The following is a 72,089-nucleotide window of genomic DNA, read 5'->3' on the forward strand; positions in this document are numbered from 1 at the left end:
ATGATGAAAGCATGAATGGAATAATTGTGGCTTTTGGTTTCCAAGTCTCACCTCAGTGTTGCAGAAGGGCTGTGAACCATTTTAAGACCTGAGTGCCTCAGTGATTTGTTGGTTTGGCAGTGGTGTGTGAGATTGTGCAGGTCAGCCCTGCACTCCTGTGACCCCTTTTGTGCTCTGTTCTGCTTCCCTGACATCCACTCACAGAGCTGAAATTGTGTTTAAATAGAATTTACTGAAAGAATAGCAGTTCCCCTTCATATCTTTCCTTATAGTTCCTCATGAGCTGAACTTGCCCTCTTTCTTCCACCACCACATTTAGCTCAATGATGAAAACACCATAAGAAAATTTCAAACACATTACAAATAATTGTTTTCTCAAAAAAATCATCCCATTAATCTGCCATTGTCTGTATCTAGCAGTCCCAGGACAAAGAAATGCAGAAGCTCTTTGCTGTAACTTTGGGGCAAGGGAGGACTAAGCAGAAGTTGTGTTTGTATGTGCCAGGGGAACAGGGAAATAAATGATAAATTCTGTGTGCTGGCTGCAGGGAGACTGGAACTTGTCTATTTCCAGAATTTGTGACCAGTATCTGAAGCTTGAGAGTGTCATTGGCAGTGGGTATCTGACAGTAAGTGGCTGAAAGTAGCCAGGAGAAGATTAGGATTCCAGAGATTTTCTTTCACAGCATCAATCAAAGGCTTTTCAGGGATAAGGATCATAAAGAGATGTGAACTGAGATATGAAAGAGTACTAGTTGTAAAAACCCACCAAATGATACTTATCAGCTGTATTTGGATTAGCCTGAGACCATCAAGAGATACTTTTCTAAGGCAGAATCTCAGGAAAAAAACCCTTAGGTTTTTCATTCCTGTGTTCAAACACAATTTCTGTCATCATCTCAGAGACTGGTAGGAACAGTCCAGTTGCTTGTGCTAATGACAAGCTGTTGATGGCTGTCTCTGTAATTTGTGATGCCTGTTGGCATGAAGGAGGGCTGAAGGCCAGTTGGGTAATTGATGGGTGTAAAATCCATGGCACTACAATGCTGGTACTGCCAACAGCTACTCCCAGCAGTGCTGCTGTTTGGGTGTGATACAAACTGAATAAGCCTGTCAGATGCTGTCCTGCTCATCCCCAAGGTAATGTTGTATCCCACATTTCCTGTGGGCACCAAGGAAGGGGAGCCCCAGAGGTTCCTAGGTGTGTGTGTTGTGTAGCCTTAACACAGGCACACAGAAGATGAATTTTTCCTTTCAGGACAGTGTTTTCCAAGGGCACAGCTTGTCCTGTGGGTGTTTGCTGAGAGCCAGAGTCAGGTCTCAACTCTTTGTGCTGCTGTTGGAAGTTGAGCTGCTCTGTTCTATTCATGCCTGAAGTCAAAGCTTTATGGAGCAGTTTAGTGTTCAAGTACCTGTGACTAGTTTGCAGTCTCACTTCATACCATCCTGCATCCAAGACAAGAATAAGTGCTTGACTCACAGCAGGATTTTGCCTCCTCCTCGGAATCCTAGAGGATCTATTTTTGTTGCTGCATTATCAAATATAGTTGATCATATAAACTATCATCAAATATAGCTGATCATATAAACTATCATCAATAGTTTTTGTCTCTCAGCTGTTACCCCAGTGATCATTGCTCTGTTTGGTGAATGAAACCTCTATCCCATTAGAGGGATATCTTCCTACTGCAATCTCTGGAATTCTCATTCTTGGGATTGTGTCACTGGTGCCAAAGTCCAAACTGATGTCTCTTCTCTTTGAGCAGCAGCAACATGCAGCACAGCTCTGAGCATCAGATCTGGAAGCACGATAAATTCCTTCTCCTTCCACTTCTGGAAAAAAAACCCCAGCTTTTGCATGCTTGCACTTAAGCTTGTTGCTGTTCTCAGACTTCTGTTTGAATTTGTAAGTGAAAATTACAATTGTCATGCTTCTCATTAACAGGTCTCTGACCACTTTAAAAAAGATGATTATAATGCTATTTCCACTTTGCAGTAGCAAAAACAGATGTAAAGCAAGATGATGAGGCTTTGCTTCATCTTACAAATGTACCCCATGGAATCATGCTTCAGTGAGCTTGGGAAAACATGGAACAGGGGCCCAGAGCAGCTGTGAAATCTCCATCCTTGGATGTAGTCACAGCTCAGCTGGACCAGCCCCAGCAACCTGCTCTGCCTTTGGCTCATGGTTAGACCAGACTAACTGCAACCAGCATCATGCTATGCTTGCAATTCCAGAGACAGGAATGACTCAGGTTTCCAGAATTCCAGAGCTTTGTTTGGCCTCTACCACTTCATGCAAGGTAAATGGTGTATTTTCCATGAGAGAATTTTGGCACATTTTATTTTGCTTGGCACGATATGGCAACGTCACAATTTCAGCCAGCTCAGTGCCAATCCTTTTTTGGGGAGTCAGGGCAGAGTTGTTGTGGTCAGAAAAGTCAGAGTTGGAAGCAGTGTCACCACTGAGCAGAGCAAAAGAGTTCATTGAGGCATCTCCACGCAGGCAGAGCAAACACCAAGCACCTCCTGTGTCTGTGAAATGCAATTGCATCACGTTTTATAGACACACAGCTGACATAATTGAGTAATTCTGTGTATACAGAAATCATTCCTGCAGCAGTTTGCTCAGCCAGGGATCTAATGTCACTGGTAACCATGGCACCATGCTCTGTGCATTTATCAACCTCCTCACACTTCATTTTGTGCTGGCCTGTGAAAATAAAACCAGAATCAGATCCATACCTTGGTCTCTCTGAAGGCTGAGGGGTACATGTAGCAATTGGTTTTGCATCAAGAAGTGTTTGTGATGGAGGCAGAGGCTCTTTGGTGATCAGCCCAAGTGCTGCCCAGCACAGAAGCCACTGCTGTGCTTGAGTGCCCTTCCCTGGCATCCCTTCCCTGGCATCCTGGGTGTCCTCAGGGGGAGCTCCCACAGGCCCTGTGTGTGTGCTGTGCCATCTGGCAGGAAACACTGACTTTTCAGTGCCATCTCCAGGGACTAGTTCATTTTATCCAGCCATGGCTTTCTATAAAAGACACATAAATCCTCCTCCTAGGAGAATGCCCTGATCACTGGGTTAGCAAGTTTTACTCACATATTCTCTGCTCTTCATAGATTCTGAGGATGGTGTGTTTGGTTTTTACAGGGTGGAGTGGAATTCTCAGCTCTGAGTCCCCCCTTTCCCCTTTTCTCATGTACTTGCCATACAGGCATTTTCCTTAGAGGTGAAAAAATGGAGCTGAAACCTCGTAGATGGGTTAGGGAGTTACAAAGTCTTTCATGTCTTCATGTCAGCCTCGTGGCAGATTTATCACAGAGCTGTCACATAACAAGGGAGGTGCTGGTGGCTGTGTTTGAAAGAAATGCTTAGTTCCAAAAAAGGGGGAAAAAAAAGGTGTGAGGGAGGCTCTGACAGACCCGACTGTAACAGTGTGCAGGGGGAGACAGCTCTGCCCAGCCCCAAGGAATGTGCAAACTGCTGAATGGCAGCAGGGGCTCCTGCACTTCTTGGGTTTTCCAGTGTGGATGATCCCAGGGATCATCTCAGAGCCATCCTGGCACTGTGCAAAATTCTCCTTGGGCTTTTTTGGTTGGTGCCTAGGTGAGAGCTGTGGGCTTTGCTGTGCTGCCCATCCAGCTGAAAATAGGAGATGGCATAACAATGAGGCCAGCTTTACCATTAATGAAATGAGAAGGGTTTTTCGGGGAAATAATAATTGGCAGTGACCAATTACAGGGTCAGATGCAAGTTTGCCATTGTGTTTCTCAGTGAGGAGCTTTAATGAAGATTAGTTGTTAATGTTGCTCTTAGATAGATAGAGACATTCTCTTTTGTTGGTGAAGTGAGACCAAAATTATGTTTGTGAGGAATATGAATTTTTCATAGGTGACTGGTGAAGGCCTTGTTCAAGGCTGAAGCTCAGTAGGTTTTTAGCTGAAAACTTCAGCACTATTCAAGTGAGCAGAGGCCAGGGGGTTTAGCAGAAAAAAAGCAAACAGCTCATGGAAGGAGCCCTTTGCAGTGAGAGAAGAAGGAGTTCATTTCTCTTTCTGTCTCTTGGCTTTTTTTCTGGCTTGGCCCAAGTTTATTTTGCACCTCAATACATCTCCACTTGTATTTTTTAATGAAACTGGATTGCTAGCGCAAAATAAAGCAAAAAGCCACAGTCTAATGCTTGAAAAATGCCTTTATTTTTGTTAAAGAGCAGCTGTTTTCTCTGAGCCTGTGTGCCTGCCACTGGCTGACAGAAATCAGATTTTCCCTGAGAATTTCCTTAATTAACTTGAACATTTGACTTAACAAGAAAGAAATAACTATATTGCTGGATGGTGTTATGCTGAAAAATAGAGCTTTTAGTCATTTAATAATAATAATATATTTCCTCAAGCTTTGCCTTAAACAAAATAAGTAGAGATGAGTCAGAAAGCTCTGGAAGACATTGGTGTGGAATGGGACAGATTTTTGGAAGCCTTTAGCTACACTATCCTGAATCCTGGAGTGCAGTGCATTTCTGATGGAATTAGACACTCTGCTCCTCTAGGAGTACAGGAATATTTCTGGTGACCGTGGCCTTTCAGTGAATAAGAAGTGAATTAATACCGATTAAATTGCATTACAGAAATAGAACATTTTCACAGCACTGGAAGCTGCTTTGCCAACAATGCTGTGCTGGGTACTGGGAACTGTTTCAAGCTACTTAGCATTAATGAATGGGAATTACTAAGTATAAACATTTTAAATTTTTTTTTATTTAAGAGGATGGTTCTGCCAGTCTTGCTGATGTTGAGCTATAACAAGATATGTATGAGCAATTTTGATGTTAATTAGATAACAGCACATTCCTCAGTTGTTCTCTGTTCCCCCCCCCTTTTTTTTTTAAAGCATTTTACTCACCTTTAAGCTGAAGAGTTGTGGAATTCCACAGTGATTGATGCCTGTTTAGGCTCATAATTCAGCATGACTAGCATGTGAGATCACTTGGTATGAGGCAAAGGAGAATTGTGCTTGTTCTTAGGTGGTACGAAGAATGCAGAAAGGTTCATGTAACATTGGCCAGTGACAGTAATAAATAATTTTCCTATCTCTGTTTATATAGAACATTTTCTTGGCTTGCACTGTAAAACCTGGCTATCAAAAGTATTTATATTATGACTCTACCTGAAGTCATATAACTGAAGTAACTTAATTTTTTTAGCATAACTAAGTCCTACAATAGGGAGTTACCACTAAAATATTTATTACTTTTATATTTAAAAAGTATTCTATGTTTCACCTGCTGTACATTGTCATGAGAGACTAGAAATAAGAGGTTTTCTCCAAAAGTCCTGAAGTAGTAGAATATAGGCATCAAACTGTGTTTCTTTTTCTTTTTCTTTTTCTTTTTCTTTTTCTTTTTTTTTTTTTCTTTTTCTTTTTCTTTTTCTTTTTCTTTTTCTTTTTCTTTTTCTTTTTCTTTTTCTTTTTCTTTTTCTTTGTGTTTCAAGGACTAAGAATATTAGGAAGAACAATATACTTTCAGGATTAATGTGTAATGCTGACAATTATCTCCTTTGGAAACAGTCTCAGAGAAGCTGGAAGTAATCAGAAGGGAAGGATGAAGATGTAGATGGGGTGAGTGGGATGTGCTGGCATGGGGACATTATTGTGCCCTAAGGTTTAAGTCAGAGATGGACACGTGCCTGTGCTGGGGGTCAGCACGAATCAGGCAGTGCAGATGGGCAGCTCCCTGCTGGTGTCAGCCCTGGGGGATCCTTTGGAAGAAGAGTGTGGGGCTGGAGCCATGAGCTCCCAACATCCTCTGAGCCTGAGGAGTGTGAGGGAACTCCCACTGTTTGCAGCTCAGTCATGGATCAGTAACCTCAGTTACACTTGGTGACAGCAACAGATGCCTCCTTAGCAGAGGTGGAAGTCTTGAATCAGATGAGAACACCAATATCATTAATATCTGATGCTCCACTGGCAGCTGTTCTAGTATCCAAAACAGCAGGTAACTTCTCACCTTTGTTTTCCTCAAACTGTCAGAAGTGGCAGGAATCACATTCACTGCAGGACTTTGTAACCTGCTGGAAGCTGACACCCAAACACATCATTCAAACTTGTTTCCTCCCAGTCTTGTTCCCACATCACCGAGCTTTCATCTCACAATGGCTGTGTCCATCAATTTCTGTGCCTGCTCTCCCCATCTTTGTATTTTCCATCAGTTTGTTTGGAGCAAGAAAAATGAAACTTCACACAAAACCTCACAGTTCATTCAGGTGACCTGAAGTCATCCAGGGGTTTGAAAAACAGCCTTAGGGTAAAACAAATGTGTTTTCTGTAGACTGTGGATTGGCAGCAAGAGCATTTTACTGCAGGGAAAGGACTGGCAGGATGGAAAATTTCCCAAGCTCTCGTGGTTCCCAGGACGTTTTCAGACCAAGTTCCCAAAACAAACATTTCCAGGTGCTGTGATTTGGTGTGTTTGCCTGAGGGTGTGTGGGCACCCTGAAGGTGAGCTCTGGCATTGCCTGCCAGGGTACCCTGTCCTTGTTCTTCCAGGAGCTCCAGTGCTTTGGGGTTTTTGTGCTGGCAGCACAGCAGCACTGAGGAGCACATTTGCATCTTGATTTGTGTGCAGGATTTCTGGTCTTTATTGCCCCAAAGAATCCACGTCAAATGTTCCTTTAGCTCTCTCCCTGGAAGGAAAAAGCAGAACAGGGCAAAGAACAGAGATGGATTTCTCCTTCCCTTTGCTCTGCTCAGTCTGTCTGTAATTACTGTGTATCACCTCTTGCTGCTTTGTACCAACATATAGAAAGAAATCTTTTCCTTTTGATGAAGTGCCAACAAATCCACAGGATGGCAGAGCACAAAAAGAGCAGCTGACAGTCCTTTTATATTCCTATACAGACACACAAACAGGCCCATGAATCTTCATGAGAATGGCTGCAAGGTTTTCACAAGACAAATCATTTGAGAACAGAACCAAGCCCATGCTACTGAGACTTCACTAATTATATTAAAAATAATAATTTAATTATCAACAAAAATTAATGAGAGGAACAACCTAGTGCCACGTGCCATGTGAAATTCAGGAGGGCTCAGGCATTCTGAAAAATGCTGCTCAGGAGATTGAGAGTGGTATTTTCTGTGTGTCCTGAGCCCCCAGGGTTGCACTGCTGACCTGTAGCTGAAGTGGAGGAAAGGACAGAAAGCTGCAGCGTTTGCAGTTTGGTATGAACACTCTGAATTAATTATTTACTCTGCACTGGTGAAAATTAAAGTGCAGATTTCTGGTAAAAGTAGCATCAGATTTCAAAATGAAACTATTCCACTTTGACTTTGGATGTTTTCGAATGACTTCACCAACTCCTAAACCCACCACTGCCTTTAGGGAAAGTTGTACTTTGCTATTTCTGTATGGATATTATGGAGTGAAAGAGAAATCCCACAGGAGGTAATGAAGAAAGTAGGAAAGAAATGGAACTAAAAGGTGCAAGAAGAAAGCAAAAACGGTGCATAAAGAGCAAATGCCTGCATTTGGGTAGCACTGAATGCACAGGAATCAGCCTTCCTGGATCGCCCCGTGTCCCATGGAAAAGATCCAGCGCTGCCACCACTAGAGGACAGCCTCGCATTTAACATCTGGATCTTGCCTTACATCATCGCAGCCAGAGTGAAACAGGTGCTCTTTGGGGAGGGCTGGGAGAGGCGTGTCCAAAAGGGACTCGGAACACTCGAGGAGTGTTTTAGAAAGTGGATTTATACTTAAAGCTGCAGCCATTTATTAAGGACAACTTCACAACTTCTCAGGGTGTCACATAAATGAAATCTCCCTATCCCAATCCAAGTACTTGGTAGGGGTTTTCTGTTGATTTTTTTTAGGGAGTTGGGATTTTTTTGCCCCTCAAAATATTAATCACTGTCTGAAATATTTCTTGTTTATTCAATGTTTACACAATGAAATTGTTTGGAAATCATTCTGTATCCAGGTATACTTGTTGTAAGGATAGTGAAGAAAATCCAGGGAGGTTTTCCAAATGTTGAGCATTTGCCTGCTGCTGCAGCAGCTGGTCAACTCCTGAGGAGGAGCAGAGCTGGGCATCACTAATTGCAAAATCATCCTCTCTCTCCCTCCTCCCCTGGTGCTGAGGCAAGAGCAATTCGAGTCAGTGCTAGCATTCCTGCAAAATAAAAATAGACTGAATGTTAACACATGGTTACAGGGAATGTGTTACTGTAGCCCAGCATTTGTAGGAAGGAAAATAAAAAGGTTTGCAGAGGGTACCAGGCATCAATAAACACAACTGAATGAGATCTTATGTGAAAGACAGAATAATAGCTGGAGAAAATTCTTGAGTTAGGAAAGGTGGGGATGCAGCAGAAGCCAGGTGAGGAAGACAAGTGCCCAGCTGGGCATGAAGGCCCTGGTGCCACAGGGAAGGTGGTGGGAATTGTCAGTGGGTCTGCAGCTCTTAAAGGCCAGAGCTATTAACAGATCATAGAGAGCTCGGGCACAAAGGTTCACTGAAATACAGCAGGAATTGCCAAAGTGAGAAATTAAGTGCTCTGTGAAGGAGTTCAGAGGATAATTGGATGCTGTCGAGTGAACAAAGGGACTGGCAAATTATGTCTGTGTAAATATACAGCTTGATAAAATAGCAGTTTATAAAGACACACTCTCCAAATGTTTATTTCTGAGAAATAAAAATATGCAGGATAAATTTGTATAAGAGGCACCATATCAAAGATGACAGTGCTTATGGTCCATTTTTGAGTAAGAAAAATACCATTTCCTGGAGGGATGGTACAGCAGATTTCCAGTGGACCTCACTGGGATAGGGATCTTTCTGTAGATTTTAAGGAAAAGAACAATGTCATGCATGTTTAGAACAATGTAATGCATGTTTATGGTTAATGAGGTGACATGTCTGAAACAAGCAACAGGTCATGGGTCAGGGGTTGTCTTTGGAGAAGAAATTCAGTTTTCTTGATAGTTCATCAACCTCTACAGCCAAAAATGTGTCAGATATGTACTGTTTGGGGTACTGGGATTAACTATCAACACCTCAAACTCTGGCTTTTGGAACAATCCTGCTGGCATTCCCCTACAGAAATACAGGAAAAAGCTGTCCAGGTATAGACAAAAAAACCCAAACATTTTTCTAGAATCTGAGCATCTTGAGCTCTTTTTCCAGGCCATGTTGCATTGTCAGTGTCCAAAGTGCAGCACAGTTGTATTTCTTGTATGGATTGTCACGTTCCCAGATCCCCGAGTGACTGAGCTTTCTTCGGGTGAAAAATTGTGAAATGCACATTTTTGCAGACCAACTATCTGTCACTGAGAAAAGCCATGAATAATTCTGAGTGAGAAACAGACCTGAGGACTTTGCAGTCTGCTCACAAGCAGGAGAAGTTTCTCTGAATAAATAACTGGCTGGGAATCAGCTAGTCCATTCCACTTGTTACCAAATCCTTCTCAAAAGAGGAGTTGGCCTACAGGGAAAATATTCACAGGTATGCAGCTTGGATAGAATATTTGAATTTAAGTCCATGAAGAAAAATATTATTATTTATTGAAGAGTGAATGAGAAAAAGATCCAAATACAGCCCTTTGGTGAGAGACCATGAAGATGCACAGTTGTGCTATCAAAGCAGGGTGTTAACAGGGAATGCTGAATGCAGATATAATTCTGGTGGCACTATTATTTCTTTGCACTGTTCCACAGGTATAAACACACTGCTGCTGGCAGGAATGCCTAGTATTGCTCTATTGTGTCCAGGCCATGGCATTCCCAGGAAGGAAAAGAGGGGGCTTGAAGTACCTTTGCACTGCAGAGATTCATGGCTGGTGCCTCAGCTTTCTTCCAGCTTTTAAAGAGAGTGGAGACATTCCCTGGGGCTGCTCTACAGAAGCAGAACAGAGAAGGAGAGAAGTGGCAGGATGTCATTTTTGCCTTGTATCTGAGTTTCACCAACTCAGTGTCAGGCAAAGAAGAATCTCACAAGCTACAGAAGGGCCCAGATGTGTTTTGTCCCTAACATAGAGGGGTTGGTCCTTTGCTGCTGTTCAGAGCCCTTGTAAACAGATGGGAATTCCTAGCCTGACTTCCACCAGGAATGTGCTCAAAGGGAAAATCAAACAGACACTGGGAAATGGGGCCATGCTGTGGTCCTGCACCACAGGACAGCTCAGGAGCAAAACTGAACCAGGATTCTTTAAAATATGATAAAGTGTGGGAGGCAATGTTTTGTGTATTAAACCCTTCAGTGAGTCCTGAACATGAGGAACACAGCAGTGAATTCCTCAGGAATGCCTGTGAGGAGTTGCCTGTGGGACAGGGCTCAAACAGAGCACAGGAGACAGAGCCAAAAATAAGGGATGGAGAATCCCAGAATGTGACAGAGTTGGAATGGCCCTTAAGGATCATCCAGTCCCAACTGCTCACATCCCACTAAACCTCCCACCAAACCAGGTTGCTCAAGGCTTTATCCAACTGGTTTCACAGAGCCTGAATTCCTCCTTGGAAAAGCCCTGCCCCCTCTGCAGATGCCCAGGCACCCTCTCCTGGCAGAGGATGTCCAAGGGCACCAGTCTCCTGAGGCCAAAGCTCTCTGTGCTCTCCAGCAGAGTTTAAGAAGCTGTGTTTTAGTTGCTCTCAGAGATACAAGAGCCAGAAATATCCCAGCTTTTCTTTTGGGTGACAGAGTGAGTTTGCAGAGCTGACGGTGGGAGAAGTCACCTTTTCTTTTCCAGGCCAGACACAAAAATACTTTTGTCAATTGTGTTACTTTTCAGAGAATAAAAAAAAATTGTGCTACAAAAGCCCTCTGTCTGTGGTGGAAACTGGGGTAAGTTCTGTGCCTGCTGTGAAATGTCACAAGGTGACGCCAGTTTGGGTGTGACAGTGTCACTCTCAAGCACCTCTGTCTAGTGAGATCACCCCATTTAGAAGTCTGAGCACTTCCTCTCTCCATGGCATATGGGAGAACTGAGGACAAATAGAGGAAGCAATATCAGGTCCAAATAGAAATTTCTTATGCTCATGGCTACCTTATTTCAATTAATGAAGAGGTTTGGGTAGATGTTTAATAACTATAAGTGTGTTGGGCTTCAACACCTATTCTGAGTTGCAGTGCTTTGGCAGAGATATGGTGCCACAAATATTTTAATTCCATGTCTGATTTTGTTGGTTTTGGGTTTTTTTTCTAGGAGAAAACAAAGAAACCTGCTGAGTTCACCCTGTAGTGATTTTGTGGATGAGGATGTGCCCTGCCCACCTTTGCTCCTCACAACCGTGGTTCAGTCAAGCAGTTGGAGCCCTGACCACCCAGTGCTCCCAGCAAGGTGTGTTTAAGTCATTTTTTCTACTTTAGTCCTGCATTCTGAGCAAATGACCACAGGCTGATGGCTCTGGCTTTGCCTACCAAATTACACTCTATTAATCTTCATTTCTAAATTGAAGGTGCTGCTGCAGCACAGGAAGATGGGGCATCCCAGAACAAACCCTTATAGGTGCTCCATGTCGATTTCTCTAACTGAAGATTCTGTGTGGATCTAAACAAAAAAAAGAGGTTTTTTTTACTAAAAAGCAGGGAGTAAAATGATTTGTGCTTCCTGTTAGGTGCTCGGTGATAGGATCAGTTAAATAGGTTGCAGGATCTAATCATTACAGAGAACCCATTCATTTGGCTCACATATATCAAAAGGCATCCAAGAGATAAGAAAACAACACACCACGTTCTTGAGGTCCTTTCATCTGCTGTTGGACACAGCTCCTCCAGAGCTGCTGCCAGAGTCTGAGGCAGCAACCCAATTTTCTGTCCCTGCTGGTGCCACTGGGCCAGGCTCTGCTCCCTGCAGGTGCCAGCACCTGGCAGCACCCAGATGGCCCAGGAGAGAATTGCTGGAGCTGTTCTGTTCCATTCCCCACGTGAGGAGAGCTTCTCAGGCAGCACTGGCTGGAGCAACAGGCAGTGACTGCATCTCCTGTGCTGGACTGATGGATGCAGACTGCCAAAGATTTCCAAAACATAAATAATTCAGCTCAATCCTTTCTAGGTGAGGGGGGTGAATTGCTGAAGACCCAACTCCCTGGAGGAGAGGGTAACCCAGGGTGTTAACCCAGCTCCATTTGGTTTCTCCCTATGAAATTATGGCAAAAGTTGCTCCTCAGATGGCTTTATATTTGCATTTCTATTAAATATTTATTGTTCATCCTCTTGCAAGGAACTATTATGTGGCAGCCATCCTATATATTTTTATATTCCCGTTTTCTTCTGGCTTACATGTACTATAGCCCGAAATAAACATGCTCAATTATGAAAGAAAATCTCATTTCCAAGCTTATTTGAGCATTTTCTTTCCGAAGGTTTCATACAATTAGCATTTGTTTTTTTCCAGAATATGATAATTTAAGTGAAAATGAAGGAAAAGTGAAGAGGACAGATATTTACAAGTCAGTGCAGAAACATGCTAGTAATAGTAATACTGTGCCCCTAGGATGTCTTTCCTCTGAGTACCTTGAAATGCAGGACATAAATTAATTATAAATGCACCTTCCATGGTCTCTCTGAAGTAGGTACTGCTAATTGAACTTCATAGGCAAAGTAACTACATGGCAAAGGTATACATTTCAAAATCCATCTTCCCTAATAAGGCCCTTAATGCATTTATTAGCTGTGTCAGCAAGTACAGCTTAAAACAAGAATTTTCAAGTGCAGTCTTGAGAGAGGGCCCATTGCTGCCTTATTGAGAGAAGGCAGGGCTTGTCTGACACTGCTCCCATCTTTCTGTGCTGCTCCATCCATCCTCTTTCCTGGAGGGATTGAGGCTGTAGACACTTTTAGAATATTTTTTGTCACTGCCCTTGTTTGCTCAGCTCTGTTGCAAAGGAGAGAGAAGGTTTGGCTGCACCCCTGCAGGATGAGGGCCAGAAGCAGCCCCCAGGATCAAAAAAATGGGGATGGGAGGCACCTCCCAGCAGAATAAAAGCCAGGAGCTGATCCAGAGCTGTGATTACTGCAGTTAAAAAGGAAGACTGGATTACTGGGTTAAAAAGGAAGAATACTATAAAAAACAAAAGGGAGAGGGAGGTGGAGTGGGAGACAGAGCCAGGGTAGGTTTTGCATGGCTGGGTTGCTGATTAAAGCTCATCCTCAGTGGGGCAACTCCTGGAAATGACTCTGGCGAGCGAGAGCGTTCCGGCTGTGCCAAGTGCAGGAGCTCCAGGGGCTGATTTTCACTAAATGTCCACAATGACTACAAGCTGATGAAGTGCTCCTGGCTTTTCTGCATTTCCATTTTCTAATTCACGTTGAAAAACAGGGGTTTGAGATTCAGTTGGGTTGCAACTTTTATTGCAAATGTAATTACAAATGTAAAGTAAGCAAGTATATCTCTCAGGTAATGAACTCCAAACCTGGCACTGTGTTGTCTTGATGGAATATTTCTTGCCCAGATTTATCCCATGTACTCATTAAATGGATCTAAGTGTTATTTTAGAACCCATAGATTTTTTTACTGCCATATTAAATCTAAATTAAATGCTTTTTGAGGCATTTATAGTGCTATCATTTGCTCCAGCAGGGAATATGCAAAAGAAATGCTGTAAAAGAAATCAGAATATATTCTCAGGAACTCTAAAACAAAGGCAGGGAGAAGCCAGTGCCATGCTGGGCATCACTGCAGGTGTCCCTGAGCTTTGCTATCTGATTTTGGGGTTGCTGGTTAAAAAGCCATGCTGAATTTGGGTGGCAGCTATGAGCAGTTCCATCTGTATGGGGTACTGACAAGTTGGGTTCAGATGTGGCTCTCTGGGGCATGGATGATCTCCCAAAGCTGTTCTTGTGGGGCCCCTGGTGCCGCTGGAGAAGCTGCAAGGTGACTCTGTGCCTCTGTCCCTCCCCAGCTTGTGCTTCCCTTCCCTGTGGGAACACCCAGACACTGCCGCTGCTCTTGCTGCCAAATCAGAGTTTTCCACCTGAGTACCTGAGTTCAGGGGTGTTGTGGGAAATTGTGTGGATAATGGAATTCCTCACATATCTGGGGCCTCTCTTCTGCATCTCCTCTGTAGGGCACAATGGTGCGTAAGGTGGGGAGAGGAGGACTTACCCAAAAAATGCCTAATGCTGCTGTCACTCTGTAATTGGGGTTTAGTGCTGTTAAGGCCTCAGTGATGAGGTGAGAAAACACAGTCAGTTCACTGAAATGCCAAATGCACAGCTTCCCTTTCCAAAGGGAGAGAAGTGTTGCTGTGGTCTTCACCCATGCTGTTATTACCAGGTGATTTTGAAAGGTTCTCCTGCAACAAATTTAGGATTAGTAGGACTTAGGATCACGTCTTGCTTTGAAGACAGATGTCTGCTAAGGAAGGCAGGAGCCTCCCCTGGAATGGAAAATGTAAACCCCCTTCCTCTGAATTCTTATCATTTCGAAATTAAGAGGCTCTTAGGCAAAGATACGGGAGCAGGAATAACAGTTGTTTATTAGGGAAGAAAATAAAAATAAAATAAACAATGCAGTAATAGAAAACAACACTGACAGAGTCAGAACACAACCTGACACCCTGTCAGGGTGTTGGTAGCAATCCCATGAAATGGTAGCAGTCCCATTAAATGCAGTGACAGGTGTGGTTCTGTTTGGAGCAGGGATCCTGTAGAAGTCTTCCTCTGAAGATCCAGTGGTGCTGTAGACGGGCCTGGTCCTCCAGTGGAAAAGGCTGGCCTGGTGTCCCAAAATGTCAGATTGTATCCAGGTAGGAATGCTTGGCTCCTCCCCCTGGGTGGAGCATCTCCCAGAGGGATGATGGAATTTTATCAGCCATGCAGGGACACTCCCTGGCACATTAACAGCAGATGTCTCCTGGAGGGAGGATTGGTTGTGGAAGAGATAAAGAAAGCTGCCCAATGAACAGAAGGTAACTGCCCCACCTCTAACAGATGTCAATAGACTCCACACATTATCTTGCCATTTAGGACAGATCATAGCTGTGGCATGGTTATGTCTCCTACATCCAGGATACACTCAGGATGGAGGTACAGGAAGTTTGCACTGCTGTAGATGCTTTTTCAGTGTCCTGCCAACTTGATCCTGCTCACAAACTCTCCCCAGAGGTGAACTGTGGACAAATCCTGTCCCTAGGAAATCACCCTGAGACCGACCAGTGACACCAGCAAGGGTAGGATATCACAGGTGACGTTCTTGACCTTTGGGCCTCTTTGCCATAACTGCCTGAGTTGCTAAAAAATAGAAAAAATAAAAAGGCAGCAGCAGCAGCACAGAATGTCACAACCTGCTTGTTTTATTGGCACAAATGCTGAATTGGTCCTTGGATGCATTTGCTTTTACAACACACCACAAATGCCTTTCCCCACCCTTGCCATTTCAGTGCTGATGTTTCATTTTAAACCCACTTTTTTTTTTCTGAGTGGATGTACAGTTCTCCCTGATAACAGCATCAGGGTTACTATGGCTACAGCTTTTCATTGTTGAGGTCTAGCATGTGCAAAAGAGAAAAATTATTCCCAAAGTCACTGATAAATTTTGGAATTAATGTTAATATTAGGAAAAGGAGGTAGCAATGGATTAGCTCCCTCACATGTCTGAAATGAGTCTGGATTCCCTTAGTCACATGCCTTCCATTCCTCCATCAATATCTGGCTTGCTTCTCACAGTCAGGAGTCAGAAATGCGAGGTGTACGTGAGATTTCTCTTGACTTGGAGCAGAGCTCAGGCTGTTGCTGCCATTGTGATTGATGTCTTGAGTTCTTCCACACCTTTTTGCCCTTTCCCTGTCTCTCTTCTGGACTAAAAGGAAGATTAAGGTACAGGGAATTCAGTATCCTTGAGCTGTTATTTTCTAAGTTAAAAAGATATTCTGAATTCCTGAAACCAGAGTATGAGGATTAGGGTTTGTGGGATGTTTGTAAGTATTTAATCTTTTTTCTGTCAATTAAGGTATTTTGAGTGGGGAGGGGAAAAGCACAAAACCCCTGAGTGAACACCTATATCTCACTAATTTCCAGTGATAAAATTATTCTTGTTCCTTCAAGATATTTGAAATATTAGCTTTAATTCCTTTTGAAAGTTCAGAGCATGGGGTGACATTTATAGATTTTAGCTTGTGCTATATATTCTTATTTTGCTGGGTCAGTGTGCAGGCAGGTTCTTGTGCAAATTTTGGTGATTTAGGGTTTGAGAAGAACATGCCAGCCAATAAACCAGAGATGCTGGGAAGTGAAGGAACCACAGCAGAGGGGTCTAAAGTTCAAACAGTGTGTTGTTCACAGCTGATTTTGTGCAGGGTTGGCCAAGGTCTCACAGTACTCATGAATTATTCACTCTGTAATAAATTGTACCATCTGAACAAGGAAAATGGGATCATTTGGAAGAGAAGGTATTACTTCTACCATCCTAATTCACAATGTCTGTAATTTTATACTTTGGAAAGAATTTTCAATATTTAATAGAGGAATCTTTCAAGTTATTCAAGAGCTTGAATTGCTTGTGAAGTCCTGGCCTTAGACACTGAGATATTAACAGGTTGATTTAAAAAAAAAAAAGGAAAAATATATTTATAGGGATCTCAGGAACAATTTAAATTATATTAAAAATGATTTAATATTCAGAAAATGTTTCAGCATTTAAAGATGTTCCTTGTGATTTTTAATGTGATGCCCTGAGGAGAAATATGCTGTGGTGAGATCATTATGATAGCAGCACACTGAACCCAGGACATTCCTTCCAATTCTGCATTGCAGTGTTTGAGCACAGAAGAAATTGTTAATAGTCTCAAAAAGAAAAATCAGCAGTGAGCAATCTGTGGAATGCCTGGCAGGTTGTGCTCCATGTTGGATGGGATGTGGGATCCTCCATAGATGATCCATAGGGGAAGTGTTCAAACATGGGGGCTGGAACCCCCTCACCCAGCTGGATGGACAGCAGAGTAATTGAAAGTCTGTTCATGTTCAGGTGCTGAAAACAAATAGGATTATTCTCAAACATGATTTGGGAATAGCCCTAGGTGGCTTCTAGCTGTATCTTCAGTCAACTCTCTGGAGGAATAATTGTATTTTGTAAAATATTTTCTAGGGCACAAGAGAAAAACAAGGACTGTCATGTGGTTAATGTTTGATGGTTTTATGCAGTGTACTGGTTCTTCCTTATGGGCTCACAGGCTGTGCTTGGTAAATTTAATGCTGTTCAGGTTTTGTGGCTTTTCTTGAAAGATATTTTTTCCTGGAGGCCAGAGTTAAGTCATCACTCTGGAGGATGCTCTAATTCTTTAGCAAACCCTGCTCTGGTCTTACATTCACAGTTGCTTGAGTTTTAAGGCAGGGACAGAGTGAGACACTGCTATTTTGGGGAAGAAACTGTGTGTGTTGTGGAGGTAATTACAGCTCTACTTCTACTCTCTACTTCTCTGGCTCCTGCAGGGGCTGGGCAATGAATCTGTGCTGATACCATGCTCCTGGTGACCTGGCAGAAGAGGCAGGTTCCAAAAATCTTTGTTTTCATACATTCTAATCACCTTTCCTTCTACAATTTATTATAAATGGGATTTCAGTGATCATTATTTACATGTGGCAGCTTTGCAAAAGCTTGTCCCCCAACCCCATCAATTTAGAATAAGTAATAAAAAGCAAAAAGAATTTCGTTTTTGTCTCAGAATTCAGATTAGTTTTGTAGGGAAGTTTTAGGATGTATCTAACATGGAAGTGGTAGGAATTTCCACTGAAGAGTGAATGTGTACAATTGTACAATAGTGCAGTATATATTGAGAGCTGTATTTGGTGCTGAGCACTTGTACTTGGATTCCTGAGATGCCTTTAAAACCTACCCTTTTAAAAATACAATACATAGAATACACCTCATTTTGTGAAAGAAACTGGAGTATTTCCCCATTAGGAAACTTCTGGCTTGCAGCCTGGAGAATGGCTTTGAATGTTTGGGGGTTGTTCAATCAGTTGAGAAGAGGATGCTGGTGACCACTTTGTGTCTCTGTATTGAGTGGAGTTTGAAGTTATCATGCTGGGCATGTTTACCTGAGTGATAAAAGTATATCTGTGATGTGAGAAATTCTAAAGTGCGCAGCTCTGTGGATGTAAAAATGTCTTGATTAAATATGTCCATCAAAGCAAGATCACTCATAGGCAAGAAACTTTATGTGTATACAGTTATGTATCTGTATTCCTTCAAAAACTAATGCATAACATTCTTGGGGAAATGGCACAGGCAACTGCCTAATGAATTGTCAAATATAAGGAAAAGGCAAAACATGAAAGATAGTGTTAGGTGATCAGCAGCTGCAAACATGAAATTTTGATGACTGAGAAAGGCAGCCACCTCAGCTTTGATTAATAAAGCATTGCATTCAACATGATCATTTATCTGGCAGATGTAATAATATCAGAAGAGAAAAGCACAATTGTTTTGTTTCCAGTAGGTTTATCATGTTTGTGCATTAGTTGAGTCATGCCAGAGTGTTTGCTTGGTGATGGAAAAGGGAGGACATCTGTTCACATAGAAACACTTTGACGTGTGCACTGGTGACATTTTTCCACTTTGCTTTCATCCCTTGAGTTTCTGGTGAAGGAATGTGTTATAAATGGAGATATAAAGCTCATATTCCTTCATGCATGTTGGCCAAACTTCCTGAGGAGGTTTGGGACTTGTGTCAATCCAAGGTCTAAGTCTCCATAGGATCAAAGAGCATCAAAGTGCACTGTTTTTCTAAGCCTTGCTCTGACACTTCCATTTCAAAAGGAAATGCTGGGGTTTGTGAGGGTCCTGACCTGTGTGAGGAGCCTGTCTCTCACACTAGGCTGGCTGGGAGGCCAAGGTGAGGGAAGGCCCAGTTTCTGAATCCTGGCATACTCCTCCTGGGAGCAGCTGTGACTGCTGAGGCACTTCTGGAACAGCTCAAACCCAGAGGGGGAAGTGCTTGACCAGAGCACTTGACCCTGGGTCAGCACAGGCACTAGTACCTGACTCTGGTTCTCCTCCTGAGGCAGGGCTGCCTGTGGTCACATATTCTCATCCCAGGCAGCTCTTGAACACTTCCCTGGCTGTGCTTGACTGACTGCACAGGAGAGAATTGCATTGCATTTGATGTTGTTGTAATAAATGCTGTGACTATTTCAATATTATGATGTATGATTTGCATATCCAGAGTGATACAGCTATCAACAAAGAGAACTAGTTGCTAAATTCACTGTTGCTCAAGTGTCAGATGTTACATGAGAAATGTATAAATCAGGCTGACAGAGGAAGAAACAAGAGCATTTAATCTCTTAGGTTTACTTACAGAAGTAAACATTTGCTTTAGTTGCTTTGCTGAAGCTGTTCATTGTGACTGTGCAGTTCCCAGGTTTTAGCTGCTTTTTTATCCAGCTTTCTGCTCCTCCCTAGATTCAGTTCTGCAGCAGAACAGTTGGTGGGATGTGGTGAGAGCATGTGCAAACTGACAGGGTCAGGTGCCCCTCTGAAAGGAGCAGTCTGCAGCTTGGTTTTAATATGTTATTTGTCTTCATTGCCAAAAACCAGCCATGACTCATTTCTTCAAAGTCTTCTCTCTTGAGAGTGCTTTGCTGACTTGGGCACTTGTTTCCTTTCTTCTGTTCTTCTCTCCTGACACTTCCAGTTGCCAACTTCTGCTTTGAAATCTGTGCTCCTCTGTCAGTCAGGAGCTCTGGGCAAAGCCAGGACAGCGGGGGACAGAAATTCAGCTTTACTGCTTGTTCCAAGCTTGGTGTCCTAAGGAAGGAGGTTCTGCAGAACTGATTTTTCTGTGCCTTTCCCCCCTCACCTCCTCTATGGATGTCTTGGGCTGATGGACATTTTAAACTGGATGTCACAGTGGGGTTAAATAATCAGGATAAAAAAACCACTAATTTTGGGGTTCACCTTTTCCTCAGAACTGACATCTCAGTCTAGATTTGAAGATTTATGAATCTAAACCATGGCAGCTCCCAGTGTCTCTCTGAATCCATTTTTTTTCCTGTGGCACTCCTGGACTCCCTCATCTCTTCATCTCCTATTCATTTAACTGTACTCCAGGCTCAATTAACCACTCCAACATTGCAGTGCAGCTGTAATGGGATTAGAGCAGCTCTGGGATGAATGGATACCACGGGAATCTTCTCTGGGCATTTCTGATCTTTGGAAGCAGCAGAAGCTGTTCATGTGGGGTGTTAAACTGCACAGCTATGGGGGGTTGCAAAAAACATTTGAAATATTTTGGGGACAGATCCTTGGGTAGTACAGGTGTCACAGCTCCCTCCACATACATTGAATTCCTTTGTGATAGGGAAACTCCAAAGAGGAATGGGGTCTGCTCTCTGTGGTTGCCTGGAAAATGTTTCCTTTGTGCTTAGATTCTGTGCCTAATAAATCTAATTAAGTAGGATAAATTCACATGATTTTATAGGCTTGAGATTTTTTTAAGGAGTTGAATACTTTGAAGGGTTGTTTTGCCTAAAGCCTCTCAGACATTGATAGAAATTCTTCTGCACACAATTTTTTAAGGCATTTGGTAAGGAACTCCCAAACAGTTTTGCTGTGATAGGATTATAACCGTGGATTGTACTCTTTTGGATACTTTACAGGAGCTTATGCATGTAGCTAATGGGCATTACTTAGTAAAGAAAATTATTACTAACTGCAGAGCTAAAGAAAAGGCAAAAGGAAGCCACTGAACAATTCCATTGTATCTTGGAAATAACTCTTGGGATTTAAAAACGTCAAAATAATTTCACAACTCCAATGGAGCACAAAGAATTCAGGGTATTCTTTGTGGTGATAAAACAACCATTGTAATTCCTGTAATTTAACCCTGGGATATATGAATACTAAAATGCTGAAGTGTATGAATTTGTTAGCAAAAGTCAAATAACGACAAATGTGTCTGGAATATCAGTTTATCATTTATACTGGAGAGACACCAGGCAATCTGGCAGCTAGAACCACAATCAAGCAGAGGACAAAGTAGGAGAAACAACTGATTAAAGGGCCATGAATAATTTATGTTTACTCAAAAGTCAGCTCAACACAGCATCAGATAGGGAGGTAAAACCCCCTTGGCAGAGCCCTCCTGGGCACTTGTGCAAGAGGCCTCAGCAATCAGCTCCCTGCAGGGCCATTTCTCCATCCCAGGGAGGCTGTGGCCACTTAAACAATTTGCATGCCATCGCTGCAGTTGAATTAGATGCTTTTCTTACTGGCACATGGCAAATGTGCTTCATACCTTGCTTCCAAAAGGGAAGAGTGTCAAACATTTGGTATTTCCCTGTCCTCAAAACCTCACCTGGAATCTCCAGAGAATGCTGAGGGAGAGCACAAACTCCTTGTGGTTATTCTCTCTGCATCTCCATCCTCTGCCTCATCCTATTTTTCATTCTTCTGAATGAAAACAGGGCATTATCTGCAGCACAGGTACAGCTCTCCTGACTGCAGTGAGAATGGAAATAGGACTCAGGTAGATAAGGTGTGATGGAGTGGTATTAGGCTAGCCTGTAGACAGATGAAAGATAGGGTTTGGATTAGTGGATGATATCAAGGATAATGAATGATGGCATCTTCTGAGGTCTAAAATTCCAGATTCCCAGCAGTGAACTCAGTAGAAGGCCTAAAGATAAGCAAATTGCTAAAATGAGAAGCAGGGCTGTACACAGAAGAGAGATGGTGTTGTCTAACCCCAGGGAGTGAGAGCTGAATAAATGAATCCACAACAGAAACTGTTTACCTTGCCTTAGTTAAAGAGACTTCTCACTCAGCTAGCCATGTTGGGCTTGCACCATGCAGATACATTTTTGCATTTGGAAATAGAAAATGCACATCTAAAGTTTTGAGGTTTTCAAACTTTTTTCAAAGGAGAGTAAAATCATATTTCTTTTATTTATGTTTGGCTTTTCCTTCTTTTCTCTCAGGGTGTAGTCAGAAATTGTGCTTTTACCTGCTTATTCTTGTGAAGTTCAGTTTGCAAAGGTGTGAATACCTTCAGTGAGGTCCTTGGGTCAGTACTTGCCTGAGCACTGCTCTGAGCTTCTGGCTGAACCCAGCACAGGAGAACCAGGGGGTCTCTTGCTCACTTTTCCTGACTTCTCAGAACTTGAGAGGGGCACTGGGCTCACACCTTCTGCTGGTTTTAAAAGCATCTCCTTGAGTGCCAGAGGTGAATCTCTTTCGTGTAATTCCTGCGATTCTCCTGCTCAGACAGCAGCAGAGCAGAGAGCCTATGGCTGCAAGGCACCAGGGGTCTGGGAGCTCCTGCAGCCTTGTGCTCATCACTCTGCTCTGTGTTTTCTGGCCTGAAGTCCCAGTGATACTGAGAGCACACAGCCCAATAGGCATTAACCCCAGAATCCCAGAATTTAGGCAGGGGAAATATTTCAGTTTGGCTGGAGATGTCTTCCGTAACTAAGCTGTAAGAAAAACATCAAACACATCCTACTCCATTCCCAGTGCTCAACTTTCAGGATAACTTCCCTGGGCAAATGAATTGTGGGAATGCTCTTGCTTTGTTCCAGAGAGGACTTGCTAGGCAGCAGACCTGGGCTAAATGACATTTAATGGAAAGGACTGTGCCCCAGCCCTTCTCCTGGTGGATTTATCCAAGTCTGTATTTGCCTCACCCATGCTATGAGACCTGGGAGATTCTGGAGTGGATATTTCATCATTTTCTTAGTGCAATTCAATCAGGTTTTTACCAGAATTAACAAAAACCTAACAAATGCCAACACTAATTGCTTTTTCGGTTTTTTGGGACCTTTATAGTAAGATCTCAGCAATTAAAAGGTGAAACAAGAGAGAAATATTTCTCTTGCACAAGGCAATTATTAGATACAATGGAAACAGGCATTTGAAACAAATCTCTATCAGTTGCCAGGTAAGCAGAACATACCCTTTCAAGGTGCTGGTTGATTTGTTTGTGTTGGTTTTAATTTGGCAGCCAGACTGACTATTCCCACTCACTCCTGGTTCTGCACCAGCTGCTGCTCTGGCCTGATTCATTATTCAGAAGATCATTAGTGCTGTTTGGGGGAATTTACCTCGGAAGGGCTCACCCTTCTGAAACCCAGCTTGTTTTGGGTATGTCTTTGGAATGGAATCTCAATTATCCTTTGGCCTGAAACACCCAGGTGGAGGCTTCCTGGGGAATGTGGAATGATGGTGTTGCCCAATTAACAGATGGCTGGAAAATTGTCTGGGTAAAGATATTTGTCAGCAGGGAAAAGAGCAGCAGCCAGGACATGGCCTGACACATGCATTAGCACTGAGCTGGCAGGGGCTGCCTTGATGGCCAGGGCTGAGGTGCCAAGTCCAGGATTCCTGCTTCTTGTGATCCTCCCCATTCCACTTCTTTTCCTGCTCCTTCAGTCACTGAAAGCCCTGGAACAAGCCAGAATGGCTTTCCTTAGTAGCAAAAGAAAAAGGGGAATTTTCGCTGAGGGACATTAAAAGAACAAAAGTATTGAATTTTTTCTCCTTAATGGCTTACATGTTAATTTTTATTCCTTTAAAAATCTTAGTTCATTTGACCACACTTGAAGGAGCAACTCTTTGATGTCTCCTTATCTTGGTGGTGTTGAAAGAGCTCTAACACCCTTTTCATGCTTTTCTCTGAAGAGAAGCTGCACCACACAGAATTTTCACCTGATGGTTGCCTTCCTTTTCTCATCTGTTTGGCAAAGGCATTACTTCACCTTTAACAGCAGCAGTTGCAGATGTTGGTAGATTGAGATTGTTCTTGTTCTTTGGATCTGACTGGAATGAAACTTGCTCAGACCACCAGATATTCTGCTGAGCCTTCATCCTTTTATTTCTCTGGAGACACTCAGCTTCATGGTATCATTCAAATTTGTAGTCAACAGGACAACAGATGACTTGGGTCCTTGTAGATGTTTTGGAAATGGGGCAGTGAATTCTGTGGGGTTTTGGTTCGTTTTCTTGTTTCCCCATCTCTAAAACTGCCTGTTGACCAAATCCCAAATAGGAAGTTACTATGGAGGAAACAGCAACTACCTTAATGTCTTCCTTTTCCCAAGAAATGTGAACATGTGATATATCCAGGCTGTTGTTTCTCAAGGCATTATAAATTCAGTCTACAGCCCTGCTAGGCAAAATCCACACCTGTGATGGTCTTTGGTGTAAAATTCACCCCAGAAGGCCCAGACCTTTTCTTTTCCTTTCCTCACCTGTTGCTTTGTGGAGTGCCTTGCAGAAACTCGGCAGCCCAGTGTGAAGAGCTCACACATCATAAGAAATGGGAAGCAGGAACTCGCCTGTGCTTCCCCTGGGTGCCATAAAGGCAGTGTTTTTAAAAGAAAATTCTTTCTGTGGAGCTCTTCCAAGGCCAATTCTCTGTGCTTGCATATTTTCCCCATTTTGCATGTAATTGTATAGATGACATTTTGTATGCTACATTAAATCCCTTCAGGTTTTGGAAGGGCAATTCTGGCATCATGCTCTGTGTAGCATGAGATGGGAAAGGGTGGGATCAGGGAGGGAGAGGCAGCATTCCATCGTGGTGGATTCCCCCAGTGAGAGGAACTGGCCCAGGCACTGCTGTTAACAGCAGTCAGGCAAACAAGAGTGAGAATCAAAGATCAAAAGTCTGAGCCAAAGTGCAACATCATAAGCCTGCAAGTAGAGCCGAGCTGTGCACAGCCATCATCCTGTGTCTATTCCCATCTAACTGGGGGATAAAAAGTGAATTTCAAAATATTTATTCCATCAGTGGCTATGAAACTGAACAATTTGACAGCAGAGTGTTTCTAAATGCAAAACAATGGGCAAAAGTATCTTTCAAATAGCATTGCCAGAATTCCCATTAAATATCAATTAGATCTATTTTTTATTAATAAGAAATTACCTGCAAGGTAAATGATCATAATAAGCAGGATCCACAAATGATTCTGCTCTGCTTCAAGGTATTTTTAAAATAATTATTCCAGTTAAATTATTTTTTCTTGTCAATGAATATTAATGCCTCTCACTGCTCCTGTGTCAAAAGGCAGGCAGAGAGCTGTGTTTGGATTTGGGCTTCAGGTATTTAAAGATGTTTGGGGAAGGCTGACTGCTGTGTGGGCAGCCAGGCAAAAGGCCATCCTGGAATGATAAATGAAGCAGCAAAGCAAAAGCTGGTGTTGTGCATCAGTCTGGGGATTGATGTGGGCAGTGAAAACCTCTCCACAATCCCCTGTAGAGGAGAGAGTAACCATTAGGTGCTGGTTTCTGGGGGCAGGACATTTTCCTCTGCAGGACTGTTGTAGTCTAGTCAAGAAGAGGAACTGGATTTCTGTGCTGTTACATTTCCAAGGCACGGTGAGTAAAGGACAGTGCAGTCTGGGGAGAAACCTCTGTCCTCTGTTGTTGGCAGATGTACACAGCTTACAGCAGTAAGCACCAAAGAACGTTTCTTGGCTGTATTTGTTGCACTTCTGCCAAAGTTTATTGAACAGTAAGTAGCAGAGTCAGAGAATCCCAGAACAGTTTGGGTGGGAAGGGATCTTGAAGATAATCCAGCTCCAACCTGGCCTTGGACACTTCCAGGGATCCAGGGGCAGCCACAGCTTCTCTGGGCAACTGTGCCAGGGCCTCCCCACCCTCACAGGGAAGAATTTTTCCTAAAATCTGGTCTAAACCTACTCTCTTTCAATTTGAACCTATTCTCCCTTTTCCAGTCCCTCAAGCTTGTTGGAGTCCTGGATGCTGAGAATTTTAGACTTTCTGTGCTGACAGACTCTGACACCCAGGAGAGTGCTGCAATGGAAAAGACTCCCAAAATTGACTGATAGCACTGGGATTGTGGGTGTGTAGTTTGGTTAGAAGTGTGTAATATCAAGGGGTGGAAAACCTAGAGTTTAAGGGTTTAGAATATAGCAATATATATGGGACAAGAGGGAGGTTTTAGGATGGTGGCTGCTTGTTCCTCTTCACCCTTCTTCATGGGTTTGGGTGGGATTGTGTAACTGGACAGAAAAGTCTGCAGTGTGGACTTCAAGTGATTAGTTATTGGGTTAAAAGTGAAAATAACTTAGGTGTCATTTCTTAATTGGATGGTTTAGCCTTAAAGACCTTGTATAGAAAGATAGTTGGCCTTTTGTAGCTTGTTAGTAGAATGCTGCAGAACTCACAACTTGTACTATAGATAAGAAATAATAAACATCTAAGCCTGAATGTGAAATTCCATCTCAAGTGCCTTCAATCCCGGCCTTGGCAGAAGCAGAAAAAGAAGCCAAGAACCAGCACAAGCTGTTGTAAATATCTTTCCCCATCTTTCCTGTAAATTCCTTTCAGGTACTTGAAGGGGCAATTAGGTAATCCCAAATCTTCTCTTCTCCAGGCTGAACAATCCCAATTCTCTCAGCCTTTCCTCACAGCAGAAGTGCTCCATGGTGGTCTCTCCTGGGTCCAGTCTAACAGCTCTGTGTCCCTGCAGTACACAGGGCTAGAGGTCAGGTTTGGGAATATCTCTGTTTTCCTAATTTGCAGAAGATGTGCTTGGCTCTGGGGATAATTGTGGCAGTCAGCTGTGGAAAGGGGCAGGAACCACCCCAAAGCACAGTGTGCCCATTTAGCATTCAGGCAGCTCTCCTCGTTAGTGCCAGAAGGATTGTACCTAGAGTGCAGCATATTAGAGCCCATTTGCATGGAAACTGAAACCACTGAATTTTTATCAGTGCCTCATTAATCCAAATGTTCTGTAAAACTCACTTTTATTGATTGAGTTTAAGGCATTATGGTTGGGAATTTTTCTGAGGCAGGTGAGGCTTTCACTCAGCAATGGAGGGATGATTTTCAGCAAAGAAAGGCAAAGTTAGGAAAGCAAAGAAATGAAGTTACAGTGGAAATGAAAACTGTATTTAAATCTGTTAAAGAAATGTATAAAGATGTGTCTAAGATTAAAATCATATGTTTCTCTCTTCTGTGGGTTTTTGACTGGCCATGACAGGCAGCCACTAAATGGCTACAGAGCCTTCACTGATTCTGGTTGTGCTTATAGATAGGACTTGAGCCTCTCGTGATTTTCAAAGATGGCATTGTGAGGTTTCAGTTGTCAGATTTACAATTTTCATGTAAATTTAGTTTGCATATTTGTTACAGTGTGAAGCAATACATATTAAAAAAAAAAGGTTGGTTAGTGTGATCAGGACAGTGCCAAGCCACAGAACAGCTTTGAACCCTCTCTGTCCCCATGAAACAGGCAGTGTTCAGGTCTGCCCTGTCCCAAAGGGCTCAGAAATACAGATTTGTCCCGTTTTCCTGCCTCCCACAGCTATGGGAGCTGCATTCCTTAGAGCTGGGATTGCACTGACACTCCTATGAGCTCCCAAGCAAATTGTTTTAGTATCCACAGGGAACCAAGGAACAATTTTTATGGCAAGGACGTGTAACCTGGCTGAGTTAGAGCATTAATGGAAATGTCACCTGTCCTTTAACATGTCCATTTTAGACTCTGACCTTAGAACAGGGGGAAAACTGGGCGGGTCTCTGCCTCACAGAACTCATGAAAGGATAATCCATGGGTTTAAGGGTGGCATGAAAGCAAGATATGGAATTCCATTCAGCATCTGAATGGCTTTCCCTGACTGTTGTACATATATATTGAAAAATTTCTTGTTATCCCAGCCCCCAGATTTGTGGTTAAGGGTTTTTTTTCCAAGTTGTATTGGAACTCTTTTCAACTCTTGGTTGAAACTTAGGCTTAGACCGTAACAATACAAAGTTGTTTCAATTCCAAGCACATTTCAGTAGGAAGAGAAATAAGAAGTGTAGCTAATTGGTGTAATGTTATCTCATCAAATAATTAGGGTAAATGTGCAATCCAATTTCTGCTGTACCACAGCTTCCTCCTCATGTACAGCGATGTATTTATGTGTAATGATGTTATTAAGTTGTTGTGCACACCGAGTGGAAATTGAAGAGTGTTCACATCTTAAAAGCATCTGCATTTAAAAGTTTAATAGACTGACTGCTTTTAGTTAAAATGCCTAAACATGAGTCATTAAAATACTATAGATTAGCAACTGGCAGTGTAGGTGACAGCACTCAGTTCCCACACCACATTCACAGTGATCCATCAGCACTTGGATAGGATTCCCTTGACTGCAATTAATCAGAAATCAGCTCCCACCATTCTGTTCAAGTGAACCAAGGTATTTTGGTTGATATTTTCAGGGCCTCATGTCTTCATGTAACAAATATTGCCACTTTTCCCATCTGCCCACTTGAGCAGCCAGGGAGGATGAGGGTGAAACAACTGCCAGGCACTGTTACTGATATCAGATTATCTGGAAATAAAAATAAAAGATAAATAGGGGTGTGACACAAAATATTTAAAATATCTGTAAAACAGCCAAAAATGTTAGAAATCAGTCTTTTTTTCTGAAATAATATCTATTTACCTATTTGTATAAAGCATGTATTTCCATGTTAGTGGAGCCCTTTAAATTATGCAGGGTTTTTTTTCTCATTGACTTTTCTCTTTCAGTGTGATAAACATTTATTTCATGAACCCAATTTTCTCTGAAGTTAGTGGCAAATACTTTTGCACAGAAACATATGAAGAAGCCATTAGTCTGAAGACCTAAAGAGCCATTAGTTAAAGTACATAGAACTGCACTAATAAATAGATACCATATCAATCTTTAGTGTAAACCACAAGAACATTCATAGCGCAGGCTCCATTTCAAAATTAATGAGGTTTTCATTGCTTTGTGAAAAAGCAATTAATGACCTGATTTTCATCAGTTTTCTATAGACATGAAATGAACTGGCACTGAATGGAGAGGTGTAAAATCAGAACTTTTGTTGGTGAGTTCCAGATTCTCTAAGGATGAAAAATGAGCCAAATATGAAATAAGGGTCACTCTGAATTTAATGGTAAAATGGTAAAAAGTGCAAATTCACTTTACATTCAGGGGAGCAGAGTTTAACAGCATGGCAGTGTTGGTAAACATGTCATTCCATGGAGCCCTGTTGTAAAGATTATATGACAACATTTTTCACTTAAATCCAACACAGAAAAACTGGATTTGTGTGTATGCAGGGAGAAATTATTGGTTTGCAATAACCATCCTATTCAAGTCTATTTGTACAGAACCATTCCAGTCTTAACCCTTACTTTTGTGCACTGTAATGTGTTGGGGGCTTTGCTGAACTGATCTAAACCTCTGGTTTAAACCTCAGATCCAGACTAGGAATTATCAGCAGCCAATCTGTGGGGTTCCCATGCTTTGTACTTCCATCCAGTGTGCAGACAGCTGGGCTGGTGGATTTCTGGGATGGAAACTGCAAAGTCCTGAGCATAGCAGCTCTGCTTGGCTTGGTTTTATTTTGGGAGGCTTTGCTTTTTCAAAGCATGTGCCATGGGTGCTGTAATTAATCCTTAATCCCCCTGATTGTCCATAAAACCAGGACTTGTACATGGGCAATAAAAGGCATTTATTTGAGCACACAAGCAGGCAGTTATTTCTTGGGAAAAGGTACTTGTGGACAGATTTAGTGATTCCATCAATAAACACTCAGAGGGAGCAAGCCAGAGGAGCCCTTGACTGACAGTGCTCTCCTTTCTCTCATCCTCATGAGGCTGGGACAGTGGGGAGTCTGACCAGCAGGTCAAATATGTATTAGGGGCAAAAATTGACAAAGAATATGCTAGAAAAAGTGATTTTCCAGCTGTGTGCAGCCATTTTCAGCACCCTGGGTGGATTGTTATTTGTGTGCAATGGAATAGCTGGGGTCAGCAGGGCTGGGAAAACAGGGTCAGGTTTGCTGTGATGGTAAAACACTGACACTGTATTGAAGAGGAGGAGCTGCCTTCTTGGTTATTTTATTGCTTTGCTTTGCTTCATTTTGTTTTCTTTTTGGCCACACAAATACCTGGTGCAGTCTGAGCATTTCTGAGTCTGACTGAGCTCTCTGTCTTCCTTCCCCCATTAATAATTTGTGGAATCCCCCTGGAGACTCCATCCACAGCCTGAACACAGCATCTCCTTACCTGCAGAGGTGATGAACCCATGGCTTAAAATCAGTTTCTAGAGACAGGTTTTCTTTTCATTCACTGCTGTTTGTGTTTTTGGAGCAGGAGAAAGATGTGATAAATGAGTAACTTCAGTGCACTTCAGGATATGTTTGTTCACCATTGCAACTCTTCTCCCGAGGCACAGCTGAGGGATTCTGACTTTATGTCCAGAAAGTATCCAACCTATGCCTCCAGAGCTGAACATATGGCCCCACTGCGCTATCCCCTGGGAATGCTGATGCTGCTGGAACATAAAGCAATCTTCTGCAGAAGTGGTTTGCTAAGTCTAAGTTTGCCTTTTCCTGTGCAGCGTCACAGAGGGGGCCAGTTTCACTCTGAAGGTGGGTGCTGAGAGGGTCTGAAGCACAACTGCACAGCTTCAGCTCAACTCCAGTGCTCTGCTGTGTCAGAGGCTTCACAGAAACCACCCTGCCTCTGATGGCCTGCACGAGCCACATGGGGAGGGAGGGAATCACAGAGCTCTTTGAACACAAAATGCACCACTCTTTAGACAAACAGTGTGAATCTGTCACTTTCATTCATCTCAAATAACGCTGCTACATCTTTAAGTATTCCAGAAATCTCTTTCACTATATTGTACACCTTAAAAAGTTTTTACACGTGCCACATGCCAGCCTTTTTTTCTTTTTTTCCTCACAATTTGCAGGTTTCTGTTTTTCTTTAATCCTCATTTTGGTTCTTTAATGTTCCTAACTCCCTGAATTTTAGGGATGAAGTGGGAGCTTTTATGGAGCCATTATTTAAGAAGTGATTTCTCTAGTGATGTAATGTGACGGACTTCACAGGGATCTGAGGATGAGGGAAGAGACGAGGATCTGACTCCATGTTTCAGAAGGCTTGATTTATTATTTTATTATATATTTTATATTAAAACTATAGTAAAAGGATAGAAGAAAGGATTTCATCAGAAGGCTAGCTAAGTATAGAAAAGGAAAAAGAATGATAACAAAGGCTTGTGTCTCGGACAGAGAGCCCGAGCCAGCTGGGCTGTGATTGGCCATTAATTAGAAACAACCACATGAGACCAATCACAGATCCACCTGTTGCATTCCACAGCAGCAGATAACCATTGTTTATTTGTTCCTGAGGCCTCTCAGCTTCTCAGGAGAAAAAATCCTAAGGAAAGGATTTTTCATAAAATGTATCTGTGACAATGTAATTTAATATGATTTGGGATTAGTTATAAATAAAGACTAACAGTAATGTTATTGACAACAGCCAATGGACTGAAACAGCCAAGACCCCAATGTGATGGGTATTTTCTTTACTTCCTGCAGGAGAGTAGTTAGAATCTATGAGTAAATGGGAACACATGGATTATACTCAGGTAAGATGCACCCTGGGTAACTGTTATCCTGTTTAAAATAGAAATAGGTTTTCAAATAACCTGTGAAGAGTAAAGGATAGAGGTAGGGATAACTGGGGGAAAAGAAAGATTTTGAGGGAAATACAGTAAAAAAGCCATGTGTGAGAAGGGAGACAGAGTATGAGGGGCAGTGAGTGTTTAGGTGAGAAAACAACATTGCACATCACCTACTGTGACATTCCTGCTTGGCTGCAGGGTCTCACAGGTAATTCACCTCCTGCACAAGTGGAAAGTACAGTAATGTGCTCAGCAACTGTGAGCAAATGTCTGCCTTACCCAGAGCACAAGTATTCCATCTAGCTCACTGCTAAATACCCAAAAGTCAAATATTTCTGCTTCTCATGGTCCCCAGTGCACAGACCTAGCAGGGAAGTACCAGAGCTTAAAATGCATAGAAAGAGAAGAATCAGGTTGTTTCCCTACAGCTCCCTCAGGCTCCCCAGCATTGCTTGTCCTGGACTGGAATGTTCTTACTGTCACAGGCTTAACTTTGAGCTTTGGGCATCTCAACAGGCTGCTGGAATGAGGCTCTCAATGCTCTGCCTGATGGCAGCCCCTGTGATTGGCATTTTACCTGCTTAAGTGCTCTTTGCTGTGACCCAGAGACACATTTGGACAGCCTGGGAATGATCCCAGGGCAGCTGTTCTTCAATTAAATCACTCTACAGAAGAAAATGGGTGAGATTTAGGTACCAAATAATTGGAGTCATGCAATTCAACTTGTATATTCAGTAATAATTTTTTTCCTGTGAAAAAGAAAAGAATGTTGTTCTGTACCCATTTTTCCTACCTCTTCTCATCTTATTTCCTGTTGAACAAACAGCACCAGAAAAAAAAAAAACAAAGTTTGCATTCTTTCATTTAACAGATGAAAAACTGGAATCTGGCCACAGCTATCAACCTTTGAATGTTGTCTTATATGTGTTGCTATAAATGACAGATAAACAAAATTAGAGGCCATATAGCACATTCTGCCATGGCTCTGAAAAAAAATGGAATACCTCTGAAGTATTTCCATGAAAGTATTTCGTGGAAATTACTTTCGGAAGTAAGACCATGTATTTGCTCACATATTGGCACACACATGGAAAAAGGCAACCAAAAAATACCCCAACATTGACCAATATACATTTTAAAGCATGTTTATGCTTTAATATAGCCCCCTAGAACATGATTGATGATTTTCCATGTGATTCATAATAATGCAAATGATCTTTGTCATGAGCTTAGAACCCCAGTTTTAGATAAATGTGGCCAATTCAGCAGGAGATACAGTGCAGGCAGTTCAGCCTGAAAGCTGCAGGTGTGTCACATCCCTCTTTCATTCTCAACTTTCCTCTGCCTTTCAGAAAAATTTAAGAAACTGAAAAAACTGAAAAATTCAATTTTTTGAGTTGGGCTTTCATTGCATGATTTTATTTCCCTTCAGACTTGTTGTTTTGACACAGTTATGGCTTTTTCTGTAACCCTGGGCTACTTTTTGGGTCTTTTCCTCCCAGGTAATACTTTTAATTTTGCCTGTGTGTCATTCACTCCTTGTAAGTGATAGCAGGTTCTGCCAGAGATGATGTTGGCTCCATTCTGAGCTCCAGCCAGTTGCTGATTTGCTCTGCATTGCTTTTTGCTTATAGCAGCGCAAAAGAGGAAATCTTGCAAATATATTTTGAAGGCTTTGAAGGTGTTCTTGGTAACAGCAGAGTCATTGTTAAATGAAAACATTTCTGTTTATTGAATGCAAGTGCAGTCATGTTGTTTGTTGCCTCCATACCCAATGAGCAAGAAATCCATTGTACTTGTACTTTGAATTTTGCATCTCTGTGAGCAATGTTCTCCCTGGGGGCTTGCAGAAGGAACCTGAGGCATAATCTTGATTTCAGCTGCAATGCAGAAATGCAGCTGCTCCTGGGGACCACGTGCATGACCTTCACGTACACGTGGGCTTTTACCTGGCTTCTGAAGGCTCCTTTTGGAGCTTTTTTTGGCTGCTGGCTACAAAACACAACCTAGAGGGCTTAAAAATATGAAAGAAAAATCACTTTCATTAGAGATGGGGATATTCCATCCCCTTCTCAGGAGGTGAGAGAAATGCCTCACTCCCAGAGATGGCTGATATTTGTGTGCCACCCCTTATTGTCACAGCAAGCAAAGAGTGGTCACACAGGATACATTGCAGGCACACCTTCTCATCCTTGTTTTCAGAGTGGCACAGGCACTTTAGGGGACAGGAAAATTTTTCCTAAATATGAAAACTGATAAAGTCTCACCACAAACCTCTGCCACACAAGTCAGCCTGCAGCAGCTTCAGGCAGGTATTGGTGAACAGCAACCCAGAGAGGTGTTTCTGGACTCTAGGTTGTGCTCCCTGGCTTCTCTGGGAGTCAGAGGCTTCAGAATTAGCACATTCTGGCTCCTGGTACCTGCTGAGTCAGTTTACCTGGCAGGGCTCTTGGAATGGTGATTTTGTGTGAGCCATGGCTGCAGCTGGAGTGGGAAGCAGTGCCTGGACTGTGCAAGCAGAAAATCCCAAAGCAAAAAACCCCCACGTTTCATCCTGCCACAGTTCATCCCTGAGATTTTTGGAGCTATTGCTCACACCATCTCCAGCACGAGAGGAAGTTCTGAGGGACTTTCTTCTGAGAGGCTCTCAGGGTGTTTGTGCAGCTGCACAAATGCCATGTCACACTGTCACACTGCCCAGTGACCCCTGGATGTGCTCTCCTGCCCTGTGCTCCACTGCTGAACCACCATCACCTTCCCTCACTCACAGAGGGTAAAACAGGGCAGTGCTCCTGCGCTGAGGGGAGGTAATTTAATAAATTCTTAGGGTGGAGGATGAAAGAGAGCTCTTTCTTTCATGCTTATGCATTTCCAATCCTTATTTTTTCTTGTCTTTTTGCCAGTCTTTTTTCTCTCTTTAATTACTGATGTCATCACTATTAATTTGTATCTATCAAACCCTGCCAATACTCAACACCTAATTCCTTTTCTTATTATTGAACTCTTTAAACCCCAGAGGATGAGATCAGGCAATTCTTTAGGGGACAGCCAGAATCTGTAGCGAGTGAAAAACTCATGTATTTCATCTGTCAATGAAGTAATCAGATGTTGATCCAAAGACTTCAATGGGAGTGTGACAAACTGGGACACAAGGGCATCAGGGTGGGGCTGGTGTAGGGTGACTTTGCATGGATTAAAAATGGATTTGATATTTGGTATTTGGTGCTCCCTTAAGTTGTGACTGTGCTGCTGCTGTGCACTTAAGCCTGAACAGAGGCATGTGACCAGTCCCATGGATTTCAGTGAATTGATTTCTGTGACAGAAGTCAAGTTACATACATTTTGGAAGGACCCAAAGCTTTATTTAGGATTCTCTTGGAAAAACAAGCAGGCAAGCAAAGTGTTAGTAGTCATCTGCTGTAATATTTCCAGCAAAATTTATTTGGGTGCAGAGAGAGTAAATATTTTGCTCACAATACTCCAGGCTCAGATGTGCAAACACAGCTATCCTGTTGAGTTATGCTTTCAGGGCTGTGCACATAAATAATAACAATTCAGCCAAGGTTTCAAAGCTCTTCACAAAAGCAGGGAAGTATTATCTTCATTTAGAGATGGAAAGGGCTATAGATGAGGTGCCTGAGGTCACAAAACAACTGTATTCATTTTGAAACCTGAGCTTACTGTCAACCAGAATTGAAATGTAATTGTCTCTGTTCAATTGTAACTTGATTTTCATCTGTAGATTAATGTTCAGATTCAGTGGGTAAGAAGGTCAAATATTTCTAACAGAAACATTTTTAGTTAAATTCACCGTCTTTATTTAAGCCTCATTTTTAATCACAATTTATAGCTCCACTAATTGTGACTAATTACAGCAGTGTGCTGTTAAGGTAACTTAATTTCTTTACAGTTTCTGATGTTCATGGTTTCCAGCTTTATTGCTGTCAATTGAAGCCCTGCTTGGACAAAAGCAACAGAGTGGTGGGGATCTCAAATATTCCCCATCCCCTGGAAGCCTCTGGGATCTCAGGAATTGTGTCCTAGGACAGAGTGACTCTGTACTTTATAATGCCATGGTGTATTTAAAAATGCTGCATCAAGTGTCATTTTTTAATTGTCACCTTTTGATCTCAGCATCTCTTGCTTCCTTGGAGCCCCAGGAACCCACTCTGAGCAGCAGCAAACACAACACTGACTCCAAAGCCCACGTGGGGCTGGAAGGGGGATAATTTCATCTGATTGCATTAATATTTTATTGGGAGCAGAGTGACAAAGTGGAGACTGATTGCAAACAGCAGACAATCACTAACTAGAGAGAATCCTGGCACTCCACTGGCACTTCAGATGCTTTAAGGAGCCATTCCAAATCTGCAGGAAAATGGTTGAAACATTTTAATTCTGTAATTTCAATTGCATCACTCACTTAACCAGCTATTTTGATTGTGATTATGAAAACACTGTGACATGCTTAGGAAAACCTTAGAAGAGCTACAGCAGTGTGTATTACTAATAGACTTGTATGTTTTCCTTATCATTTTCTCTACCAGTAATTTATTTTAAACCAATGAAAATATAACTGTTTTGTTTCAATTGGAGAGCATTTTTAGCTTGACTCAATCAGATTCTTTTCCCAGAGGCACACGAGGTAAGAGATTATTAATGACTTTTTCCTTATTATCCATCCCTCTGAAATGGTTACTTTAATTATGGCATCTTGATTTAATATATGTAAAAGCATTTTGTAACAGAAACCTTCCCTATTTATAGAATGACTTTCACTGTTTCCTGAGATGCTGCAGTCAGGTCTTATTAGCAAAGTACAGCCTAATCCTCCAAGCATCTATCCACAGCTGTTCCCAGATTTAGCAGCTCAAAAATGCTGAATAATGAAGATGCTGCAAATGCTTCCAGAATTTTGGAGAGATTGCTTTGGGTCAGGGTGATGCCTGTGGAAGTCTCGAGTGAATTGCTGCTTTTACTGACTCAGAACGATGCAGAGCTGTGAAGCATGGCTTGGGGCAGAGGGACAAACCTCTGTGCTGTGGGGATTTGGTTCAATGTGGAAGTAAAAGCAACAGCTGAACCCAAAACCCCCAGTCCAAGGGGACAGGTGGAGAGTCAGCAGTGCCAGGTGGAGTTTGGAAGGCAGAGTTTGCCAGGTAGAGTTTGGAAGGCAGAGGTTTATGCTCCAGCTCTCCCAGACCCCACAGAGGTGACAGGGGCTCTGCCAGGAGTGTGGGTGACATCCCCAAGCTCCAGCACTGCTTCAGACCCCAGCTCATGCAGATCCCTGCCCTCTTCTGTCTTTCCCTGGAGATCAAAGAATACCTCAAGGTTCAGCCAGAAGTCTGAGAAGATATTTACAGTCCTCCAAATAAATCACTTTGACTTCCATGAGTAAACCCTTCAGAAAATTGCTGCTCTTGCCTGAATCTGCCATAGTTTAAAAATTCTTCTTGTGGTGAAATTGCACTTTCTGTGGTTTAGGCTCTGTGAGAGGGAAATGTCTCCTGTCCACCAGAGTGGGAGGTAGAACTCCAAATGCAGGTAGAATAGATATTTTTACTTTTTTATTCTTGCAAAGGAAATCCTCCTAACTTTGTGCTCCCCTCAGCAGGGTTGCTGATAACTTTTACTGAACCATGTTGGTGAAATTCTCCATCAGTCTCTCTATCCTCTGTTGCCTAAACCAGCAAGTTTTTACTTTGTTGTTTATCCCCCCTTAAAGAATTTTCAAGTTTGTTGGAGTGTTTGCTATGTTCTAAGAATTTCCTAGCAGGCCAGATCTCTAATTGATTTAATTCTTGGACATTTAAAAAGAAATCCTGGCTGCACTTACATGAAGAATAAATATGGTTGAAAACAGGTAATAACTTTACTCAAAATATGAAAAATATATTAAAATGCAAAAGTTAGAGATTTTCCTTGCAATACAGGGATAGATGATCAAAATTCTAGCAGGAGTTTAAAACTTCCATGCTTATTAAAAGATAGAAAGGAATGAGGAAGAGTAAAAATGCTTTATATCAGATATCAAATTGGTTTCATTCATTGGTGGGTCAAGAACCTAATCAGCTGCAGTATAAATGCTTTACTGTCATACTGATATGAATATATCCCACCAAAATCTGAATTTTTTTACTTACTATGTATTTTTTTACGTGTAGAAACAAGTTCTGTCTGTTGCAAAGTTGAGCAGTGCTGAACCTAAATCTATGTATTTCCCCCCAGGAAATATCCAATCATCTTAATCATGTGCTTGAATTATGCATATGAGACTGTGGAGTCTGGAGATTATTGCTCAGGGACTGGCATCAGTGTGAGTGTGTTATTAGGATGGATAAATTACACCCAGCAGTGCAATTATGGCATCCCAGTTTGCCAGGTTCTGCCTTAGCTCCAAAGGCTGGGCCAGGGCTTAGGGAGGCTGCAGTTCCAAAGTCCCCCCTCACTCCTGTTTTATAACAGATCTGAACAATGTGTCAGTGCAGAGCCTGAGACTGTTCCTTGTTCCTTCACAAGCTGCCCTCATCTCTTTTGTAGTGAGTGTTTATTTGTGTAGAGCAGGAGACAAAAGCATTGCAGCCCCACACAGAGACAGACATGGGATATTCCCATGGATGATGTATTTCACAAGTATTGCTTGCAATTGCAAAAGATCTGGGGGAAAAAACATGAAGCAGCTTGTAAATTATTCTAGCTACTAATAGTTTATCACCTAGACAGGATCAGCTTGTTGACTGTTCCATTTGTTTTTGGGTTGTACTTAACCTTTGGGGTTTAGTTTTGTGGCTTTTTACTGGTTTAAGTTTTCCTCCTGCTGTCTCATAGATAAAAAAACTTCTGGCAGTTTTGTGTTGAAGTCATATGAGTTTTGCAGTGTTGGAAAAAACACAAACAAAGAGCACACAAAAATTATTTGGAGTGAAATTGGATGGAACTCCTTGCTCTCCTCCCTGGGTGAGCTCTTAGCTCTTGGTTGCTCTCAAAAGCAGGGTCTAATCAAGCTCTGAGCTGAGGAACCTGCCCAGGAGACCACAGGGAATTGTTTTCATGGAAACTCAGTTTCATATCCTGTCAGTTTTGTATATTATTTTAATAGAGCAGGATTTATTCTGTAGTCACACACTTCACATTATATTTGCAATTGTAATATTATTTGAAAGTGGTGCTCCAAAACCTCCTCATTTGGGAAGTTAATGGGAATTGTTCCAGCCAGTTGTTCTGATACAAAAGTGTGTTTGTACCAGGAATCTGCGCATACATGAGCACAAATGCTCTGAGATGAGAATTCTCACTGAGCCCCATGGTCAGGAGTTTGGTCACAAGAGATGTGACACTTCTTGTGTGCTTCATCTTTGTTTCCAGTGAGTCTCTGATCAGGAAATAGAGTTCATAATATATCATTTATGTGATTGTTTATACTGGGAGGCAGCAGTAGCAGTGCATCATTTGCAAGTGGTCTATAGATAGAAACATCTTTGCATGAATTAGTGGTCAAATAAGTACTATTTGTTCAAATCAGCTCATGAAGAATTAATAAAGAAAAACCAAGAGGCCAAATGAATCCATTTAACACCCTACTGCAAGCAGCTCCCCCATCTCTGTATGTATGATTTCATTGCTGTGCTGTTAGTATCCTATCACATGAAAAGCCATAATACTTTTTGTGGAATCCATGGTCTTTTTTCTAGGAAAATAATCTCCACTGCAGGGCTTACAGATGTCTGGAGCTATTTTATTCCATTTCTCTTGGCAGAAGGCATCCCTGGTTTTTTGTGCGGGAGGAGGAAGGAACAGGCAGTGCTGGGAATACAACTTACCTCCACTGCTGCCTCTTTTCCTGTAGGATTGACAAAAAATGTTAGTTATAGCATGATTGCATTGTAGCATCCTGTACTGCTCTAACTTTTTTATTAAGTCCCACCTAATTAGATAACATGGAAACATTTCATCCTGGTGGAGATGTTCCCATGTAATGCTGTGCAAGGTGCCAGAACCCTTGCTCTGCCTTGTTCGACAGGGGGGTTGGGGCATGGAGATAACTGATGTGAGCCCTGTGCATCCACCCCTCTCCCCCTTTCCTCCTGCCAGGCACCTCTGAGGCTCCAGGAGGAGCCCAGGTGTCCCTCCCGGTGCCCAGGCAGCGCTGGTTGACCTCACCTGCAGCCCCACAGGAGCAGGGGGTGCCTGGGAAGGTGTGTGGGGCTCCCTGGGCTCTGCTGGGCACAAGCAGAGACAAGAGGAGAGACTCTGGACTGTCACCCCGAGTGGCTTGTGGAAAGCCAGGAATGACTGCAGGAGTCACCAGCAGCAAAGCCCTGGGGAAGGACGTGGGGGAGGCAGTGCTGGGGGTGAGGCTCTGATGGGCTGCTGAGCTAATCAGCCCTTTGTCTGCTGCAAAGGTCGTGTCACAGAGCTGACACAAACCTCCTCCTCCTCCAAAGCTCTCTCACAAGAATGCTGTCAGACCCCAATTCAACTCTGTATTTTTTACCACTTGTACAAGCAGCAGATATTCTGCCAGCACATCCCACAGAACTTTCCCCTCACTCCTGTACAGAATGCAGGGTCTTCCTTGTGCGTTACAGTTAACACCATTCATGAGGACACAACAGCATGTGCTGTAGGAGGGTTCCCACAGGTCAGGCACCCCAAAGGGCTCAGTTCTGGTGTCTCTCACAGCCTCTGGAGCTGGACAGGCCCACTGGAACCAGCTGTGGGCACCGGGCTCTCCTCAGAGCACCCTGCAGCCCATGCACAGCGCTGGCACCCTCTGCAGTCCTGTGGGCACCCTCAGCCAGCACTGACCCTTCTCCCCACCCTGACCCTCCAGTGATGCCCACCCTGCTCCAGCCTGGTCAGTCAGGTGTGGCTCTCAGGATCAATCCTTCTCCTCATGCCCCCCAAGGCCCAAACCTGCTCTGCAGGGAGCCCAGAGGCTGAGGGCAGCAGCTCCCTGAGGACCTGAGAGATGTTTTTCCTTCTCCTCTGCTCTCTCTGTGAATACAGCCACTGCAACAGTGCTTAACCTCTCCCAGCCACAGGCTACGTGTCTCTGGGATTTTCCAGGGCTAATATTGCTCCAGAAATCATATTATATGAGATAATAATCTCTGAGATAAGAGATGTTAATAACATATTCTGTGAAACTGATGTTCCATTTCCACTCTGTTTTCAGCAGAAACCAAATACATCCCATTAAAACCAATGAGAACTATAGCCAGCTGCCTTGACAGGGCATGTTAGAAATACAGCTTATTTTTCCCCTCCTCAAATACACAGAAGGTTTATTGATAATATTTTCTGTTAGCCTAAAGCATCTTTTTTAGAAACAAGTGTCTCTCTTGTGGCTCTTTATCGGTGTCACTTCAATCTGAAATGTTTGCAGAGCAGACCAGGAGTGCTTTCTAACCCACTTTGTGTAGCTTTAAATGTATATATTATGCAGGGCAATGGGGGATCAGACTCAGTGGAGTATCTTCAGGAATAATTGAAAGCAGGACTTGTTCCTGGTACTTCGTAAATAGTAGCAATGACTCTTCATGTTTCACACGCTATTTGAGCTTTTAAAATTCTGCTGTGCCATTCTGTGGCCAGGAGTGAAGAGTGAAATCCTTTCAGATCTCATGTGATTTAGCAGACAGCTTTAAGGGGTAAATCTGAGATAAAGAGGAATAATTAACTTTTTCAGAAGTCACTGTCAGCCAGGAGAATTTAAATCTTACTTTTAATCTTTCAGATAGACCATGAACCTTGCATTCATCCTATGTTGTATAAAATTATGTGTTGCAATATTTAAGTAGGTAGAACTGCACTGTGGACAAAATGAAGTGTGGAAAGTGTTTTGGAGGAGATAGAAGCAAGTAAATGTGAAGTATATGAAAAACCTAATCAATAAGATAACAATTTCAAAATAAAAACATTAGCTGCTAGAGTCCAATAAATCACATCAGTTGTGTGGAGCAGCACCATTGGATTAAATTACAGAGTGGTGAGAAGCAGACCACATCAAACACAAATAATCTCTCCCTCTCGTTTATTTTGCTTTATAGCTGAAGGTGGAGGAATTGCTTTCCCCAGCAGGACAGAGAAAAGGAGGAAAGCAGCACGTGTAGCAATCACAGCACAGCACAGCCTGAGCCATGTCACAGGTTTACAAAATGTCACACTCTGCCATGGCAAATGAGCCACTGTCACACCCTTAAACAGCTCTTTTGAGCTATCCTAATGCACAAATTATGGTTGTTGTCACATCTTATTACTGTTATCTTGTGGAAGATTGAAATGTTTTACTCTCCGATAGCAAATTCCTGATAATTTACCTGCCTGAGACACAAAGAAATTAGGTAGAATGCCAGTTCTTTCTGGAGTTGTTTAATATTCCCTCCGTGGTATTTAATACACTTTGCTGCAGGAATGCATTTTGAAAATTCAATGTATATAATTTCAGGATAAACTTTATGGCTTTGGTCTGATCTAAAGCTCCCATGGCACCAGAGGAACCTGCTGGAGGGGACAGACAGTGCAGCTTTTTGCCATTTAACCAACACAGATCAACAGGATGGCTGGGGTACTTTCAGTGAGGTGAGGAAGGGCTGTGCTGAGAGGAAGATGTGATATTGGATGTTGTCCTGCTCAGCCAGTGGTAAAGGTGGCATGGCAAAAATGGTGACAGCAGCGCAGTGACCCTCCCTGCAGGGTGGGTCATGTGCCATGCCAGGAAAATAAGTTTTTGCAACATTTTAAAACAAATCAAACACTATTCCCTTGCTTGTTTTAATCCTTCAGTGTGTCAAACAAACAGGAAAGATGAAATACAGAAATCTATAAGGTGGAGCTCCGTCAGCAGGGTGGCAGTTTCTACATGGCTTGAGGGCAGGATGGAGGTCCCCACCACCTCAAGGAGTCTGTCCAGGATTATCCAAACAGAAAGACCTTGCAGGAAGCTGCTTGGCCATGTTTTCCATATATTTGGAGGAATGTGCTCCATCCCTGGCATGTTTGCTTGGATCCCTCCAGCAGGCAGGACACAGCTCAGTAAGGGTATGCATCTCCAGGGAAAAAGTCCATTCCAGGGTGAGGAGTGGAAGGAAAACTACTGGAGAGCTGGGAACAGTGCACAAAATCAGTCAGTGAGGAGTTTTGTCTGGGCAACTTTCTAAAGAGTTTCAGAATATAAATCACACTGTCCAAAATTAATAGACTCCTCAACCACTGCAGTTTATTAGCGTTCTTGGCAAGTCTGCAGAAGCTGAAGTAAATTTGGTGAATTCCATCGTGCTTCCTAAGTGGAGAGAACACTTCTTAAGCAGTTTTATTGTCCTTTTAGTATCTGACCCTGAGACTATTAGGGCTGCAAAATAATTTATAATGATGTGCTAAACTGAGGTAATTTCAGTCATTTTATTAAGCCCTTTGTGGATGAAATGGAGACTTGCTGGGGCTGTGTTTTCTTTGAACACACTCCCTGTGTCTGTGCAGAACATGTGTGCAGCTCCTCAAGAAGGGAGGATGCAAACCATATGGTAGAGGGTGTCAAAGTGCAGTTCTGACCTCTTAGTGATAATTTAGATGTGTAACAGCAGTGTCTCCCAAAACACTGAGAAACTCTTCTGTGGTTTGAATGTATGTTACTTCTCATACTGCAATGATCTGTCAGTAACTGTAGTGATTAAGTTACTGTTCCTAAAGAACAGCAGTCTCACTTTATTCCCTATCCATATTTTCCTTCCTGTGGCTCCCAAAGATCATTTCCTTTGAGGTGATGTTTTGTTAAGCTTATGTGATTTTATTTCTGGATATTTTCTCTGTAATTACCTGTAGGACAGTCACTTTTGACAGATTTATACACAAAGAAATGCTAATATCTAAATGTAGTTTCTCTTTGAAGTTCAGTTGAAGCTTTTCAGTTGTATTTTTCACAGTGTGCCAAGAAGACATGTTTAGGAAAATGCAGTTCTGTGGTTCTGCAGGATCTATTATTTGTATCCTTCATTTACTGAATTGCAGGTTTTTTTGGGGAAAGGCATATTTTGAGTCTTGGGTCAGCATCTGTGAGGTGCTGGGGTACAGAGAGCAGAGCACGTGCAGTAACAGGCACTGAACTGAGAACAGGACATGGAGAAATGCTCAGGTCAAACATTTATTGATGCCCTTTAACATAAGAGCGTGGTAATGCCCACCATTGAGAACATCTCTGGCATACAGCTACTCTGAATTTACACAGAACCTTCCAGAATACTGAATTCTCAAATGCAGTGTTAGTACTGCTTCCTCTGCTTTTCTTTCCTTACAGTCATTTGAATACTGCTTTTGGTTTTCTCCTCAGTTCTGAAATCTGATTTTCTTCCCAGGCCAGTGTAATACAGGCTGTCACCAAGATAATTAACAAAGCATGAGGAAAAATGTACAGATTTTTCAGTTACCTTTGCAACTGTGAAAAGCCAATTCTCTTCCACTGCTTCTCCCAGTATCATAAATGCTCCTCAATGTTCAATCAGTTATAATTGTGCATAAAATCAAAGGACCTCAGGATCAACGCCTTAGAAATCAAAAATTGCTCAAACTGGGATGGAAGGCTCTAAAAAGAAGTAAAAAAACAGTGCTACATATTCATGAGGTTTTACAGAAATGAAAATCAGAGTGATGAAAGGTGTATCTGAGTGCAAAATGCCCATGTTCTTTAATCTCTTTTCAAAAATTCACAGGGCAGCACAGCAGCTTATCAGCTTTTCGGGAGCACAGTTCAAGGGAGATGTTCTGTCTCAGAGCTGTCCATGGTGCTTTTCAGTGGCTGTGAACAGATGCTGCACAGGTAGGACTCATCAGACAAACATATTTAGAGCTCTGTCAAGTCCATGATAACTAAGAGAAATTGATAAGGTTTGGGGTTTTTTCCTTCTCTCTCTTTCTCTCTGAGGGATGCATGTTCTATTTTATTTCTTGTTTTAAAACTGTCATCACTATGAAGAGTTTGACCTCACCATAGAGTTTTGGATAATATGGGAGGTAGTTCCAGAAATGGAGGGTTGTCTGGGTTTAGGGGAAAAGAAAAAGCAATTTCCAGCAATCTGTTGAAATTTATTAGAGTTTTTGTTATAACAAGGCCATCAGCTGCTGCTCTGGGTGCCATGGAAACAGGCATTGCTGCAAACACGGGAGGCTGCTTTCAATCCATTCTTATTTCAGAAAAAATAAAAGAAAGAAAATGGGGTTTTGTGGGCTGAGCCATTTATAGGACTCTACCTGTGTCTTTAGCAGTGCCCATGACCACTGCCCTGGCAGAGGGACCAAGGGACTGACAGACACCTCTGACTGCTTTCAGCCTCATGGAACAAAACTGGAGCAGCTCTCCACTGATCTCATCATAAATAAAAGGGGAAATAGCCCAGCCACAGTGGAAGGGGAGGGGATTTCTTTTCTAATTCTAATTTGGGCCACGATGCAGCTTGAACTGCAGGTTGGGCTTCCTGGAGCTAATGTGGGCCCAAACCAGTCAATTCCTAATGATCTTCCATAGGAGAGAAGGGGCAGGAGAGCTCTGACATCATCATGAACTTGTGCCTTTGTTTCTGTACTCAGATATCTCAAATTTTAGATCATTTTACATGTTTCAGTGCAATATATTCCCTCTCCATATTCTTAGTAACAATTGTAACAAGTAATTTCTCACTCCAAAAATAATTTGTGGGAATCAGCATAATGGTTTTCCCATTAGAGGCCCAGTAAATGCCTTGTGCAGCAGCAGGATTCAGAGAGCATCTGTTGGGATTGTTGTCATAGAGATCCCAGGATTGCTGCACTAAATGTATGAGTCCATGAAACAATTTATGTGCTGAGTTTTGTAGCTTTTATATATCAGCTGGAGATTTCCATCTGAAGTTTCCTCAGCTTTCCTGCTGGGTGGGAGGTGGGGTTTCCCTCAAAACTCAGAGAATGAAATCAGAGAGAATCAGAATGTAAGATTTTTGTAAGACCTGGCATGTTAACAGTCATCTTAAAATATTGTGGAGTTGATAATGGTCACATATTTTTATAAGATTCATGAAAAATCCAGATTTATCTCTGAACTGCATATATTTTTTTTGTTCTTCTTGTTATTCAGCAACACAGTAATTTATTATGCTTAAGCTGATGTTTTTCCAATTTCTTTACATTTGACTCATTGTTTCTGTGCTTATGTGAAGATGAAGCCAACACATCCTTGCACTCCATGCTTTATCCATTTATTCTATTTTCCTCAATTTTCAAGGTATACTGGAAAATAATACAAATAAATCACTGCATAGAGCTGTATTACAAACCTTGAAGAAAACCTAAATAACTCTGGCAGGTCATAGAAAAAATATTTTTAAAGCTGTTAACTGTCTGTCAAGTTACCCACTGCAGAGCCTTCAGCTGATTAGCTGCTTTCTGGCCCAGTGGAAATCAATTGCACAGAAAACCCTGAGAGCAAATCATTGGATGTAACATGGAAAATCTGATCTTTTTTAGGATATGGAGAAATCTTCTGGAGAACAATAGCATTTATTTACTGAAAACTGCCAGGGTTGGCTGTTTAATTGTGTGTTGCCCTGCCAAGCCTCGATGTTTGTAAGGATAAAGGTGTGGGTGAGCTGTGCTCCAAGTGGGAGCCTGGCTCTGCTCAGGGTTTCTATCAAATAGATGCTGCCTCATCCAAACAGTCACAAAAGCAACATGCCAGGCTTGGCATAAAGATGTGCTTAGTGAAATACTCCTGGGGTGAAGTGAAAGCTGTGATCACTTTTGTCTGTCTGTCTGCAAACACTAAAGAGGGATAAGAGAACCTCCTGGGGCAAGGATCTGCTGACTGTCATCTCCAGCTGGGCAGGAATTGGGCTTTTATTCTGAGTTCCATCAACTATCACTTAGCACAGAGGGACAGATGGACAGGGCCAGGCTCTCATCAGCCTTAGCTGGGAGGTAACAGAGTCCACCACAAAGATTTTTTTGTCCCAGGACAGGAAGCCTGAAACTGCTGTCACACCAGAGCCTGTCCCTGCCCCTTGGTGGCTGCAGAGCTGTAGTGGGAGCTGAGGCTGGGGCCCAGTATTCCAGTATCCCTGGCCTTTCACCACCCAGTGGATCACTGGACAAAAACAATAAATCACAAACTCTTGCAGCTGGCAGAGCTCTCTGCTGCCTGACACAACCTGTTTGTGTCCATTTTAAATGCAGGAATGAGCATGGTAGTTCAGGCAATAGATGAGGGGAGGCTCAGAAAGCCAAGGACTCTGATTTCTTGTAAACACCATTACCAAACCCAGTGGGCTTGATGCTGCATATTTGGGGTGGGAAGGAGCATGGACAGGGGACAGGGCACCTGTGAAAGATACTGAGGATCACTTTGTTCTGATCTCTTGGACAACACCTGGATATCATTGCTACACATCCCTTCCTGTTAGAAAGGGACAACCCCTTCACTTGAATTCCATCTACCAGATTGTGTGGATGTGACATTTAAAAACTCTGGGTTTGGGAGGTGTATTTCCTTTGCTCTTTCTTGTCTCTCTCTTTTCACGGCCAGGGACTGGGGTCATGGTAATGGGATGGCCAGGAGGAGGAGCACAGAGTCCATCTTTTGATCCTACAGCAGCTGGGATGGAAGAGCCTGGGTTGTGTTCCCCATTCCTACAGCTCTTCTGAGCTAACTCAAAATGCAAAACTAAGCTCTGTCAATAATTTGAAAAGTAAAATAGCAATTAGAGGGAAGAAAAAAGAAGGATGAGAAGCCTTTGGCATGTGATCACTCTTCCTGACAGGAGATGATTAAGCAAAGTGAGCAGCAGCTGTGAGGAGCCACCAGCCATCCTTCAGCATGGGATCATTGTCACTCACGGCAGATGCCATCCCCTTCCTCAGCTGGGATGTTCCATTTATTTCAATTACTGGAGCTGAGGAAATATTTGCTTGTTCCTTTGGTTTTGCATCTCCCCTGTACCTGAAGTTTCTGGTACTTGTCTCATCATTAATATTTCTTCCCACAATGTGTCTTCTCCATCAGCAAAGGTCATTCCCTATCAGCCCACACACCTAGAGAGGCACCATCCATCTTTCCAGGACAGTGTGAGGTACTCAGCCATACCTGTCTGTCTGACTCCTGTTTGTCTTGCCATCTGTCTTGTTCCCATGTGTAACATCTAATTAACACCCGTGGTAATTAATTATGCTGTGGTGTCTTTTGTATTACCTATTATTGGTGTCAGTGGGAATAAATCAGCACGTTGAACACAAAGGGAATTGTGGTATTCAGTGATGGAGAACATAAAAAATGCACTTTCAGATTTTAAATATTCATAAAATGGAAGTCAAGGACCATAAGTTTTCATAGAAGATTTTGTATAGTGAATAAAACTACATTTTCCTACTTCTTTGTAGAGTACTAACAGGGGATTGTGTAGCTGAGGTCCCTGCACACACAGAAGACAGTTCAGTGATCAATTCATGGCAACTGCCTTGGAGAAATAGTTGATCTGTATTGTTTTTAAGTTTAAATATTTGCAGGTTTTGTCAGTGCTGTTTGGCCTTTTGAAACTGTCAATTTGAAATGTATTGGTCCATAAAGATTGCAGACTAAAGGCTGAATGCAATTATTCTCTATGGATAATCTCAGAGCAAAACATTTGGCCATCAATGTCATAGAACATGGTTTCTGCCACAAACTCCTTGGATGATCACAAATAGGAGTATTTCTGGTTTAAAAACCAGATTGATTTCTGCTTTTTTTGCAAAATAATTCATTTTAGTGATGAAACAGCCCTTTGCTTTTAGGTCCCCCAAACATGTAGGGGAGCAGTGCCCCAGTGGCACCAAAACCCATGCCCTGTGTATGTAACATGCAGTATTGATACCAGCTGCCAGGAGATCTGCCTCAGAGCCAGACAGAAACACAGCCAGTGGCTGCAGGAGGAATTCCCATCCCCAGCTGTTTCCCTGTGCCTGGTACCACACTGTTTAGTTATTCCACACACATTTGAGCCAGAAGCAATAAGCTCTTTACCCTCTCAGATGTAAGAGATAACGCAGGAAGAGTTGCCTAAACCCTGTTATTTTGTCTAGGATGCTTTAACAGAACTCCAGGAACACCTTGCCCTTCACTGCTCTTAAGCTTTCCAGGAGAATACCAGAGAATGATTCCCAATTTTCAGTCTTCCAGAAGCTGAAGATATTTTACTGATTTAATTCCTGCACTGCTTACCTTTTCATGCAGGATCAGGTTTTCCATTGTTGAGGCATATTTCTTTTCAGCTTAGGTCATTTTTTTACAGAAAAAAAAAAAGACTTTCTCATGCTGGGAGCTGTTCTATGAAAGAAAAATTACCTTTTTCACCATCAAGTTTTCCAAATCCTTTGAAAAGATGAATTAAATCTGAATCTGTCTCAATTACTTGGAGATTGTATTTCATTGTAACTAATCACATTTCATTATTTTTGTAGATTAAGCATAGGGACTGGCACTGTGGCTTCAGAGCTCAATAGCTCAATGACAGTTCTACTTGCAGCCCTGGGTTTCTGAAGCTGAGAGAAAAAGTGAAATGACTTTTTTTTATTTGTTGCCCTGTCTTGCTTTGAATGCAAAATCTTGTCAGAGCAAGAGGCAGTGGATATCAATTGAGTCTCAGGGAATTCCAATTGTTGATTGCTAGGGATTTTTTGGTTGTTGGGCTTTTTTTTTCTTGTCCAACTGGACACAATCCTAAGTGACCTGTTCTGACTGTGCTCTGAGAGGTGCTTGGACTGCAGGATCACCAAAGATGCCTTCCTACATCAGCTTTTCCATGTGTCTGAATTACCATCAGGAAGAATCTACAGAACTGCAAATGAGCTCTGTGTTTGTCACAGGTATCCCCTGAACCCACCTGATTAGCCAAAAACTATAAAAAGCAAGAGAAGTAGTCAAGGAAATGTTCTCAAAATTGCTGTTTGCTTTCTGCCCTGATGGAGTTCAGGGTTATTTTAATGTTGCAAAAAAATAATGGGTGGGATATGATAAATGAGGTGCCTGTTTCAATGAGCTTACACACCCAGAAACAGATGCTGTCCATGCATTTCTTAAATGTGATTTCAAAGAATTGTATTGCTCTTCCTCAGAGTTTACAATTAAGTAACTGCAGGAAAAGTAGATAAATCAAAAAGGCAGTGACTGGGACATAGCATGATGTTTACTTTTTACATTCCATGCCTGACTGTTGTTTTTATTCCATCCTCTTTTGTCCTATTTGAATGTTTAAGGTAATTTTAGTCCTGGCTGCAGCTTCCTGATGATTCCCCTCTAGTTCTTTTTTATCCCCACTTTTTCCAAAGCCCATTGAAACCTCTTATTGCAGCCTTTGCCTCATGTCTTTCCAAACTTTCTTGGCTGGTGTGTTGCCACAAAGAGAAAGGGAAAATTCATGGTTCAGGGAAAATTCAATTGTTATATATACTGGTGAGTTACTTGTCCCAGGATTACTTCAATAACTAGCAGTGATTTATTTCTTTTTAGAAGAAAAATGATCGCCTGTTTTGTTTCAGTCATATGAAAACAAAAGGAAAGATAAAATAGAAAGAGAAGGCAGTACTTCTTTTTGCTGATGATGCATTTGATGGATGTCTCTCTGAGGACCTGATTGAACTCAGTGTTATACCCCCCAAATGAAGATAAATCATTGGTGAAGGGTTTGTGGAGTACATGCCCAAAATCAATTATGCTCACATGGAGATCTATTAATCTATTTCTTCCTCTTCAGTCTACCCAGCCTCTTTTAAATGGCTTTTTATCATTCCAAACACAGGTTACCTTTTTTAAGTGGTGGTACATTTCTGGGGGTTTGCATTAAAATCAGAGTTGAGCCTGATAGGTGAGGAGCCCTTTCACCCCTTCCCTGTGCTCAGCCCAATTACCTTAACTCAGTTTAAACCATTTCTCCCAACAAAATCTCTGAGTCAAAGGCACACTGACCCTTTCTGCAGAGCCTTGGTGGGGTTTGTCACCTTTCCTTGTTGATAACACAGCAACCTGGCAAAGATTCGTGTATGAAAAAAACAAAGTCATGCATATATCAGGATGGACAGTTGGAAACACTGCAGTGAAAAAGAGATAGCCAGGACATAGTGTCTGCTGCATGGCATTTCAGCATTTCAGGGAAATCCAGTGGGGTTCAGAGCCAGAATGTATCAGATGCTCCTTCCATTCCCAGGGAAAGACAATCTGATCACAGTCCATGCCTCTCATCAAGGAAGACGATCAGAACACAGCAAGCATTGAAGGGAAGCTAAATAACAGCTGGGATTTTAAAATTTTAAACTTTTGTCAGGTTTTAAATTTTGAGTCGCCTTGTGTTTCTCAACCAGAATCATGGTAAGCAGCTAACTCCAATCTACTGCTTTCCATCTAATATTTCATCATATTAACAGTGTAAAAGGCTGATCAGGCAGGCAGGCAAAGCATTCTGAATAAATCCCAAATCCTAGCCCAGATAATTTTCATTCTGTCAGTGAATGCCTGGCATTAGAATGACCCACTAGTTCTGTCTCCAGACTGAAATATTGGCAGCGAACATAAAGAAATCCTGTCAATGAATTCCAGCATGGGATGGAAGCACTGCTTGGATTTGATGATCCTATGGGTCTTTTTCAGCCTAAATTATTCTAAATGAATCCATGAAATGAGTAGTGTCCAAGCACTGCTTTTACAAGGCCAAAAGCATTGCCATCATTTGGTGTAGGGAGCAGTAACACTCTGATGGCACAAAAAGCAGTGTCTTGGGTGGTTTTTGTGGCTGTACTTGTAAGTTCAAGGAGCTGTGCACTAAAGCCTCTAAATCCCACATGAACATATTGCCTGGGAGAATCCCCTGAAAGACAGGAGGCATTCAGGTGTCTTTGCACTTAAGATTCCATGTTTTGCTCCAGGGCTGGATTTCCAACTTGTAGCTGGCAGAACAGCTCTTCAGGGACAGAATTGTCTGTCTTTAGAAACAGTGTCTATGCTGTCTATGTTAAGCAGCCCGAAGGAAGGAGAAAAATCACCTTAATTTTAAAAGGTGGTGCTTTACAGCTCTGTGGGTGGGCTTTCACTCAGACATGCTCACAGACCTCTGTGTGAGACTTTGGGGTTGTCCCATAAAGTGTTTGAAATGCTGTTTTTTCTTTCAGGAGCTCTCTAGAGAATATCAGAAAGAGCTAAAATGAAGCAGCATGGAGAGTGCATCCAGCCCTGTGGCACTCCAGAGCTGTGGCCCTTGGGAGCTCTGCTGACAGGTACCGTGTAGTTGCATTTGTAAAATGAGGGACCCTCACAGATCCCTCTTCTCTGCAGAAGTGAATTAACATCCTGTCATAGACCCTTCCCAATTATCTCAGCCCTGGGCTTGAGTGCAGAGGTCCTGTCAATAAAGTCTGATAAACAAATGCAATACTTGGAGTGTTTAAAAACACTGCATCGGATTCGTGGCTGTGAATTTCATTGACTTTCTAATGAGAATTGGACTTTTGCTGGTAATTCATTCAAAGCAAGTAGCCAGTGAATAAATCCTTAGTTCTGTGGTAATGCCCATGCATGCAAAATTAAACTGGATGAAATCTAGAAGCCTGTGGGTGTTTTGGGTGAATTTACAGCTTTTATACTCAGCCTTTCTTCTGATGGAATTAATAAATGTTTGGGATTGTTGCAGCTGCAGTCAACTCCTGTAACATATTGATTAGCAGTATATTGACAAAAATTGATCTCTGTTAACAAGAAACAACACAGTGATTGATAGGTTACAAAAGTTATACAAAGTGTGCAGACATGTTTGGAGAAGTGACACATCCCACACAATAATGATGGAAATTGGAGCAGAATTCTCCAGCTCAGCCTTGATTACCTCACAGAAACTGATCCTAGGCTTTTAGGTAAGGAATAACTTATTTTCATTTGATGATGATTATTATTATTGTTTTTGTTGTTGTTATGTATTTTCTAGCCCATAACCAATTATGGCTACAAAAGTGATTTTCTCAGATTGTACATCAAGGCTTTCTGATTCCAGGTAAATCCAGTTTGGCAGAGCAGGAACTGAAACTGCTGCCAGCTCTCTAATCTGGTTTAAGTCAAAATCATGTTTGACATTACTTCAGCATGACATGAGGAGGAAATCTGTTTTAAATATAGGGAGATGACTTCAGACTACATTTCATGAGCTTTCTTTAGTGTAAGGATTCTTTGTTTTCCAAGTGAGTTGACATAGGAAAGGGATATTAGAGAAGCTATTTTCACGCCTCTTTCAATCTGTCAGATAAAACCACAAAGATGGTTGTTGTTAGATTTCTAGTTTGTTTTCTCAATTTGTGGATGCCATTCTGATAAAAAAAAACCTCTTTACAAATTTAAGAATTGAGCCCAACTATCAAACTTGTCCAGCTCCACTCCCTTCTAAAATTTTTTTACTTAATGTAGGAAGAAAGAGGCAGAACCAACAGAAAGGTATTGGAGCTTATGAGAGAAGGAGAAATAAAGGAACACTTTTTTTTAGCCGAAACCTGGCTTCAGAGAAGCATTTACTTTCTTAGCACTGCTTAGGTCTGAAAAGATCTATTCATAGTAAATTCTGGGCCAGGAAAATGATTTTTTTAAACTCGTTTGGCTTTTAAGGCCTATTTTTCATTTTCCTTTTGTTCTGTGCAAATACACATTTCCAGACCTTTGTACAGAAGCTTCTCATGTTCCCTCTACCATCCCCCTTTATGGGTAAGTCAATGAGTGGACTTTTCCTCAAGACAAAATTATAAATGCTGCAATACAGCCTTCAGTAATGACCCTTGGTATCACATTTCCAGAACCCTTGCCATTTTTGTTTTCACTGAGCAATTTTTTCATGTGGGTTTTCCCCTAAATCACGGCAAATGTGGCAACCACATGACTCCACATGAATGAGGGCAGAGAAAACCAGTCCGAGGTGGCTCAGTGAAGACTTTAAAGTGAAGCTTCATTCTTCTGAGCCTACTGAAAATACTGTCACTGACTTAAGGAGAGTCGATCAAGGTCTAAGGATGGTCAGTGAAGCATTTTCAAAGTAAGGATTGGAAATACTATCTGTACACTGAAAGGGCCTGGTGTATTGAAGGATAAAATGGAAACAACCATGCAGACAATGGGTTTGCAGCAAGAGAAACCACCAAAGCCTGCAGACTTAATAACAGAAAATGCAGTGAGCACAGTCCTCACACATACATACACCTGGCTAACTCATGGCACATGTGGCATTGGCTACATGTGAATTTAATAAATCTACACTTAGTTGTCTCATCTTACACGATGGCAGTTCTCAGACATGGCAGGTGCTGCCTCTTATTCATTGCAGGAGTATTTAAATGGCTGATCAGCCCTAAGTGTATGGCCAAGGGGACAGAGGGGCCTTTGGGGCATTTTCTCTTTCAGGACTCGCTGATTTCACAGGCCCCTCCATCTCCCTGTGGCTCGCCTACAGACAAAGGGATTTGTCCTCCATTTGCTGGACTCAGTAAATCTTTCTGGACTGATGTGAAAGACAAGTAACACTTGAAAAACTTGTGTTGTGTCAAAGGAATGCAGCACTGGGTAGTTTTTTAGAGCTAATTTTAGTCCAAGTGAAAACTACGAGTATAGCAAGCAACTCTTCTGACATTTGGTACAAGGATCATACTATAGAAAACAGAGTATTATCTCCCTCATTGTCAAAAGAAACAACTTACATACTCTGAATTAAACACAACTTATGGAGGTGGTGCAAAGACTACAAAACTGCAGAGCGACAACAGGTGTACAAATCAAGGGGCTGATTGCAGCACGTGCAATCGAGTAACTGCCCTCAGCTGTGCTGGAGCCCGGGGAGTGCTGAGGGGGAACTGCCCGCAGCTGGGAGCGATCCCCTGGCTGGGCAGCATTCCCTGTCTGGCAGCTGAACAGGGCAGCTCTGCTCCTTTTGTAGGGTGTCCTTGGATCCCTCATGGCTGTGGGGTGTTCCTGGTGTGGGATCCCTCATGGCTGAGGACAGCGGCCGCTTCTCTCTGAGGGCAGGAGCCAGGTAAGGCCCTGAGGCAGCTTCGTGTGGGGACCTGGTTTGGGCGGGAAAAGGGAGCTGTTACTTGGGCAGGGGAAATTTGTGGGTTTTTGTGAATTTGAGGGCTGTGTATGTTCATGCTTTGTGAGGTTTAATTTAATATTCTGTGTATTTGGAAGTGCTGGGATTTGGTGAGGTTTTGGTGTTGGGGTTTTTCCTTTTTTGCTTTTACTATCAGGTTTGAGGTGTTAAAATATTTAAATTATGACCAATGTGTATGAAAAAATTGCTTTTTTGCCTGATATCCCTGAAAAAGAAGCTCTTTATATGAGGGGGACTGTTTGTTTTGGGATTTTTGGGGTTTTTTTTTCCCAAATGTTGGTAATGGAGGACTGAGGGGAAGAGAGTATTGTTGTCCCTGGATCCCTCATGGCTGAGGAGAGCGGCTACACCTTCGTGAGGGCAGGAGCCAGGTAAGGGCCTGAGGCAGCTTTGTGTGGGGACCTGGTTTGGGTGGGAGAAGAGAGCTGTTACTTGGACAGGGGAAATTTGTGGGTTTTTGTGAATTTGAGAGCTGAATGTGTTCATGCTTTGTGAGGTTTACTTTCATATTCTGTGTCTTTGAAACTGCTGGGGTTTGGTGGGGGTTTTGTGTTGGGGTTTTTCTTTTTTTGTTTTTGCTATCAGGTTTGATCTGTTAAAATACTTTAATTAGGAACAATGTGTATGGAAAAATTGTTTTCTTGTCTAATACCCCAGAAAAAGAAGCTTTTTATATGAAGGGGGCTGTTTGTTTGGGGATTTGGGGTTTTTTTTTCCCAAATGTTGATAATGGAGGACTGAGGGGAGGAGGATGTTCCTGTCCCTGGATCCCTCATGGCTGTGGAGAGCAGCTGCATCTCCGTGAGGGCGGGAGCCAGGTAAGGGCCTGAGGGCTGAGGCAGGTTCGTGTGGGGACCTGGTTTGGGTGGGAAAAGGGAGCTGTTATTTGGACTGGAGAAATCTGTGGTTTTTGTGAATTTGAGAGCTGAATGTGTTCATGCTTTGTGAGGTTTATCAAGTTTAATATTCTGCATTTGAAAGTGCTGGGGATTGGTGGGGGTTTTGTGTTTGGGTTTTTCTTTTTTTATTTTTGTTATCAGGTTTGTTCTGTTAAAATATTAAATTAGAAACAGTGTGTATGAAAAAATTGCTTTCTTGTCCAATACCCCTGAAAAACAAGTTCTTTATATGAGAGGGACTGTTTGTTTGAGGATTTTTGGGTTTTTTCCCCCAAATGTGGGTAATGGAGGACTGAGGGGAAGAGAGTATTGCTGTCCCTGGATCCCTCATGGCTGAGGAGAGCAGCTGCATCTCTGTGAGGGTGGGAGCCAGGTAAGGGCCTGAGGCAGCTTCGTGTGGGGACCTGGTTTGGGCGGGAAAAGGGAGCTGTTATTTGGACTTGAGTAATCTGTGGTTTTTGGTGAATTTGAGAGCTGAATGTGTTCATACTATGCAAGGTTTAATTTAATATTCTGTGTATTTGAAAGTGCTGGGCTTTGGTGGGGATTTTGAGCTTGGGTTTTTTGGGTTTTTGTTTGGTTTTGTTTGTTCGTTTGTTGCTATCAGGTTTGATCTGTTAAAATATTTATATTAGGAACAATGTGTATGAAAAACTTGCTTTCTTATGCCATAGCCTTGAAAAAGAAGGTCCTAATGTAAGAGGGAACTGTTTGTAGGTTTTTGGGTTTTTTTCCCCCAAATGTTTGTAATGGAGGACTGAGGGGAAGAGGTGTTTGCTGCATGAGGAAGAAAATGTCTCTCTTGCCTAATTGAGTAAGCATGGAAACACTGTGGCTCAAAACAAAGCTGTTCTTCCTGTTCCTGGGTCTCATGTGAAGGGTTTTTTCCAGAATGGTAACCATGAACACAATTTGCAATGGCTTATCTTGCTATAAAAAATAAAATTAGCCATTTCCATCTACCTATGGCTTGTATCTTCTGCTCTGCAAAAGCACTTGGTGGTGGCAGCTGCAGTTAATGAGCTCAGCTGGGAGTGATGGTGGGGATGGGCCCTTAGAGGAAGGGTTTGAATTGTGTTAATGGCATTTTTGCCACGTGCATTAAATATTCCTAAAACATTTATCAAGTTTAAATGTAAGTAGCAAGGAAAAATATGCAAGAGCTTGTTGATGTTTTCTTCCTCTGTATGTTTTGCTTATGAAATGGACCATTACTGGCTTCTGTTTGCATTCATTTTTAATATGAAAATCATTTTGCTAGTTAGAAACTTAATAATAGCTTTTGTGAAATTGTTTAAATGAACAGAACATATGTTTAATGGTTTGTGGGAATCTAAGTTGGAGCAGCTAAAGCTTTGGTATAGAACCAATGCTAATGTGGTTTTGTATTAAAAGCCCATTGTAAGAGACCTACCAAAAATGATATGCTACAAAAGGAAATTGGTCGGTGCATGCCGAGGTACCATATGAGTTTTTAAACCTATGAAATGGGTTTTTCTAATAATAGATTGGTATTTCTTTATTAAAAAACAATCTCTTATCACAGTATTATTCATTAGTAGCACTTTAACCTCCTCCTGTGCTGCAGAACTTGCAAATCTGAGCTGCTTCTCTTTTAAAAAATAAACGACAAAAAAAATCCCCAAAGTCAGAGGTGTTAAAATATAATCCTAGTAGCTTTTGGTAGCTTAAGATCTGTGGTTCTGGTTTTTTCCTATCCTTTCCTTTCTCTTGAAAGTTATTGCAGAGCTTCTTTTTGACATTTTTCTTTGCATCTACTGTCTTTTTGTATTCCCTGGAGGAAAAGCCAAATGCCAAGCTGATACATAATTACAAATACACCTTGCAGTATTCCATTAAGACAGTATTTCATTAAAAAAATTCTTCAAGTCCCTAAGCTATCACAGCTAATGATGTTTGACGCCTGCTGATTGAAATTATGACTGACAGAATAATAGCTGTTACATGTGCTTACTTAGCTTGTCATCTCACAGAATCATGTCTAAAAGATGCATGTAACTCTGACCACAGAGATTCATTTCCTTGGAGATCAGCTTTCTATGGTAGTCTCATGATATTCAGGGAAAAAAACCATTTGGAACATTATTTTAAGATTAATTGCCTGGTATCTAACTATTGATCACTAGTAGGTTGAGAAAATGGTTTCATTTTTGTCTTGCTACTCTTACAGCACTGAAGCAGGGTGAGCTCACAAGGGCCCACCACTGCATAGGCACCTTCTACAGGGATAAAAGAACATTTTTAATGGATGGTGGAAGTGGCTGAAGGTGGGGGTTGCTGAAGAGTAGTTCCAAAGTCTGGATTTATTCTGTTTGGCAGGCGGCAAGAAACAGTCAAAATGGACAATGCAAAGCACTGAAGGTCAGAGGAGAGCATTTTGCTATATCAGCATCCTTTGATGCTTTAATGAGCATTTTTTTATTATTCATCCAATTATATAATACCTTAAACTGATTTCACTTGCAAATATATTGCCTATTCCCAAGTCAAATGTGCCAGAGAACTCTGCAGTTTTTCATTTGCACAATATTTCATGACTTTTAGTGAAGTCATTATAGTAGTGGCCTTTACTTTTTACAATAAATCCCAGGCATCAGTTATATACTTAGAAATATGAGACGTTATTTGTGACTTTGGAGATGCTAATATAGACAATTTTTTCCCAAAAAAAAAAAAGAACTTTTTATGTAGTTATGAGTAGTGTCTTTCTGGGACTGAGTTAATGAAGTCCTTGAATTTGTGCTGGGTCAGAATCTGCTCTGGTGTTGCCCATTTCTTATACAAGGGATTTAAGGTGTACAAGAGGCTTTGCTTTCATACCCCTGACTTTGCTGGCAGTGAGGCCCAACTTTTCCCAAAAGGAAAATGGGTTCTCAGCTCACCCTGATTTCCACTGCTGCCCCCACACCCGCCTGGAGGGCTTAAATTGCTTCACCCTCTGTAAAATGCTGCTCTGCAGGGCTTGGGTTTGAGCACCCACCTCAGCAATTACCTCTGGCACTTCATTTGGGAATGTGCCTGTGTGAAGGGAGGATAAAATTGCTGCTTTCTGCTGTTGATGGTGCTCTGATTTAACTTTATTTGGCAGCTGAAGTTTGGTCATCTCCAGGCTCTTCCTCACAAATTAATTCTGGGCTATTATCCTCTTTGGTACTTTTCCCTCTCTTGTTCATTTAGAATCCAAACCTTGGCTAGCATTCTTTCCCAGGTTAGAAAAATCTTAACCAGCCTGATGCTGTAGCTGTGTTAATTGTGAGCAGCTGCTTTGTGCCCAGCCAGTGAGAGGGTTGTAGCGAAGCCCTTTGCCTGCAGCCCAAAACAAGTGAGTGATGAAAAGGCAGCATCCCTGGGATTAGCCTTTCTGCTCCCTGGAATTCTGTTCCCATGGTAAATGCTGAGCTGCAGGAGGCCAGGCCCTTCAGCATCAATCACACCGGTGACTCAAGACATGGACTTGCAAAAAAGTGATCTGCATAATCTTTATTTCTGAAGCCATTCCTGCCATGTTGGCTTTCTCTGATGGAAGGCTAATAGTTCTGCTTCCCCTCAGAAATAACTATCAGATGATGGAAGGAATGAATCACAAGAGGAATTCTTGCATCAAGGCTATTGAAGCCAGCTGTTATGGGAATTTCAGGGAATATCTGCTTCTGTAGCCTGACTGCAAAAGCTGCTTGATCCACATGCAGTGGTAGTTGGGAAAGACAAGTACAGATTCATTAGCTCAGGTTTTCAGCTGTTTGGCTGGTTTATTTCCTAGCAGGCATTACCCTTTTCCAGTGGGCTGATGTAGCCTTTTCCATGTGTGACAATCAATTTTAGGATCCTGTCACGGGGTGACTTTATGACGCTTGTACCCCCACTCTTCTGTTTAGCCCAGAAATGTTTTGCACCTTTGTGACTGGTTCCAAGAGCAAAGGGGGGAAGAGAAGACTCAAGGATGCCCAGCTGCCAGACTGCAGTGTGCTGCTGACAGGAGCTGCAGTATCCCTTAGCCCAGGAGCAGGAATTGTGCATGCAGAGCGAGTTCCTTACAAATGAGAGAGTTCTGCCAAGCTGAGCTATCCTTGGGATTTAATAGAAGTCCCAAAGCACAGCAGATGTCTTGGGCCTTGCATAGAACTGTGCCATTGTTACTGAGAACAGTCTTGGGCTCTCTAAAGACCTTCCTGCAACCATGCAGAGCAAACCTGACCCTGCCAGTCCTTGGTGTGGATTGTTTTCCATCCCTGGACTCTGAGGTTGCAGCCTGCAGGTTTCAAGAGTGCACCCTGCCAACATTTTCCAATTACATGTGGCACAAACACGGACTTCCATGTATTGTATAAAAAAACCCAGAAATCTCCAAACCAGAGTTAAATATTTAATAGTGAGGGCTAAGAATGGTCTTCTGTGGTGGAAATCATATTCCTGCATTTCAGTGTGTTTTGTGTTGGGCTGTTTGTTTGCCTCTGGTGTTTACTTTGGTCCCGTTCCCCGTCAAATAAGAGCAGCTACAATCTTGAAACCTCCTCTCTGCCATCTTTAGCTGGGAGCAGACTTTGCAGTAGAGGGAATTTCTTGTTTAAGAGCTTAAAAACAATTATTTGGGTGAGTAGTATTGATCTGAGGATTGTGTTCAAAGTACAAGTGTGTGTAAACTAGTGGGTTTAGAGATAGCAGTTGGTACATGGCTTCAAGTAATTCACTTCAAAATGGTGCTCGAGTGTTATTGTGGATTCTGCTGAATGTTTTGTGTCGTGTTTGGTGATCTATATTCTCAGAAGAGTTGCACTGCATGGTTTATGTAGAATCAAATTATATCCACTTTGATGGTGGAAACTGCCAGCAATGAGTGACCCCTTTCCTCCAGCTGATATTAAAAATGTTCTTTGATATGATAGAAATTACTCAAATACTGTGATTTTTATAAAAGCTTGAAAGTAGGTGAGATGTTCTGCTGCTGTGTGGGAGAAAATATATTATTTAACATAAGAAACTATGCATGGCACATTAAAGAGGGTTGGTTGGCTTGAATGCATTTGAATTCGTTATCGTGACAGTTTGTGCTGCTAATGAGGTGCTATTGGGAGTGAAAGCCATTTTGCAGAATTGCTTCCTCAGCCATTTTGCACGATAATGAATCCCCTCCAAGCTTGGGGCTGCAGGATTTGCCTTTCCCTCTCTCCATGGAAGGGGACCCCTCACTCCAGCAGAAACTGCAATTAGAGCTTTACTGGAAGGACCTGTGCTGTCCTGTACATGCACCTCGTCAGTGTGGGATGGAGAGAAAGCCACTTTGGGAGCAAAATGCACACACTTGCCTTCTAAAGATACTCAGAACAACTTTTTCAAGTGCTTGAAGTATTTTATGCTGCATTTATTTCAATTATTATGAATTATATATCACTCATTAGGATCTGTACTACGCCATATTTTCTCCTGAACCTGTCCTGCTTCCAGCTTTTACTCTCCCATGGCACATCGAGGTTCATAACCAAATAATCCTGTTCCCTTGTGAGTAATGCCTTCCTCTCTCAGCTGTTTCCCTGAGGGCTGAACAGCACAACGTACACTTTTCTTTCATGGTCCTGAAAGAAAAGCATTTCCCCTGTGCCTCCAGTCAGAACAGCAAGACATTTAATCACCTGTCAAACCTGTCTGATAGGCTGGCACGTTTAAACCTTAAATCAAAATGGGTTTGGTGTTTGTGTTTGGTTGTTTTTTATTTTCCTTTTCCCCCTACACTAACAAACCTCAGGCAGGGAGATGTGACAGCTCTGCTTAGTGCCAGCACGAGCAGCTCTCAGGGATGTGAAGGGACAAGATCTCTGCTGTTGGATTACAGCAGCACCATCCCAGTGATCTATATTGCTCATTATCTACTTTAATATTCCCTCGGAGTGCACCAGATGTGATGGATTTTATCATCAGCTGGGATCTTTGATTCAGCTGCATTTATTTCACCAGGGCTCTACAGAGGTCTGCAAACCAATACCTGGCCTTAGATGTTAAACAAACAAAAATATGATCAAAATATGATCTTCTGATCAAATATCCTGATGAGGTATCTAATTTATTTAACTTTCTATTTCCAGGTTTAATTACCTTTGATCCTTAAAAAATCTCATTGTAAATCTCTCTTCCCTTCTGCCTTTCCATGGAGAGCAGGAGCTTTATTTTTATTTTTTAACAGCAGCTATCACAATACCTCTGAAAAAATGAATTTATTAAAAATGTTTTTAAGAGTGACTGTTTTCCTCTAAACAGGAAGCAGATTGAGCAACATGCAAGTATTCCTCATAAAAATCATTCAGCTGAAGTTAATGAATGTGAGCATGGGGGGATCAATCAGCCATGTACAGGAAATGATACAGAAACACATTATGCCAAGAGCTCACCACAACTTCAGCTTAGATGCCTGAACAAACTCAAGCCATGATTTAACTTCCAGATCTTACCAGATGCTGGTAGAGGTAAATCTGTCCTTGAGTAGAGTGTGGTTTACAGCCAAAAATATGGGGTTGAGGTGGGTTGTTGGGAGGCTCTAAAAAAGAAAACCCCTCAAACCTTCAGCTCTTCTGGAGAAACTTTATCAATGCAATACCAGGATATGTTGAAATGGAAACCTGAAGATTTTGAGGGCTGGTTGGTTAGTTTTTCTTGTTAGAAATATCTTCAAATGTTCCTTAAATCACAGAAAAGTTGAATGTAATTTTCCATGGAATAAGTTGCATGCCATTTTCCATGGAGTGAAGGACACTGTGCTCACCTAGCAGTGACCTGCTTGCCCCTAACCAAAATGGCATTTCACTTTTGTTTTTGTTTTACAGACATTTGCTCTAAAATGAAATGCCATGTTTGGGTTGATATTGGTTGGGTTTGGGTTTTTTGTTTGTTTGGGTTTGTGGGTTTTTTTTTTTGGTGGTCATGGTAAAACATTCCTTTGATCTACTTTGTCACTTGTTTTTCATTCCTGCTGTTCACATTCTGTCCACACAGCTCTGGACTGGAATGAGTATGTGTCCCTCGATAACAACAATCAGGGACATTTTTATTCCTGGCTGCAAGTCACTTCATTCACAAGGGCTTTTTAATTGCAAGGGTCTTCCACTAAATGGAAGATAGCTGGGATTAATTTCTGTGTGGAGCAGCTAATTGTGTTTAATATTTGACCTTGCCTGCCATTGAACTGCCAGAACCATCAGGAACAAACATGAAGTCTGGCTGGAGCAGCTGAGCTCAGCCTGGCAACCATTAGGAGAAAAAAAAAAGAAACAAACAACAAAATCCCCAAATTTATGGGGGCTGGGCTGTGAGAGCTGTCTCCACAGCCTCTTCCTCAAAAGCAAAGATGAAATTTTTGTCTGTGGCACAAGAACAGTGCATGGAGTAGTAATATTGTGAAGCCATGGCCATTTTATTCCTAAATGAGGAACAGCAGAACTACTGTCATTTTCTCTAGTCCTGCTTGCCTTAGGCTGGAGGGTTGAGCAGCACTTGTTTCCATGGAGATGCTTTTTTAGCAGGAGAACTTGGCCTTGTGAGTGTCTGAGACAGCAAAGAGCTGATTACCATCACTGCTGTCCGATGGAAGGACATTGTGGGTGAAGGGATGTCTTTCATCCTAAACCTTGAGGGGAGGGGTGGGATGTTGAAAAAGGTCATTGGCACGTTGGGATCTTACAGTTCAACTCCCAGAAGTCATAAACTGCCCCCTCACATCTGAAGCTGCTAAACATCTAAGCATGAATGTCCATAACAATCCTGTGGCTTTATAAAATTGGAAATGCCGCAGATGAGAGAATAGTGGAAGTGTTGTCTTCTTGTGGGATTTTTGGGAATATGTAGGCTCGGAATCAAGGCCCTTTGCAGATGAGAAGGGAGACAGCAACATAAAGGGTGGATGGATTGGCTTGTGTTAAACCCATTGTTGATATTAAGGTTTTCTTAAAACTCCTGCTCCTCAGCTCTTACAAAACTAATGGGGCAATCTGGGCTTGGAAAATCCATTGAAACACAAGGGAAAAGGTTTCCCATTGCCTTCAGTAAGAAATACCTGTGGCTCTGCTCTTGCAGCAAATGAAAGGCTTCCAGATGTGCAATGATATTAGCAATGGAAATTGAGATGCTGCTCCCATGGGAATTAATTTCTTTCTGTTGGCATTAATGACAGGAAGATCAGGCTCACAAAGGTAAAAAATTTCCATTCTGTTTGCAAAATGAAATGAAAATCAAAGCCAAAATTTGGATAGAGCTTTAAAAGGAATGGCATTCTAGATATCTATTGATGATCCATGCAAAACTTGGAGAACTGATCCAGTCTGGATTCTCCCCCAGCCCAGTGCCCGGGCAGATTCCAGGCCGGGTTTTTCCCCATTCCGGTTTCTGGGCAGAATCCAGTCCGGGTTTTCCCCCGTTGTCGCTCCCTGTTCCCCAAGATTTGTGTAGGAGAGGTAAGGGGAAAAATTCAAGTTGATTTTTGGAGGGAGGCTGGGGCAAGATTTGGAAGCATCTTATACTCAGTGAGCTTTCCCATTGGCAGCAGCTGCTTCCCTCTTGCCTAAGTATTTCCAACTAATTGGGCTTGTGGCAGAAACTCCGTGTGAGAATTTACAGCCAAAATGGCCTCAACAAAGGGAACAGCAAATGCAGACAAATTCAGTAAAGTACTTTATCCTGCCTAACAATGAGAATTACTGGCACAGGTATCCAGGCAAGATTCTACCAAAATGTGGATGCCCTTTAGTGCACAGTATTCAGGTTTTCCACTTCAGGATAAAACCAAATAAAAACAGACTCCTAAGAGATCTGTTCAATTTCTAAATACTTATTTATCATCCCATGCTAATTTCTGTGGCTACGTTTGTGTTTCCCTAAACAAATTTCCATTTCAATCTTGCAGCCCCCACGTAATTTGAAAATTTAATGTAATTTGAAAATTCTTAGGTGGCATCTTTTAAAAGAAATTAGAGCAAGGGATAAGCATTTTACAGTGCTTCAGACTCTGCCCAATGTCATCTTTTCTCCAGTAATAAGGCCAGCATGCTTTCAAGGACTATGCTTCCAAATATCCCATTTTTTAGAGGAATTGCCAACAGAGAAAGCATTCTTCATCTTTAATTATTTAGGAGAGAGACTGCCAGCAGCAAGAACCCAAGCACAGACCTATCAAATGAATGGCAGCAATTTCTGGGGCCAATATCTGCTGGGGTTTGTTCACAGCAAACAAGGCCTGAACACTCCCAATTACAGAGATGTCCAGGGGTGTCCAGGGCACCTTTTAATGGGATGGGACTCCTCCTGATTTTGCAATGAAGCTGCTTCTCTTGGCAGGATAAAGGAAGCTGCTCTTGGAATAAGGTCTAATTTCCATTTTTCAATGGAAAATTTATTCTTGGTAGCTCCCTCGTCTTCTTCAGTTCCAGCTGAATTTCTTGGTTTCTTCCTTGCAAATTCTCTGATTCCAATGGGGTCACAAATTTGCAGATGTGATTTAGGTGGCTGTGGAGCTGCAGGAGATGCTCAGTCATGGCTTCTGAGGTGATTACAGACCCCAGGAAAAGGAGGTGGTTTTCAGAAAAATCATGGCATAGTTTGCATTTGGAAAACAGGCCAGATAGTTGTTATAAATACCTCTGCATATAAATTGTCAGAAAGTTCCAGACTGAAGGGGAAGAGTGTGGGTTGGAAGTTTGTGGTACAAACCAGGATCTAGTTGCTGCAGGGTTAATAGTGTCAAGATGATATTTGCATTAGCTGGCTAATTATTTAATTCATCTGCATGTTAAATGTCTGATTTTTATGTTAATTGGACATATTTCTGGCAAGGGCAAAATAACATCTGACAGTGACATTTAATGTCATTTGAATCTGGCTAATGTTGAAGCAGTAATTTCTGTTCTGGTGTTAGGATGAAAACAGAAGTGTTCAGTGCTTTGGTAGCAATTCCCACATCCCACAGCTGCAGGGAGAGATGGACAGAACTCCCCCTGCCCTGTCTGGCTGTGCCACCAGTGTCCTTTCATTCCCTTCTCATGATGAAAGCAGAAGGATACAGTTTCTCCTCCTCTTCCCTCTGCCCTTCATTGTGCTCTCTTGTCAGCTAGAACAGAAGGAGTTGAAAAAAAGCTATGAAATTTGCCAAACCCCCCAACTTAATGACTTTGGCTTGTCTGGGTTACTAGGCTTGCATTTTACATCACAGTATTTTAAAGCAGTTCCTCATTGCTAAAATTTTAAACTTGATGGAGAACTGGGGGAAAAGATCTCCTTCATGTTAATAATTAAATGGTGATAAACCAACAAACGCATTTCTTTTTCTACCACTTTGATGAGAAGGAAATAGCACAAGGTGGTTTGTGCAGGGGCTGGTTTGCTTGCAGGGACAGATCAGGTGATGTGGGAGCCTGAGACACTCAAATGATGGATGCTTGGGTTCAGCAAGGCACTTCACATGTGACTAACCTTAAACACCTTGGACAAAATCATTGCTACCAGAAGTCAACACCATTGAACTCTGGTTCCTCCAGCACAGGCAGTGGATCTTCCATTGCATGCATTGGTGCTCCTTGCCAAGCAGCAGCACAAATGTACCCTGTTGGAAGGTGTTATTGGTGTTTTAAATTGGTGTGTGCATGGAGAGATTTCTCTCTTGGCTGTGGGGAGGGAGAGGAATTCTTTTAGTTTGTGATATCTTAGAAGCTTGCAAATATTACTCAGCAAACAGTATGTCTGAACCTGTGGGGCTGTAAATGAGCTTTGTTTCATTGATTTCCATGGCTCTGTGCCAGTTTACTGAAGGACAAGATAAGCTTCTGCCCCTTTGCTTTGTTTGTTGTTTCCAAAAGCTGCTCAGAGCAATCTGAGGCCGAGTGTCTGTCCCATGAGCTGCTGACAGCAGAACTCTCAGCCCAGGGCTGGGTTGTTGTGTCCAAGAGCCGTGCAGGGTCCTGGGGATGTGCACTTCACTTCTGCTTTATCAGCCAAGAGGTGCCTCAGTCGCAACACCAAGCTGGCACTGAAGTTCACTGACTTGGCACAGTTGGGTTTTGGTAGGAGACTCACAAATGTGCTTTAAATCCAAAGGCATGGGGTGTGCCTGAAGCATGGAAATACCAGTATTCTTTCATTAGCTGAAAGAGCATGTATGAAGCCTTACCTCTCTCTCAGGTAGAAGTACCTACCTCCAGTTTGGCTCAGTGATGCTGGAGAGTTACAGCCCAGAGCTGCTGCTTCTTAACACCTCGTTTGTCCTCCTGGCTGGGGGCAGTTGGATTCACTCCCTTAAAGCAGGGAACAGCATTGGCTGCTCTGTGTAGTGACCTGAAGGATGCACTGAGAAAGTGGAAGGCTCAAAGCTTTCCCTCTCTTTTTTTTTTTGCACTTCCAGAAGTGTGGTTTGGAGGCACCATAAATCAATCACCCCTTGCCACCACATTGTAAAGAGGACAAGTGAGAGAGCTGGGCTAAGAATACAGGACTTTACCTTCATATTCTAATGACAAGGTACTCACCAGAGGGGGGAGGCATCCCTGAGTTTTGGACAGCCAGCAGGGGCCTGGGTGTGCTTAGGAGAAGCCTGTGTTACAACTGGAATGACAGCAGTGGAGCTGTATTGATGTTCTATCCAGAAAACCAACCTAAATGTTGCATTACATACAAAATATGCATAGTTTGAGACAGTGATTTAGACACCTAAGAAGCTTCACTTTGGAGGCAGCATTTACTGATGAGTTATTGGCTGTATCTATAGCTCACTGAACAGAGCTCCAGCTCAAATAATTTGTTTGCTATTGACAGGAGCTGAGGTTGAAGTAAATTAATTTAGTCAAGCTCATTGATTTTTCACTACTTATGAAGAAGAGAGGTAACATTATCTAGGTGCTGCAATCACAAGGCTTCTCTCAAAGGGTCATATTCTACTTCCTCTGAAGGTAATTCAAGGGAGATGATAACTGTGTGTGTGCCTGCTGCATTTTCCCAAAGAGGAGCCACTTCTGACACTGCACTTAAATTAAGGGTGACGTTTTCCAAAGGCTGAAACGTTTTTGAAAATCAGAGATATGTAGTCATGGTAGCTGTAGAGATTCCACAATCTCAACAAAATGAACAGTAAAACACCAGGAGCAGGAATTTTACAGCTTCAAAGGGTAATTGTGTTCTGTCTCCTGTCTGGAAATACAGTGTAATCAGAACTACAAAGTGGAATTTATCTCAACATGTCCAAGAGAAACACTGCTCATAAATTATGACTTGTGAGCCTAAAATCCCTTTCTAGTTAGGGTATGCCTTGGGGCTGGGGGAGGTTGGATAAGGTACCAGGGGTCTGGAGGAGAAGGGAAATGCCTGGTGCCTCACTGAGTGCCTGTTCCTGGGGGCACTTTGCCTTAATTCCTAGGGATGTCATGTTCCCATCTCTGTCCCCTGAGTGATGCCACCAGTCTGAGCCTCCGCCTCTGTTCACTCTGGGATGCCATGTGGAGTGTCTTTGTGCCCTGATGGGGAAAGGCAGTTTTTTGTGTGAGGGCAGCTGAATTCTCTGAGCAGTGATCGGTGGATTGGTTCCTTGTTTTATTTATACCCTAGTGCTGTGTAGCAGTTGCTCTCAGAAAAAGCCAACCTCTTTCCTTGTATCCTGAAATCCCCATGTCAGCCAGGCAGGCTTTTGTACTGCTAAAATTATCCATTATTTACCTATGGGTATCTCAATTGTTCCTATCCTTGACTGGGCTTGTTCTTTTCTTTTGGTCTTCTTAGGGGGATTAAAATTAGCCAGATGTTGAATGTTTTTGTATCAATCAGATGGAGATACATTTATGTACAGAATTAATGTAGCTTTGCCCAAGTAATGAATCAGTGGAACTGTGAGTGTGTGGGCTCAGTGTGTGCTTATGCCAAGGACTTAGGGAGAGGTTAGGACTGAGACTGCTAAGCCCAGGTGACTTTGATTGACATTCATTATTCATAAAGGTTTAATTTCATTTATTAACAAGGTTAAACTCATCAGTATCATTTATTGGAGCTGGTGGGGGGGGGAGAAGTATGCAAAAATCATTTGTCTCATTTGCATGGAACTTTTTTAAGAAAAAAAATCACAGAACCATAATGTAAAGTATATAGGAAATGGTCCTGTTAGTTATTTGGGAAATTGTCAACATTTTATGTTGTATCTGAAATTATTGGAAAGTCTGGTGTGCTCTGCCTCAGTCTCATTGATATCAAAGTGTTGAGTACTCTGTGGTGCTTTGTGAGCATTCTGGAGTGCCCGGTGGTTTGCATGTGCGTTGCTGCCATGGCACAGGTTTGTGACACGCTCGTTCGTCTTCATCTGTCACCAAAATGCCTCATTTAGGCAGCATGGCCATGCTTTAATCAAAGCCATTAATTACTCAAAAAAGCCCTTGTGTGATAAGGGTGATGTAACTGCGATTACCTCTTATTTAAGTGTGGGAAAGGTGTGATAACTGCTCACTCAGTAGCTGAATTTGAGCTGATGGTTATTATGGTGTGCAGTGTAATTGCAATGTAGTTAAAATGCAGGCATTTCTAATATGAAAAGTACTTCATCTATCAAGTGGCACTAATAGGTGGATCACTCAGAGGAGCTTCCCAGTTCCATTACTCATCCCATGTCAGAGCCCAGAGTTTCCAGCTCTGTCAGTGCTCAGCTGCTCTGGGAGCTCACCTGTTCAAACACGGAGCTCCTGCAGAGCAAGCTCAGTGATATTTATTCATTTGAAGTGATTTGGATGCTTCCAATTAAATAGTTATGTGTGACTTCAGGTGTAAAAATACCAGCTGCCTCCTTTAGGAGTATCTACCAAAGAATATGTACCTTGTAATGGAATTGCTTGGCAGTTGTTTTCCTCTTGGGACAAGTATGATCATCTTCTGGAGGGAAAAATAAAACACAAAAGCCAATAGGGTCACAGGTTTCTTCAAGAATGTTGTATTTGCAGGTATAAAGACAAAACTGCTACCTGTAATTTTTATGGGCGGTATTAAATAATGATAGGGAGGTTCAAAATGCCATGTAAGTTTAACTTCTGCAGCTTTCAAGCCAGTTTTCTGCAAGTATAAAGGAAAATAATCCTGTCCTACTTTGGTGCTGAGCTGGGAGTTAGAGTCGTCTTCCTCTGCGCGGGATGGCAAGAAGCACTGGGTGATTGCCGGCTCTCACTGCTGTGGGGAATCTCTGCTGCCTTTACAGGCCGCTGGCATTGCTGCTGGAGGAGAGAGCTGTGGCCACATTTATCCCGGGAGGAATCTCCTGAGGCTGAACTTGACTCCAAGGGGATCAGGTTTGGAAGTTTCACCCTGAAAGCTTGCAGGGTTAGGTTGTGTGTGAATGAAAGCAGAGTTGTGAAGCTTGGGGCAGGGTCTGACTGTGCGCACACAATTTCCAGCTTGTGCTGTGTGTAACCATGTAGGGAAATATCCCTTATTGTTTGTAGCCATGTAGAAGCACCTCCAGCCACTCTCTCTTCAGGGTTTTGGAGGCACTTTATAAACAAGGGATATTTGCCTGGCTGCCAGCACTTGTCCTGGGAGTGATAGAGAAGTGATCCATTCATGCCAAGCTGAGTTTGACCTTGTTGAATTTAGAGTGTGAGTGCTCTAAACAATCAGGGAAATGAGAGCAGGAAGGGATCAGCCAGCAGATGTGAGCAATGGGATCCAAATGCTCTCTGCTCTGTGGGCAGAGAGGTTGGGTCAATAACATCAGGCTGCAGGAGACAAAAAGGAGTTTGAATCGTAAAGCAGCTGAAAACTTGCCAGACTAATTTTTCTTCCCCACTTTTTGTGACTCTTTGAACAGCACAGAGCTCCCATAGCACAGCCACTGGAATGGGAAACACCAAAATGTGGGGGTGTACCAAACTGGCATCCACATTGTGGCATCCAGGAGCTGTGTGTTGTGGGAGAGGGAACTTTGTAGGGTGTCAGGAATGAGCTCTTCGCCAATTTTAGTCTTTTTTAAATTTGTCACTGAGGATATAAAAGTAGCAATCTTGGTCGGAGATTGCTCTGCAGCTGCTTGCTGTGACTTTGTGGGCAGCACCTCCACATTCCTTCCATATCTGAGGCATGTACATCTTCCAGAGCTCTTAGTGCAGCAGTGTGCGCTAATTCAGTAGCTGCTGAAAGATGGAATAAGTGAGTACTAAAGATCCCGCCTAACTGCACGGAGCCGAGACATTCCTTTCCCTTGAAATCCCCATTAATTTTTGGATTTGTTTGGGTAAAACAATGTCTTTTGGTCTGAAAATATCAGAAGCACTGACCTTTATATACAAAACAGGCACTTTGGTAATCTTCCCCTCCATTTTTCATGGCATGGGGTGATTGTTGTTCAAAGCCTTTTAAACGTCTTATTTGAAAATTTTATATCCTTCTTCAGAGAAAGGAATTGTTAAAAAAAGAGTTGAGCCCAGAGTCTTCCTAGTTAGAGATGGGATGTAAGAGGTTGACTCTTGTTTAAGGACTCCTTGGTAGATTGTTCTTGGGAAAAAAAAGTGGGGAGTGGTCAGCATATATTTTTTATTCCTTTCAATTAAAATGCTACAATATTTTTATTTTCAAAGTGGCATGATTAGCTTTGTGTTCTGGGGAATATTGGAGAAACTTTTGTATGTTGTTCATATGGGTGCTGTGACCATCAAACTGCAGCAATGTGTCAGCCCAGCCCAGGGCTGGTGGAGCCTGGGTGTCCTTTTATTTTTACTGGCTACATTTTAGATTGCTGTCATCTTGTTGGGTTGTCTGATTAGTAGATGAGCTCAGTTTTAAAAAGAGCCTGATTTATTTTGTTTTTCAGGCTAATTGTCCAAGTGGAGATCACATTTGTTGAGAATAACCTTAGCAGTTTAGAATATTGTAATTGGAGTTTTCTCTGCTGTTGGTTGGAATAGAAATAAAAGCCATCTGCTTTTCAGCTTTGTCTGTAGATATCCATCATCTCACTGGCAATTTTGTTCACTGTGCTCCCAACTGATGTGTTTCCTCTGACTAAATTCCCTGGAAAAGCACAGAAATTGTATGGTTCCTTCTCAGAAATGGCAATGAGAAGCAAACATAGTAGAGAAAAAAAATTCAGGCAATTCAGATGGGAAAAAACGTCAAAATGTATCAGGTAAAATGATATAGACATGAACCCAACCTGTGTGTCTGGCAGTGACCAGGTAAAGCAGCAGGCAGTGATTTTTAAATGTTTTGATTATTGTGTTTTTACACCTTAGGGATCTTTAATACAGCAATAACTTAAGGCTAATGTATTTTAATGTACTGTAGCATTTTAACGAGTGCCTTGTAGCAATGGTTAAAGTCACAAAATGTTTTCTGTTAAACTTTGCTCTTTTCAAACACTCCAGACTTTCTCTGTCAGCATAGATAGTCTGGATTTGATCTATGCCCAAAGCAGATTTCCTGGGGTTTGTTACTTACCTCTATGCATTATTTAAAAAAGAAAAAGGCTTGGCTTCTTTTGAGTCGTGGCCATCATAAAAATTGTCCTTTGTATTAGAGTTTATAAGGTAAAATTGCAAATTTCCTCTTTTCAGTTTCAGAGAGGAGCCATTTAACTCTGAACATCAGACCTGACCCACAGCCACGTCCTGTCTGCATTTTCATGTGTTTAAGCCTCGTGTTAGTGAGGACCCTGCTAGTGG

Source organism: Camarhynchus parvulus, chromosome 3 (assembly GCF_901933205.1).
Source record: "Camarhynchus parvulus chromosome 3, STF_HiC, whole genome shotgun sequence".
NCBI lineage: Eukaryota > Metazoa > Chordata > Aves > Passeriformes > Thraupidae > Camarhynchus > Camarhynchus parvulus.